Source organism: Perna viridis, chromosome 10 (assembly GCF_037379345.1).
Source record: "Perna viridis isolate PV_CMFRI_1.1 ecotype Kerala chromosome 10, ASM3737934v1, whole genome shotgun sequence".
NCBI classification, from domain to species: domain Eukaryota; kingdom Metazoa; phylum Mollusca; class Bivalvia; order Mytilida; family Mytilidae; genus Perna; species Perna viridis.
Window position 1 is genome coordinate 40412136 of NC_142454.1, and position 72089 is coordinate 40484224.

The window sequence follows — 72089 nt, forward strand, 5'->3', positions numbered from 1 at the left end:
TCGTTGAACCTGTGTATAATATTGTTTTGGGACCAACTTCAGCCTGCCATTGGTGTAAAGGTTCCGTCGTCGTTCATTGAAGACAAATTAGTGGCCTTCGGTTGAATCATTCATCTCGTTGGGGTCGTTGTCTCCTTAATACATTCATTTCTATTCTCGTCATATTAATCACTTTTAGCAACATTTCATTAAGAATTGAAAGATGTTCCAATTTTGCAGGAGTCCTTTCCTGTTCTTTAAAATTAAATAACTGCGAGGGTAGTGCACATTAAAACTGTCCCACATCTTTATTATTCCTCTATTTTAATGCTACCATATTTTTTTTCGATATTTGTATTTCTTTATCGATTTTTGTTGTTTCTTTATCACATATATCGTAACAATATCAGATGACGCTTACCCTACATGTGCACATGGTCCATGCTCCCATTTTATAGTGGAGTCCGAGTTTACTTTTTTCTTTGTACGTACTATTTTGGTTATTTTATGTCCTTTATTTTGTTTTTTTCTGGTCTTTCTCCGTGGAGTACATTATTTTGATTTCCGCTGGAGTTTTAGTTCCCTTAATTACTCTTTCATAGGTGACCCAAAAATATATTGAATATCTTTTTTATTAGGGTTTTTAGGAAATATTTAGTTATTTTTTTATACTGAGATAAAAGAATCAACAAACGGTTATGATTTTCAGTAATTTGTAACATTTTATTGTACAGCAAAATTGCAAAATTCAACACATTACAACATCAAAAACATTAAAAAAACTCTAACAAAAATATGAAAAAAATAATGAAAAATAGAGGAGAACATTATTCTACAACGACAAACATCATATTATAATCATAACATTTTAAGTAATCGAGTGACTTGTAGACGGACGGACACTGATAAACTTTACTAGGTCCGCAAAAAGATATACGTAAATACGAAAAACGATACCCAACAAAAATGATAATACAAGGATACAACGAAAAATTTATGCATACAAAACACACTGAATCCTAAAAACGTAGTTGTTTTCGCTGTTTTAGAATACCCTGCGATAAAAAGTAAATATACAAAAGGTAATATCTTTTAAAGATATCGCTGAAATAAGCAAATCGCGAAAATTAACACATTTACAATGATTTGCAAAAGAACCAAAATGTCTTGGGAATGACTAACCGCTAACGTATAAAGTAATAATTTGATTGAAAATTAAAACAGGACAATGTCTGATTTTGGTAAATAATACGATTTAATACATGTTTCTCCTATGATAGGCAATTTGTGCAGTTTGGTGTTAAAAACTGGTATTATGTTTTCGTTGAAACAGCTTGTGTGGATCTACTTAAGGTATTTTTTAAAGTCTCTTTCTATCAGTTTATAGATGTATTTTTAACTTTGAAAAGCGGACATCTGTCTAAACTGAACAAATTCTAAAGCCCAAAAGAGGTTCGGTTTAGACAGGTTGTACTGTATCAACAGTCACAATATCAGTAAAACATGTTTCAGGGAAGTTTGGTTTAATTGATCGGCACTTCAAAATTCCGGCATTCAGGAAATCCAGCTGGAGGTTTAGGAATTTCTGCAAACGATTCATTAAGCACCATCGCCATTCCGTCATTTGCATGCAAGTCAATATGGCAATGGAGGAACCAAATTCCTGGCATTGTTGCTGGGAAACGAACAGTTACATAGCCACCACTAGGAACATAAACAGTGTCCTTGATAACAGCACCACGGCCAGTGATATCAGGTACATTTCCATTTAACCATGACGAGTTCCTCCAGGTGGCGTCATTGCACATATTACCTCTACAGTCAATATCTTGGTTATCATGGATGAACGCACCCGTTGTCATATTGTACTCTCCATATCCCACCTTAATTACCATAAATGCATGTCCGTGCATATGCACTGGGTGATCATCTTGTCTGAAGTTCCCGGTGTTCAGAAATGTCATCTGTATTAAGTCATCCTTATTAATGGTCAACGAGTTAAAACATTGACACAATTTCCCTTCCCCGCAGTCTTGATCCGAACATTGATTTGTTATTTCTTGTGCCTGTGTTAGAGCTGAAACTGGTGGCAGAGTAAATGCACGACCATTGATGGCTGCTGGACCTTCGTCTACCATGGGGTCATCAGAAGGAAAGGCAAAATTCAGAAAATATTCCTGAAATTTACCAGGCACTGCATGAGGTGTCGCCACATTAAGTTTCGTTCTCAATGATGTCATTCTGATACAGTTTACATTTTCGTTTTCTGGGTAGAACGGGAACGGACAATTAACAACTGTACATTTGTCTTCACTGGTACATACAGATTTTGACGTCGTAGGATCGGTTTCTGAAGCACCTTTATACCGCAGAATAGCCTCAGCTTTCCGTGTTCGGGTTCTTTCTAATGTTTCTCCTCGAATCCAGTAATTGCCAACAGGTTGATTTGTCTCTAAGGTAAAGCTATATCGTTCTCCTGGTGATATGACGAAGGACTCAACAACTTCCGGCTCCAGTTCAAATGCGTCCGATGCTACCAACGTTATATTATGGTTGTCAACCGAAATACGCCATGGGTAAAGTGCCCCTGTGCAGATGACGCGAAACAAGTATTTTTCACTGGCTTCCACATTAAAAGTCTCTAATGGAGCACCGTTATGTGTGGTTGACGTATTCCAAAATCTTCCACGACCATTAAAAAGCCCAGCATGTGTGTAATATGTAGTATAATGAATATGATCCAGTTGAACTGATTTTGACAGTTTTCTTCTGTTTATAAACACACCCTCCATGGATTCATAAGCTTCATCGGCGTCAGATCCATGATCGTGATTCCACTCAAAGACCTGCAATATGTGTTCTGTCATGCGTGGAACGTTTCTGGCTGATTTTTGTCTTACAATAAATGCCCCGAATAATCCGTTGAGTCTCTGATGTCCCATGTGGGAATGATACCAAAATGTTCCTACCGGTTTCGCCGTAAACTTATACGTGAATTTTTGACCGGGTGCAATGGGACATTGTGTAATATACGGAGCACCATCCATCCATGGGTTGTCTTTCATATCCAGACCATGCCAATGAATGGTTGTAGCTTGGGATTGTAAATTGTTCTTGACGTGTACAACAACAGTCTGTCCTTCATATACTATTATTGATGGTCCTGGAAGAGTACCGTTCGCAGTGACAACCATTCTGGAAGAGTCCTCCTTTCCGTCGGCAGTTATGATCTCATCTTTATTAATTGGCATGGCATTGGACGGCTTTGTGACATTGTACATGTATAGCTTGCCATTATGAGGATACACTGGACCCTGAGTAGCCATCATGGGGAGCCGAAGATGTACATCTAGGGACGTTTCACAAATTTTCGCATGTTCATCGCATTCAAATCCATGAACAACCAGCAAAAGCCCAATATTGAACAGAAGTTGCACCATATACATTTTTTTTTCTAAAATAGATATAAAGCTATGTTAATTTTGAACAAATTGTAATTCAGCTAATCATCTTCTAAATTATGAATATGCAGCACAAAATTATATATTACATCAAACTTTTTTGTTAATGATATACACACTCTATCAGAACAGGTCCAGTTCTAAATGTTAATATCATCCTTTTAATGCCTGTGGGCGTGTTTGTGAGTGTGCGCGGGGAGGTAGGGTCCGTTTCCTGATAAATATTGAGAACACAGGAGAATACAAAAAAAAGTTTAGTTATATTCTATTTTGCAGTAACCGGACATTCAGAAGAATGGAAAACAAAGTAAAGAAGTAATTATATGAACAATCTCCTTAAAATAAGTATGGACAATTAATTGAATATCCATACTTGGTTAAAGTATCGCATCACAATTTATCCTATTTGCACACAGGATTTATAAAATAGCATAAAAACAGGGGATAAAAATGCTGAACAACGGGAGAACAATCGATCATAACCCTTTTTATCGTTAATATATTTTTTGTCCGTTAATTGTATTGAGAAACCAATGCCCGATAAAGCATTTCATCAATATAAGAGTAAACAAGGGAATCAAGGTTATAGCGGTAATCATTAGAGTGTAATCCAGGGACAAAGTCAAGACATGGAAAACAGACATACACAACAAAGAACATAAAGTAACTAAAATCGTACATACAAAGTAAAAAGCATACAAAAGCAAATGAGCAACTTGGAGTCCACTAAAAACTGGAGGCATGGACCAGGTGCACCGGTAGGGTAAGCGTCAAATCGTCTTTGAATTATACACAGTGACGCTAGCGAAACAGGTCATGCTTACCCGTTCGGCTGAACACCTAATATCATTCAAAATAATAATTTTTCTTGGTGCTGTCTTTTTGTTTTTCTTTTTTTTTTCAGCTTTTATGAATACTCTTCTGCATATTTTGGATGTTTATCGCCTCTTTTACATTTTTATTTACATTTTAGCGACTGAAATGTCCATCCTTTTTTATGCTTCGGTCTTTTGCCAATATTGCTTTTATTTTGTTTTGATAATACCGAGCTATAACAGTACATAAAATATTGATCTGATGAAATAAAAAGATTGCAAATGTAGACACCTTAATTATAGATTCTAAGACGTTTTGTCAATATTTAGGTTTTTTTTTGTCAATTGACACCTGAAATAAACATAGAAGTATAACAAAACGTCGCTCATGCTATATATTTCAGGTAAACAATCAAAAGTAATAGCTTAATTGCATCTGTTTTGATAATATTTTGACTTACTGTTTAATCTGTGCTCTCCTGTTTCTCATTGTAATGAAAAATCTCCAAAGTACTTCTATATGTACCATAGACTTATCTAACTTACATTTCACCGTTGCTAATTGTCTATAAAATTACGAAACCAATAAAAGCCATGCATTTATCGCATGGACCTCGCTGGTTAAGTACATAGATCAAATGAATTTATTTGAATTTTTAAAAAAATTATGTCTTAATTTAATTTATCATATTTGAAAATAATGACAAATCCATATTAAACATTTGAAAACGTTTTCTGCAAACAAAGCTCGTTTGTTTTGATAATGAAATAAAAATAACTTGAGTTGATCACAGTTTGACTATTAAAGCTTTGCATATTTCAAAGACTGAATGATCCCCTTCACCAGAAGTGTTACGTGCCCACTGTATATGGGTTGTAGAACACTCTTAGGATAATATTCGACACCTTTTCAATAGATGATGAACCGGTCATCGGTTATCATATGGTTCTTTTCAAAGAGACTGTACAAAGAAAACATGCGAAAACAAAACAAAAATCAAACTTAAACAGAAATAAAAAAAAAACAAACAACAATAATTTAAAATTAAACAACAATCAAAAAAAAAAAAAAAATAAAAATAAAACAAATTCTGAAATCAAAGGTCTAAAAGTAATCGACAATGGCTTACTGAAATGTGCTAAATCATAGAAAAAAATAACAATCTTGGTAGACATCGTTTGGGTTATTAAATATGTATATTCTAAACTTTGAAGCGTTGGCTCTATAGAGAAGTAGATCGTAACTTTACGTAATCCGTGACATATATTAATGACACATTCAACTTCCTACTCATCTATTACGAGTGCTAACTACGTATGTTAATACAAAATGCAAAAGCTTCTGCAACTTTAAATAGTTTTCGAAATTTTCTAATGTTTCACATTACGTTGAAGTCATGAATTTCCGAACGACATCGATATGAAACCGGCTAACATTGAACAAAATCGATATTGGCTCTGTTTTTTTTCTGAAATTGGTTGGGTTTTTGAATTGGCCCAGTTAACGATTTTGAATTGTTCGAGTAGTATAGGCTGTATTGAATACGATTTTATAGAGTTAATAAATAATTATGTGATATTTATTTTTTATAATAATAAAACCTATATCTATATAGTACATTAAATTACTGGCCTCATATTTGAACTCATTCGGAAAAGTTTCGCGCATGTAAGTTGTAATAAGGAAATTTATATTAGCTGTCCTCGGCAAACCAGGAGAGGACGCATACCCTACCGGTGCACCTGGTCCATGCTCCCAGTTTTTTAGTGGAGTAAAATGTAAAAACAAAATGTAAAAACAAAATCACGGGACATATTGGTTTTTCTGCTCTTTAAGACATTTGAAAATAATTTGAGACTACGTGATGAAATAAATATCAAGAATGCATGCATATACATTACAAAAATCCATATATATATGTATACGTATATTCTAAACTTTGGAGCGCCGGCTCTATAGTAAGTAGATCATAACTTTACGTGATTCGTGACATATATTGATGACACATTCAACTTTCTACTCATTTATTACGAGTGCTAACTACGTATGTTAATACAAAAAAAAAGGCAACAACAAAAAGAACAAAAAAACGAAAAAACAAACAAACAAACAAACATTCAACAAAACAAAAAATAAAGCAAAACAAAATATAACATGTACTGCAAATTTTGATATGTTGTACACGTGTTTTAAGGAGTAACCTCTCATCATCAGAATAAGAATCAAATAAAGAAGATCTTGATCCAACAGTTCATTGCACACAAGAAGTATTCACAACCCAAATTATCGAGATATTCTACCTTGAGCAATACAAGGAATATAGCCTTGATGCTAACGTTATTTTGTAATACTGCATTTTTTTATAAATAAATTTTATATGAATTTTATAGAATCGAACAATATAGCTATATGAACCACAAGCGTCAGACATTCACATTTGTAATACAGATAAAAACAAATTTGTACAACTGAAAAAGAAAGTTAATATGCAATATAGAAATAAATTGATTAGTTTATGAAGTAGTTTATAGTCTCATAATCTCGGAAAATTGCAAAAGAGACTTCATTGTTATACACTAAACATAAAAAGAACCACAGTGTAATTATGAGTAACCACAAAACTATCGAACACTAATCCGATATATAATCGAGTCAAGTCCAAAATAAATCTGGCAAAATAGATATTACACCACCGAAGCGGCTAGCACCGCAATGGTCCTGATTGGTACAGGGGTTAGATCTAGGTTTTACAGTGCTAAACCTTCCACTTCAATTGCAGTGTGAAAATACCAGTGGTGATAAAAACATTTGCATGCTATCGTTATAATCGGTAAATCAGCGGTCAAATCAAATTATTAGAGTATTAAGTTGATACGTTTTGCAAAACCATTCATATTTGCTATTTATAAACACGAATGTAATTTTTGTTCCCATGTAGTCCTAGATAATTTTTCTAAATATTATTGAGTAAATTTTCAATATTGTTATTTGTGTTATCTTAATTTGTATTAGAAACTGAACTATGCGTACAGAATTATTATACATTAACATTGTAGGTACGATTGTTGTCTTTTCAATTTGCTATAGATATTTTTTATTATGAGAATCAATTAAAATGATGCCACGATTCACTTTTTTTATCAAACAATCGCAAATGCAACTGTATAAGTTGAAACCAGGACTAATCTAATGCCGGTTGCAAATGATGGTATGCTCTACACATGTTCAAGTAGAAACTCCTTATCAGCAGCATTATAATCCAATTTCGAATTGATTGTTCAAGCCTAAATGTTTAATCGTATTATATTATGATTTAAGCGAATTGTAAATCACTTTATTAAAGTAATTAATATTATGCAAAGAAAAAGAAGGGACAAAAATTTAAAAGTACGGAAAAATATATCGGCAAGCTTAGGGTATGCATTGAAGTCACCTATTAACCTGAAAACAAAAAGAAGATTCAGGACATCTGATGCAGTAGATTTTAAATACATAGATATGTTACAAATTGATATTATTAAATTCAGCAATTTTTAGTTCTATTCATAGTGCGTAGGTTCACGTATGAGGCGATGGTAAATGTTTTGGGAAATGGACAATGGGGTTTGGAGAAGGGGGCATGAGATAAGAGTATTTAGAATTGGGCAGCGATGGAACGTGAGAATTCTATCCAGTTAAAAACATGTAACTTTCTCGAGATATATTCCTTTAAAAATATCGTAAAAACCTTTCTAAACAATTAGCACCAAAAGTAATATTTTTTTTTATATCCATTTTATATTTCACAGTTCGTGGTTTTACGTATATGATACATATATTTATGACACTTACATCAACAATTATCGAGTATTCTACGTGTCTCCATACACGTTCACAATGAAATGTACTTGACCTTTTAGGTACTTAACTTGAGTAGTAAAACCTTCAGCACAAGGCAAGACTCACTAGAAACGTTATACTTTATGTATAAGAGGCGTCTAAATCAAATGTACTTGACCTTTAAGGTACTTAACTCATTGAGTAAAACCTTATGTATATGTATAGGAGATCCCGCGGTTAAATTCTTAAATTCTGAATTAAAATATCACAAGAAAGAACCATTTAGCCTTCAGCACAAGGCAAGACTCACTGGAAACGATACACTATAAGAAGCGTCTAAATGAAAGTTATATCATACGAAGACATTCATAGAGCAGCCAAATATTTATGTTACTCTCATATTAGCAATAAGTACTGCAACGATAATTCACGAACAAGTTCCCGTCACGTAAAATCATTAAATTTTTCCAGACTGCCAGATTCTTGCATTTTCTGAAAAGGATAGCTGCAGAATCAAGTTGAATTTCGAACATCAGACGCTATTTCGGAGCTTGATTAAAAGCGTCATCCGTAAAACTTTCCAAGTATCAAATGTGTTGTACTCAGGAAATATCTGAACGTTTCCCGGATATACAGACAATATTTGAACAGACTCCAGAATTACAAATCCGAACAAGTTCCCAATTAACATATGTTTGGTATAAAAACAACATCTGAACAATTCGCGCGGTATAATAATCACACACAAAACAAGTTGCCGAGTAACAAATGTGTGATATAAACACAACACCCAAACAAGTTCCAAGGTAATTTGTGGTACAAAGACAAGATCTGAACAAGTTCACAAGTTAAAAATTTGCGGTAAAAAGACATCTCAACAATGTTGCCCAGTTACAAATGTGTGGTTAAAAGACAAGATCCGAACTATTTCTCAAGATACAAATATGTGGTACGGTTTAGAGAAAACACTATGTTTTGGTCATGCACTTTGATTTTAATGCCTCTGTATTGTCTCTGTATTGGGAATTATTTCCTGATATTTAATATCATCTAAAAAAATTCTCTCTAAATTGGAAATGGTATTATATGCAAAAATGGGGATAATAAAGAAAAGTCAGTATCAAACTGAAATCAAACTTTTCATTTTTGTACTAATTTCTCGAACCACTAAAGTAAATAGTTTAAAAATGATCTATACTATAAACATCTTGTAGTTTTCACAGCAATTTCCACATTTACACAATAATAAACACTTACTTAAACAAGAGTAACTTCTTGACAAATAAAGTGTCTTAACAAGACAAACTTATGTATAATGCATGTAACACTTTTCCAAAATGACACTTTTTTTCATACTTGCTGCGATTAAAATAAATTAATGTAAATTTCTTTTCACTTGAAAAACATTAATTACGTTCGAAAAGGAATCGTTGGGCATCTTGATGTTCTTTACCTCAGAAATCATTTTAGCGCGTCATTCCTAAAAGATCTCGAAACCTTTCAATGCAGTCTGGATTTAGGTATATCTGTTCGGTGAACAAACCTTCTAGATCACTCTTCATTTCTTCGAAACGGGATCTTACCTGTCTGAAGGTTTCATCGCTTATCGACTGGTATAAGTTTTTCTGTTCGTTTTCATTGCCAAAGGAGCTGTCTGGGAAAAGAACAACAAGCCATGGATTTCCATAGAAAAAATGTGGTAAGTTTTTAGTTTTGATGCACAAATCTAAAAAGCAGAGGAAATAACCAAGTGCATTACCAACACCAGAGAGAGAGTTCTGATCACGTGGTATAGTGAGCATGGTGAAGCAGTGGAAACAAATTGTTTTTAAATATTGCGAGGTCATTACTACATGCAGTTGGTTTGTACCTGTACCGGGGAGATTAGCAACATATGACTTAAGTATGCGACAAGCCGTCATCAAGTAACGCTGACTATCTTCATCCCTTTGCACAGCTATATCGATGATGTGTTTTTCATAACCAGATGTATCTTCTCTCCATAGCTGATCTTTTTGATCTGCAGAAGACATATAGATTCCTTTGTGGGCCCATTTCATAACGGCATACACGGGACATGATATATCACTTTCTGGATTATTTGGGTTAGGAACTCTGTCATGACGTATCAGTAGAGCAGGTACCAAATCAATATCTAAAGATGTTCTGGGTCTCACCTCTCGTGCCTGCGCTTGTATTGCACCTTCTAATCTGCAAAAAGTATCAAACAAATCAGATATTCCTTTGTCTTTATTACTGTTCAGTTCAATTGGTATATGGATGTCAAATGTCGGAGGCTTGCAAATGCGCGAGATCGCTAATTTACTGCTGTTTTGTTTAAGCTGGTCATTGAGATTTTGACGTGTTTTATCAACAAGCGATTTGAAAACACGTTCTTGCAAATTTCTCGTGTTAAAATAGTAATTGCCATGTTCAAGGACTAATATCTCGCGTTTTACCAACCATTGATAGCGCTGTATCAATTCATACCCGTTGTCCACCCTTATTTTCATAAATCCAAGATTCCGTCGACCAGTATTGTCCTGTTTAGCCGGTATCGGAGTAATTTGCATGCCTTGTATATTGAACAACATGACACAATCAAATTCCAGTACATCAACAACTTTCAAGCCATCTCTCGAACTCCCAAATTTTATAAATGAATCGTGCAAAAGTAATCCACCGTAATCTGCGTTAGCAAACTGTTTAATATTACTAGAAACTGGTCTCAATACTTCATTAACTGCCCGACAATGTTTTGCCCAGATATCGTCACTGATATTCATCGAAGACAGCATCGGATATTCTCAATTTTGTTTTGAAGCATCCTTTCATTAGGACCCAAGGCAAAAATAGGTTTTCGCCAGTCGGAAATGGTACTGGGAGAGTATTCATACATGTATGCCATGTCTAGCTATAAAAAAGAAAAGAAACGATTTTAAGACACTCTGTGTTTGATGTGACATATCAGAAAAACTCTATTAAGGACATTTGATATTCTGTTAAAAAATGACAAGGATTTGTGAAAAATTTAAGATCTTTCATGCTAGTTCAATATGAATAGAAAATATGATGGGTCAGTGTGATTATTTTTGAGATAAAAACATTTGAGATCTAAGCGGGAAAAGGATTTTTTTTAGGTTTTAGGTTTATTATTAACCTCAAAGAAAAAGAATTTTATAAAACTTCCCAAATAATATTTTAAAGGGGGTTTAATGAAATTATGAAAAGAAAATTGGAGGTCACTAGGGCCAAAAAATATTGATGCTTTGGAATGTATCAAATCAGTTAAGAATAACTAAACTTGAGCATCAAATATCATTAAACTAAACTGCCAGAAAAAATAGTTATAGATATTTAACAGACGAAATACAAGGAATAAGAAACTGATTAATAACAACCAATGAAGCGACCCGTAACTAATCAACAACATTATGCAACCAAATTTTTCCTATTCAGCACATGTATGCGTATTGATTTAAGAGCAACCAAGGGAACCAAGGCCAGAGCGGCAACCAGAAGAATGCAACCCAGGGCAAAGACAGACATGGAAAACCGACACACACAACAACGAACACAAAATAACTAAAATCATGCATACAAAGTAACAAAAACAAATGAGCAACTCGAACTCCACCAAAAACCGGGAGCATGGACCAGGTGCACCGGAAGGGCAACGTCCTCTGCTTTTCTAGAAACACCCGCCGAGTCGCTCATAAAAAGCCAAGTCCGGGGTAGACGAAAGAGTAAAGGAAAATCATGACAAATTGAACAAATCAGTTTTCATGGCGCGGATGGATACACCGTTAAATGATACAATATTTTAAATTTTAAATATATACGTAATATAACTATACATCAATGTGCAGATAACAATAGACCCTGATTGTATGCCTTGACACCATTATCCGGGTTATATGCCGTATCATCACTAGCTGGTCTGATTATCCAATATTCGCCCTCTCAATGACATTTTCGATATCGGAATCGAATATATATGATAAATCGATTAATACACGCTTATTTCTCTTTCTGTCCAACCAATTATAGCTTTGATAACATCTCACACTGATGTCGGTGTTTTTTGGTTTTAAAATCAGCCAACGCACTTATCTATTTACGTATCATCAACGACCCTTCTATGGATTTTACCTTACTATCAAAAACCAGTAAAGAGAAGTTTAACAATATAATTTGAACTTTCTGCCTACAGGCCTGTAAGTGCACATTAAGTAACAATTTTCAGTCGTGAAATAACCTCTCGGTAATAATCTCGTCATAGTATAGTCTTATTATAGCTTATCTTAAGTTAACCGAAAGTTAAAATAATTCATTATGCTTAAAACAAATCATGAAAAGAAGATATTATATGACAACATCTAGACTACATTATTATGATAATATGTAATATGATATATAAAAAAATACTGACCAACAAACTACACACTTAACTACATTTATTATTGCACGTAGTGTATTTTGTAATATATTTTGAATCGCACCGTTTGTTTTTGTTTTTGTTTTTGTTTTTTTTTTCATCTTTTTTTCTTTCACTTATAGATTGTATTTCCAAATTGGAAGTTCACTTGCTTAGTAACGAAGACACTTTTTTAAATCTAGAATAAACAAAGACACCAAGATTCTAGCAGAAATCAAAAGAATGTAGTCCAGAAACAAAGACCAGATATGAAAAACAGACACACACAGCATTGAACATAAACGCACCAAAATAATATGTAAAAAGCAGCAAAAGTAAATGAGCAACTTAGACTCCACTTAAAACTTGGGTCTTGTACCAGAAGCATCGGTAGTGTAAGCGTCTTCTGCTTTCTAGAAACATAGTTATGACTTCAGGCTTGTAGAAACATACCCTAAAACTGTTAAAATGAGAGAAATACTATTAAAGTCGGAAAATTTTTGTCTAAATAACCGCCACGACCCATCTCTGTTTACGGACCTGTTATCTTGTTTGACACATCGAGAAATCCATACGATGTTTACGTACAGAGTTTGTTGAAATACAAATTAAATACAATGTTTTTGCAATTGGATACGCAGACCTACAACCGCTTTCTGGATAGATAAGCGCCGTTATTAAGGACTTCAAAATGTCACAAACTGTTTCCGTTGCACGGCAATCCATTACCTGCAGTTTTAGAAAACACACATCAAGATTATGTGGAGTACATTGATACACATTATGTTGGGTGTTTCAATAATGCGTGTCTCAATTTCCATGACAAACGTATTGTATTCGGGGATAAAGGGCATAAGCGACGGACGCAAATGTCAATATTAGATTAAAACGAAAATATTGACAGGGAATTTAGTTGAAGACCTGCAGCATCCAAGAAAACTTGTCTTGAGAAAAACCCGATAATATGCTCGGGATATTTTGACTCTTATATAGGAGTATTATTTCTCTAATATTTTGCATCAGTGATATATAATCAATTAGATTAAATAGAAAAATAAGTTTCTTTAGATAAATGTTACTCTTTCTTTACGTTATTTAATCCATGAGCATCAGTGTTAACATCTTAATTTTAGTTTTTTATAGCTCAAACATTAACATTCCAGATAAGCTTCGCCCACTCATTATGTCGGTAGAAACTACTGCATATGCTGGTTTAATGTATTGGGTATGGCTTTTTAACAGCAATTTAACCCTCTGGTGAGGATAATTGGTGAAATAAGGTAAATTAATAGAAATGATAATTAAAAGACTGCTTTTATAAAGCCATTATTATTCTGTAGTATATATACACTATTTTACAAACATACTGACAAAGTAACTACGCATAAATAATGAAATCAAAATACCTTACCATGAGTCAAACAAACAACTTTATAAGATGCTAGAATAAACATGAATAACAGGCAACATCAATAAGAAATTATTTTGTAAATGCTAACTTTGCGTCCTATTCAGTAAATATGCACAGAAAACTTACCGTATTGCTTACCAAAGACGCTAATCATCTATGAGATGACCTTATTTTCCTAATCGATGACGCCTATTATCAAAACTAGAACTGCATTTTCAGAAAATCTGCCTGTAAAGTAATGGTATGTATGGTCACACTCAATTTAACATGACTTGTTTTCTTTGATACAACAGTTTGCTTCAGTGTTTGCTTTAAACCACATTGAAATATCTCTTATATTTATTGGTCTAGCACATTATTTGTGTGCGACAGTGGTGGTATTGCAATTAGTCTATTCCTTTTCTTAATGTTGAATATTTATTAAGGAGATAGACATGGAGTACGAGACATACATCTTTAAATTAATTTAGATTTCATCAAAGCCTTTGAAGATTTCATTTGAAATAAAATGAAATAAATCCAAGTTATTTTTATGCTTAGAAAACATTGATGTAAAATGCTTTTACACAAACGTTCCTACCTATGACTTGTAAGAGTTATGTCCCTTACCCTAAGTCTACCTCCTTAATAAAATGAAAATGAAAGAAATGACGTTTTGACGTTATCAAACAACCAGCAAACATTCCATTAACATTTGGAAAAAAATTTTATTATTTTTTTTACTTTTTTCGTTTTGCTGTTTTTCAGTCAAGTTTTAAATATATTTACAGTATTTACTTTACATACGTTCGCGCTCATATGATTTCTAAAAATAGGTCATGTTTGAAAATTTGGACTGAAATCAGTTTGATTTTGATTTAAAATATTAACATATTTAAATATTAACACATTAAAATATTAACATATTTAAATATTAACACATTAAAATATTAACATATTTAAATATTAACACATTAAATATATCCAGCAATAACATTAGAACATTTTTGAAATTGGAAATGTCGGTTCTCTTTCATTTGGCAGAAATATATGTCCTTTGTTGTCATATTAGTGTCCCGAACACCAACACGAATGTAATATTGTCACTTTTAATGTTTTAAACAATAATTTTGGATCATTGGTATTATTGAAATTAAACCTGTTTGCACCGATACAATTTGCAGAAATGTGGATTTTTTGGTGAAATTGGACAATAATACAATAAAAATAATATCAAACCATTTAGACAATATCAAGTGTCTCCATTCATTTAATTTGCAAAAATATCTCATTTTTAAGAAATTGGTCTGATATATATGTATCACAGCCATCCACATAATACTTATATTAACAATTTTAACATTTTATACAATAGTTTTAGATTGATTGGTATATTAAAAGTGTTCGCACAAATACACTTTGCAAAAATATGTCCTTCTGAAGATTTTGGACTGAAATATGAGTGTTGAAAATACCAACTGGATACCCATTCCCATTTCCCATTTTTTAAACTATTATTTTGGACCATTATTGAAATTAAATCTGTTGCACCATACAATTTGCAGAAATATGTTATTTTTTAGAAACTGGATTGAAAGAGTAATCAAGGGAACCAAGGTTATAGCGGTAATCAAAAGAATGTAATCCAGAGACAAAGACCAGTCATGAAAAACTGACATACACAACAAAGAAAATAAGAGTAACTAAAATTATACATACAAAGTAACAAAATCAAATGAGCAACTCGGGCTCCACTACAACATGGATAAACCAGGTGCACCGGTAGGGTAAGCGTCCTCTGCTTTTCTAGAAACACCCGCCGAGTTGCTCATAAAAAGTCAAGTCCGGGGTAGACGAAAGAGGAAAGGAAAACTATGACACGTTGAACAAATCAGTTTTCATGGCGCAGATGGATACACCGTAACGATCCACGAGTTCATGACATAAAACTTTTGTAGTGATGACTTCAATCTTGTATCAACATAACCCTGCTCCAGAAGCCTATTTGTTAGAATTCTAGCGCGATACAAAAAGTCTGCGGCATTACGTATTTGCGATATGAACACTCTACGCAGCTGCTGAAGGGATGTCGCACAGATGAAAGAAAAGTTGACAATTTTGAATGAAAAGTCATCACGTTTGTCGTAAAGTTTGGTCAATAGTTTTCCTTTACCATCACGATTTCTAAGTGTAGGTCAAAATATGAGGCTGACTTCACAGTGTCTCCTTTATTTCAAGTTCTTTGGGGTAGATGCGATGTATCAAATCCCCAAAATTAAAACTTTTAAAATATAATACGTCATCTATATAGCGGAAACTGAATTTACAGGATCTAGCTAAACGATATTCTTTCTTTCGGATCAGATCATCTAAGAATGTGTACCCCCTGTGATGTGAGGGATTTCTAATCGTTCATTGAAGACCAATGGGTGGATTTGAGCTGACATGTTCATCCCGGTGGGGTAGTTATCTCTTTGAGACCATATTATACTATTCATCATACCCATTCTCGTTTTATTTAAGGAGGTAGACCTAAGGTAAGGGACACAACCCTTACAAATCATTGGAACGTTTGTATTCAGCATTTTACATCTATATTATGTAAGCATCAAAGTAACTTAGATTGATTTCATTCTGTGTCTTGATAGCTTTTGGTGAAATTAAATATGACACAAACATATCACTGACTTCATGAGTTATGTCCCCTACCCTAGGTCTACCTCCTTAAAATCATATTTGTAATTCACCAAAGATTTGTATATTTTTTGTACAAGAGTAAGTAATTTGCCTCCATATTGTAGAGGAAAGGGTAAAAAGTCGATTTTAAGTATTATTTATTCAAGTAAATTTTGTTCAAAAATTTCTACGATCATCTATGAGAATAATAATTTTGTAAGCCATAGTTTCCAAGCTTTGTAGTGGTGTGCAAGTGTTATTTGTCCTGGAAATTGACACTGAAACTTTAAGAATTACTTTTGAACATGTATAGTAATGGAAACGTTAGAAGTTGTTAGTAAGACCTAAGCAGGAATATTTCGCACTGACTCATGGATAAAGTATCAAGTTAAGTACTCATTATGAAGTAGAAGAAACAATTAATTTTGTAACAGTAAAACACGATGCACTCGGACCTTGATAAATTAGATTTACTGCCTGTGAGATGAAGTCACCGCTTCCCTTCCAAAACATCAAAAGTCAATATACCATATTGACGAAATTCAACATCCAAACCGAATTCATTTTCCCCAATTTATTATGACGAGTTCTTATGCAAGGTACCGCCCCGCCCGGTGGTCTCGCATAGAGTGCAAGAGGTCGTGAGTTCATTTATCGGCCGAGTCACACCAAAGGCTGCTAGTCACTGCTTCTTCGAATCCTCAAGCACGCGATATTTGAGTAACCCTTGGTTGGCTCGCACTTAGAATAATGTGTCTGATGGAAGCGGCATGCCTACCTGCACAATTAAATTCGGCTCAGCGTTTTTTGACAAAAACAAAGTGGGTCTGTTCTATTGTTCATTTTCGTAAAGAAATGCATAAAAATCCGACATAGGACGTTAAACCTTATATTCAATCCATCAATTTTGTGTTACCAAATTTAACATTTAAGCACGATTCCTTCTATAAGTTTTGAAACAGTGAGGGCTGGAAATCAAAACAAGGACCCTGGCATTTAATGCCAATTTTCTATTAACTCTGATAAATAAATCAGCTGTCAGCAGCACAACTACTGGAGAGTTGGTTTTTTTAAAATCTGCTACCTTCGTGAAAGTGTCACCTCTTCACTTGAATCCAAACAATATTGATTAAAGCCTAAGGTAGTTAAGGTTACAATCATATTTTTTCAGCAATCTTTCAATTATCACATTTTAGTTATTGTTCACACTTTGTAAAATAATTGTGTATTTTTCAATTTAACATGACTTGTTTTCTTTGATACAACAGTTTGCTTCAGAGTTTGCTTTTGCTTTAAACCACTTTGAAATATCTCTTATATTTATTGGTCTAGCACATTATTTGTATGCGACAGTGGTGGTATTGCAATTAGTCTATTCCTTTTTTTAATGTTGAATATTTATTAAGGAGATAGACATGGAGTACGTTACATATATCTTTAAATTAATTTAGATTTCATCAAAGCCTTTGAAGATTTCATTTGAAATAAAATGAAATAAATCCAAGTTATTTTTATGCTTAGATGACATTGATGTAAAATGCTTTTACACAAACGTTCCTACCTATGACTTGTAAGAGTTATGTCCCTTACCCTAAGTCTACCTCCTTAATAAAATAAAAATGAAAGAAATGACGTTTTGACGTTATCAAACAACCAGCAAACATTCCATTCACATTTGGAAAAAAAAAATTATTATTTTTTTACTTTTTTCGTTTTGCTGTTTTTCAGTCAAGTTTTAAATATATTTACAGTATTTACTTTACATACGTTCGCGCTCATATGATTTCTAAAAATAGGTCATGTTTGAAAATTTGGACTGAAATCATTTCGATTTTGATTTAAAATATTAACATATTTAAATATTAACACATTAAACATATCCAGCAATAACATTAGAGCATTTTTGAAATTGGAAATGTCGGTTCTCTTTCATTTGGCAGAAATATATGTCCTTTGTTGTCATATTAGTGTCCCGAACACCAACACGAATGTAATATTGTCACTTTTAATGTTTTAAACAATAATTTTGGATCATTGGTATTATTGAAATTAAACCTGTTCGCACCGATACAATTTGCAGAAATGTGGATTTTTTGGTGAAATTGGACAATAATACAATAAAAATAATATCAAACCATTTAGACAATATCAAGTGTCTCCATTCATTTAATTTGCAAAAATATCTCATTTTTAAGAAATTGGTCTGATATGTATCACAGCCATCCACATAATACTTATATTGACAATTTTAACATTTTATACAATAGTTTTAGATTGATTGGTATATTAAAAGTGTTCACACAAATACACTTTGCAAAAATATGTCCTTCTGAAGATTTTGGACTGAAATATGAGTGTTGAAAATACCAACTGGATACCCATTCCCATTTCCCATTTTTTAAACTATAATTTTGGACCATTATTGAAATTAAATCTGTTGCACCATACAATTTGCAGAAATATGTTATTTTTTAGAAACTGGATTGAAAGAGTAATCAAGGGAACCAGGGTTATAGCGTTAATCAAAAGAATGTAATCCAGAGACAAAGACCAGTCATGAAAAACTGACATACACAACAAAGAAAATAAGAGTAACTAAAATTATACATACAAAGTAACAAAAGCAAATGAGCAACTCGGGCTCCACTACAACATGGATGAACCAGGTGCACCGGTAGGGTAGGCGTCCTCTGTTTTTCTAGAAACACCCGCCGAGTTGCTCATAAAAAGTCAAGTCCGGGGTAGACGAAAGAGGAAAGGGAAACTATGACTCGTTGAACAAATCAGTTTTCATGGCGCAGGTGGATACACCGTGACGATCCACGAGTTTATGACATAAACCTTTGGTAGTGATGACTTCAATCTTGTATCAACATAACCCTGCTCCAGAAGCCTATTTGTTAGAATTCTAGCGCGATACAAAAAGTAGGCGGCATAACGTATTTGTGATATGAACACTGAAGGGATGTCGCACAGATGAAAGAAAAGTTGACAATTTTGAATGAAAAGTCATCACGTTTGTCGTAAAGTTTGGTCAATAGTTTTCCTTTACCACCACGATTTCTAAGTGCAGTTCAAAATATGAGGCTGACTTCACAGTGTCTGTAGTATCCTTTATTTCAAGTTCTTTGGGGTAGATGCGATGTATCAAATCCCCAAAATTAGGATTGTTTAAAGATAATACGTCATGTATATAGCGGAAACTGAGATTACAGGATCTAGAAAAACGATATTCACAATTCCACAAAATAGTTATATTGACTATTTTATCACTTTGTACAAAAGTTTTTGAATGAAGGGTATAATAAAAGTGGTCACACACAAATATGTCATTCTGAAGATTTTGGACTGACATATGAGGGTCGCAACCTTCAATTAGATACTAATATTGCCACTTTTAATATTTAAAAATAATTTTGGATCATTATTGAAATTAAAACTGTTTACATCCATAAAATGTGAAGAAATATATCATTTTTGAGATATTGGACTGAAATTTCAGCCACATATATGATAACCATTTTGACAGTTTTAACATTTTATATAATAATGTCAGACCATTAATGAAATTTTAAGTGTTTGCATCCATACGATTTGCAGAAATCTGTTGTAGAATTGGGACTGAATATACTTGAAAATGCATGAGTGTTTCCCCATTTAAATCTTAAATACAGCTAGAATATCCAAAAATACGTTATTTAGAATCATTTAGTTTAACGTTAAGTTCGATCACAATTCATATGTATATCTTTAGTTTTAAGAATATTATGTATGATTATAGGCAGCTCCTAGTGGCGATAATACACAATGCAAATATGACGTGATTTCGGTACTTCCGGAACACAGTTACGAGATTCTACAATCGATATTGATTGCACAGAAATTTGCGCATCTAGTAATGCATTAAACATTTACTTCACTATTTCATTTCATATTGCAAGTGATAAAATAGTTTTAAAATCACAAATGAATCTCCAGTAGCTGACCTAAGTCACAAAGAAGTTGAAATTAACATCAAACTTAAAAGAATCTCTGAAATGTTAATACCATGTCTATGTTATCAGTTTTCATCACCACTGTGGGTTACCAACGCAAATATTACGTCATGAATATGGTTAACACTTAGTTATAAAGCTGGCTGGTCATAGGGCTTCTCAGTTAATGCTTGTTACTTTTGTTAGAATAGCAGTTGGGTCCTGCGGATGACGATATTTCATTATATAAGATTTCGTCTATTTTTAAAGCCAATCATACTACTTATTAGACATCATAAGTTGATAGTATAGAAAGTTTAGCATTTTGGAAATTTATAAATTCGTCATTCAAAATTTTTCAAAATTGAGAAAATAAGTTCTGCATGATGGGATTAAACGTTTCAAAAAGCAACGGGACTACGTATAGTTCATCATTGTTTCACGCCATTCGACGAAACAATTTCGGGCGTGCGATGACACTTGTATCAGATAGAATCGGGAACCAGTTAGACTGTCGAAATTTCAACGGATGTGCACCATTGATAGAAACCTGCAGAAATGAAAAACAGCAGGAAAATATTGAGACGAGAGTAACTTTTGTAAAAGTTCTTTTGAAAAACGGATGCGACTTGAGTAAATGTGACATTTATGGAAACACAGCAATGGTGTATGCCGAGAAAAATGAACATTTTGAAATAGCTGAAATTCTTGATAGAAAGGAACGAAAGTTGAGCCTAATAGAAAACAGAGGTAATTTTTTGTTATAGTTTTTTTCAAACTCTGGTATATGTTTTAACTGTGTTTTCTTGGGTAGAATTTTTTATATAATTGTGCATTTCAGGACTGAGTTTCAGTAAAACAATATAAAATTATATATTACTAATCTTGCACTACATGTTTTGATAACGAGTAATAAATCTTTACGTATGTAGAGCGTTTGTGTTTCCTATTGTTTGGCCTAGGTATTTGAATCTGAAATGTTTGAGTTGTTCTTCTAGTTTTGAAGCTTTGGTATGTGTTTGTTGTGTGATCGTAACATTATATAAAATTCTAAACTATGTTTTTAATCATTTTCTTTATCTGTTTCAGTTGATAAAGTTGAATTACCTGAAAATGAGGATAACGTGAACTGGAATTTATCAAGAGCGTCAGTGTAAAAATAACAGTAGTTTTTTCCTGTTTTAAGAATTTAACTACATGTATATAACCATAATGTCAGTATGAAACCAGTTTAAGAACTGTATATAGATGTAAATATGTAAAGTATGTATGTATATATATAGCCTAGCTGGCCGAGTGGTCTAAGGCGCTGGACTTAGTGCAGGCGGTGTTGTCACAGAGTTCGAGTCCCGCGGAGGGAACCACCAAAAATTTGCAAAGCAAATTTGACAGTTCTAACATCCTTGGGAATTTTTCGGGAATTCTTGACCTTAAAGTGCTAGAGTTATTAAATAGATAATCTATGAAAACAACGTGTATGTTACTATCTTAACCATATGCTCAACCTAAAGTTTGACAACTAAAAACTAAATAATTTGTATAATTTCATTAAAATGCCACATTAAGCTTAATGATTGTATCAGTTATGTATGATTTCACATACCACACGAAAGCAAAATAAAAAGCCCATAGAATCATTCGTTCGAGCTTTATACTAATGAACTACTCGTTGAGTCAAATTGGTTCCAAATGCTCTAAATTCTTCCGGTTCTATCCTTGTACATGTTGAAGTGGAGCAAATCCTGCATTCGTACAAAATATTTATTTTTTTAAATTCAATTCATATATTTGTTATTGTTTACTTTCTACTTTGCTGATGAACATAGTTTATGTAATCAAGGCAACCAATGTTATAGTAGTAATCAAAGAGTAATCAAGGGAACCAAGATTATAGTGGTAATCAAAGAGTAATCAATGCAACCAAGGTTACAGCGGTAATCAAAGAGTAATCAAGGCAACCAAGGTTATAGCTGTAATCAAAAGAATGTAATCCAGGGACAAAGACCAGACATGGAAAACCGACATAAAAAATAAAGAGCATAAGTAACTAAAATCATACATACAAAGTAACAAAAACAAATGAGCAACTCGGACTCCAATAAAAACTGGGAGCATGGACCAGGTGCACCGGTAGGGTAAGCGTAAAAGAAAATATTTCACTCAATAACTGTGGTGTCTCAGTAAGATTTATGTAGGTGAATGGTGTCAATAAGACAATATGATATGATGAATATGAATAAGATTCGAGCGGTAGGGGCGATCAGCACTTTAAATTTCGTACATAAGGATTATCCTATTTTCGTTATAAGAATTTTGTTATAATAAGTGATAATGATAGTGTTTTAAAATGTTAAATCCAAACAGAAAGGTCGAGTCTACAAGATTATGAAACATACGACTTTGGTTCATGAGCAACATTGTTGTAACTAAATGACACATAGTTCACAAGGAGTCAAAAGTATGTAATATGGAAATTCAATTTAATATGGTCAATGAGAATCAATTTCATTTAGAATATATATGTATTGTGGTGTATGTATTTGCTTTAAAATATTGCGAATTTACCCGTATTGTGACTTTAGTTCTGTGTGAATTTTACCGTTTTAGAGAAATGATGTTTTTGAAATAGCCTAAAACCATTTAAGTAGATAAAGAAAAGCTGTAGTAAAGAAAGACAAATGTTTCTAATAGTCCTTTTTATGAATTTACGGAATGAAAGCCATTTTAGCAAGTTTTTCAAAGGGACGTTATCGTTCAACACCGGACAACCTGGTTGGCGGTCTCATTGGGAAAAGAAGAACACTGACAATTTTTAGTGGTAACTTAAACATTTTACAGTTTGATAAATTTCAGTTCAATGCCACCCATGAGACTCCAATAAACGACTAGGGAACCCTCACAACACAGAGTAGGCTGCGGCTGGCCCCAAAATTACATAATATATAGCTACAGCGAAATATACATGTAAACTGAAAATGAAAACTAAATAAGACATACAAAGGCCAGAAATTCCTGACAGGTGGAAAAAATGCCGCGGGGTTAAAGTACTTTGGCGTGATCCAAACCTTCTTTTTGTTTTAAATCTGGCCTCTGTGGAAAACTATTACAAAATTAAACACACCTAAAATCAGTTCAAAAAGTCTGAGTCCCTTGTTAAAAAAAGAAATAAAGAAACTGATTATACGTTACTAAAATGTACAAACAAAGGAATACTAGCAGAAAATGGCATACAAACTGTAGAGTTGTTTAAGGAGGTAGACCTAGGGTAAGGGACATTACTCTTGAAATCAGTTATATGTTTGTATCATGTTGAATTTTCATCAAAGCCAATCAAGCTTCCATTTAAAACAGAATGAAATCAGTCCAAGTTACTTTGATGCTTACATGAGATTGATGTAAAATGGTGAATACTTTCTAAGAGTTGTATTCCTTACCCTAGGTCTACCTCCTTAAACTTACAAACTGGTTGGCCTTCACCGTATGTAATTTGTTCATTTTGATATTAGTAATGATAAACGTAAAGACATTTATTGGTAATTCTCTAATTGTTCCTTACATACTTAACTTATATCTTTACAAAAAATAACTTTATAATTTGGTATTTAAAATTGTACGTATTTGAATAAACAAAACAGAAATTTTCCCTTATTTTGTAGATTTTTTAGATTAATATTGTAATTCCTCACAAGATGTTAGTGACAACACAAATATTAGAAGAAGTTTTGTGACATTTTATTTTCAGAATTATCGAAAATCTAGATACACAATATTGACAACAAATAAGACACAATTACATGTGACTGAAAATTAAAAAAAAACAGTTGATACGATTACTTATATTTATTGTTTGCGAATTTGTCATTTTAATTTCAATTTTCTGATTTGAAATACAGTGAGAAAAAAGAAAAGACAAAAAAGTTATATAATTAATATAAAAATCCAGTACGAAGTTCGCATTTATTTCAAAGTTTCCAGTTTAAGGAGGTAGAGTTAAGATAAGGGACACAATTCTTACAAATCCTTAGAATGTTTGTATTCAGCATTATACATCAATCTCATTTAAGCAGGAAATGAATTTGGATTGATTTCAATCTGTTTCAAATAGAAGCTTGATAGGCTTTGGTGAAAATTGAATATGATACAAACATATAACTGATTTTAAGAGATATGTGCCTTACCCTAGATCTACCTCTTTAAATCATTATTCAGTTTGTTTGAATTGGCATTCGCTTATGTTTAGTAAATTAACATTAAAGCTGAAGTTTGTTTGTTCCCTAGAACGCATACTTATTATCACTTTTCAGTATGGATGACCTCCAGAAAAGGTCGAATTGATGGAAGCAGATGTTGTTTGCTGTTAGTATCTCAAGCCGTGAAAGATATCGGCAAAATACCAAAAGAGTCAACAATGGGATAAGTACATGACTGAACGTGAAAACTAGAACTGAAGACGGTTTCAATGCACAATTAAGCGATCGGAAAAAATAGGTAACATATAAAACCTGCGGATAAAGAAAACAAGACGTCGCACAAGAAACTGAAGTAGTAGCAATATGAACCCCCCCCCCAAAACCAAAAAAAAAACCCGCAGTGATATCAGATTCTCCAGACGGGTAAACATGTCCTGCTCTGCATTGGCACCCGTCATTTTGCATGGAGTATCATATCCCTATATTCAAGCAGAATAATGCAGATCCCCGAAATGAGTCACAAAGTGATTCCGTTAAAGACGATTCACACTTGGGTGATACCAGTCAATGCTGCAAAGTATCCAGATGTAAATAGATGTAAAGCAAATAATGCAGAAGTAGTGGAAATTATCCAAAATAGACGAACAAATCAAAATATAAATAAAAAAATCCCCATTAACTTACAATACAAACTATATATGTCAAACGACGGAATATTTTATTTTGAACTAGTTATAACATAGCAATGAATAAAAATGTTACAAAATATTGCCATTAATTTTACTTGAAAATAAGTCATCGTCGTTTTTTGCTTTCTACTTTTCTAAGATTCAATCTATTAACAAACGTGATTCTACAGTGATTTCCACACCCGAAATCAGAAGGAACATAAAAAAGGCTCAGAAATTAGAAAAAAATATAAAGGTGAAGAAGAAAAATAAAAAAAAAAACTGAATATAAAATAAGACCTTCAGTCTTAAATAAGTTTTTTTTTGACTGAGTTATCTGCCCTTGAAATGTCCATTTCTAATGCCTTTCAATGAAATTGTAACTCAATTGTCCATTATGGTCGTCATCATGAACTCGTGGATCGTTATGGTGTATCCATCAGCACCATGAAAAGTGATTTATTCAACGGGTCATAGTTTTCCTTTCCTCTTTTGTCTACCCCGGACTTGACTTTTTATGAGCAACTCGGCGGGTGTTTCTAGAAAAGCAGAGGACGCTTACCCTACCGGTGCATCTGGTCCATGCTACAAGTTTTTAGTGGAGTCCGAGTTGCTCATTTACTTTTGTTACTTTGTATGTATGATTTTAGTTACTTTATGTTCTTTGTTGTTTATGTCTGTTTTCCATGTCTGGTCTTTGTCCCTGGATTACATTATTTTGATTACGCTATAACCTTGGTTCCCTCGATTACTCCTCCAACATGATATGGAAAATCTTGTCTGTTTTCTTTGATTCTGATGGTGCAATTAGTTAAATTACACTATCAAAATGACGGTTTTTTCATACCTTATTTCACCCTTTGCATGATTCTTACAGGGACTGACACTTAATTGTTACAACTGATGTAGATGTTTTTGTTGCTCATTTAGAAAATGTATACAAGCGAACAAAACCTTGGCTGATGAAAATTGTTTTGATACGTTTATATTGTTATTATTTTCCGGTATTGTGTGATGTTACACTTCAGGTGGGTATAACATGGCTTTTTGTTTTAGCTAAAAAGGTTAATCAACATTGTTGAATTAAATGTTTGGAAAAATGTTTTATAGACGTGTGATGTTTTAACACTTCTATAAGGTTAAAATAATATAAGCAGCATTTAAGAAATAAAGGAAAGATTCAGGATTATAACGACAAATATGGAAATGAAAAGATAAGTAGTTTTACCACCAAATATGTCGACGTAAACAATAATGGTATATCTATTTGAAGTGCTATAAATTTGCGAGCTTTATCAACTGATTTCATTGTAGAGCTAGTGTAATCAAGTGAAACAAGGTTATAGTGGAAATCAAAAGAATGTAATCCAGTGACAAAGAAAAGACATGGAAAATAGACAATATAATGCTTATAAAGTTAGCAAATGATGCGTCATATTGCTTGATGGTAAAAATACAAGCAAATATAACAAACAATTTGAGCATGCAGTTAAATTGCTAAATAACGTACATACCATTTATACCATGATCTTTCGGTGTTTGGCGAGTAAGAATTTACATGATTTCCGTCGTTTTAGCACGAGGATATTAACAGGTCACCTAAAAAAGCAGAGGAAAATTACCCTTCCGCTGTATTATCTATGCTCCCAGTTACGAGTGGAGGCCGGATTGCTCATTTGCTTTTATTTCTTTGTACGTGTTGTTTTGGTTATTTCGTGCTGTTTGTCTTCATCCTTGGAATACATGTATTACTTTGAATCTTCTCGAATCTTGGTTCCCTTGTTTACTCATTCAAAACATCGACACACTAATAACGTCCGCGAATAGAAAAATCAAGGAAATGATAAAATCTCAAAACAACGGATGAAATACCCTTCCGAAAAGCAAAGGAGGCTCACTCTACCGGTGCACCTGCTCCATGCTCCCGTTTTTAGTGGAGTCCGAGTTGCTCATTTGCTTTGGTGATTTGTGTGTTTGATTTTAGTTACTTTGTGCTCTTTGTTGTGTATGTCTGTTTTCCAAGTCTGGTCTTTGTCCCTGGATTGTTTTCTTTTGATTACCGCTATAACCTTGGTTCTCTTGATTACTCGTTCATTAAAGATTATGTTAACCAACAAGTACTTGGCACATATCTAAATGATGAAAAACTTTATGACATAACACGATTTCGATGTTTGTATATACGTCGGCATACATGAAAGATGTATGTTACAATATAAGGGTAACAACAAAATAATCGAACCGTAATCCGATTCATAATCAAGTTATGTCCAAATTACAATGTATATTAAAAAATAGGTAGTACACCAACCGAGTAGCTGGTACCGCAATGGTCATGATTTGGTTCAAGCATTACAAACAAAATGGTTGGTTAAATCTAAGTTTTACAAACCTCCTTCTAAAATTGCGGCATGAATATACCGGTGGAGATTTTAAAGGATTGAAACAATCGGTTAATCAGTTGTCGCATCAGCATATCGAATTATTTACAGAAATCAATCATTACTCATTGTTTTAGAAGATACTAGATATTCTTTAACCAAGGAAGAACTGATATACGAAAAAGAATTCTGTAAGAGATCTTTTGAGATGCATTTCTTCATACACTCTATTCAAGACTCTGTTACGAAGATATTTATGGAAATCAGGGTAGTTTAGTACTTGCTCTAGCGCAGCGAACTAACTGATAATATTAACACCATATGCAGAAGGTGGGGAGGGTATATTACTGCAAAGGTGAGGAATTTTTAAAACTTAAGTCGTCTGTTTTATCATAAATCGTAATACTGAGATAACAATTGTTGTCGAATTCAGGATGTAGACAGACAAAAAGACGTTGAACAGTGCTTTTTTTTTTGTGAGTCATCTTGATGTTTCTTATCTTTGGCTTTTATGTGTAATGTATTTTATTTGGTTAGCTACATTGTGAATGTAGATCGTTTTCACGTGTAGGCCATGTTTTAGGATTTAAAACTATTTGAAAAAGTAATCAAGGGATCCAAGATTCTAGCCGAAAACAGTAGATACAATCCAGGGACAAAGACCAGACATGAAAAACAAACACAACAAAGATCATTAATTAATCAAAATAATGCATAAAAAGTAGCAAAAGTAAATTAGCAACTCAGACTCCATCAAAAACTTGGAGCATGGACCAGGTGTAGCGTTAGGGTAAGCGTCCTCTCCTTTTCTAGAAACACCCGCCGAGTTGCTCATAAAAAGTCAAAACAATGACACGTTGAACAAACAGTTTTCATAGAACATGGACACCACACCATAAAGATCCACGAGTTCATAATGACGACCATATAACATCTGTACTGATGACTACAAGCTTGAAGCAATTATTCCACTGCCGACTTATTTTTATGATAATCTGTTAATATGAGCCACCGCACGGAGTATCCAGAATCTTCTTTGAACAAAACAAATTAGATAGTAAAATAAGGGTGTTGACTTTGAATGTAAAGAAAATGGGGATAATTGTCTATCAAGTTTTACATTGTATTTGTTTAAAATTGTAATGTATCTAGATGAGTACACTAGTTTAAATAGGAAAATAGGAAAATATTTTGGAAACAATTAAGTAGGTAATGTATTAGAATAATAAATAGACATGCAATGGTGAGTTTTATGGAATGTTTTTCTTTATATCTGGAGTGGAATTTCTCTATGGGAAATGGCGAATTGGATGGGGCAATGGCAATTGATATAAATAGAAAGTTTATAAAAATAGGAGATGCTGTACTGTTGCCATCCATTAAAAGCCAAGCAACGAACAATTAAATTTATACAGATCATCGCACGATCTTCAATGATGGGCAAAACCCATACCAAAAAGCTAGCCGTCATAGTTCCCTAACTAAATGACGTGAAACCATTCAAGTGCTAAGTCCTTAGAAACAGACATCCACCGAAAGATTTCCCGTAAAGATTTTGACCTAATTCTAATAAGTGAATGTTAAACTAAAAGCTAAATATCGTATAATGAAGAGACATTTCAGAAATAATCTTTAACATTTCTTCTTTAAATAACGTGAACTTCAACAACATTAATCTTATGAAAAACATTCAGATGGTCGCTTTTATATGTCACGTATTCGATATTTACTTATCATGGAACGTGTCTGCGAAAGGGCTTGGCCCATCTTTCCTGGTATTTTTTTTTTCAATGAAACGTACTAACAAGCAAATGATGAAATTTTGCATTTAAATACATCACGAATAGATGATATATTTGGTTGAAAGGGAAACACCTGAAACGTAAGTGTAACAACATGACTTATAAGTATAAGAATTTTTATGTGATAAAAAATGACTAATCGATTATCGGAAGTAGGAAAAGGCATTTTAATAATAACATTTTTACCAAAAAATTCAAAACATAAAAACAAATTTCCCGGGTCAGACTTGAACCATAAACATTCGCATTAGTACTAATGCAGAGTACGACTGTCAAATAAGTTAGCTACGAACACTATATAATAGTAAGGTCGTAATAAGCCACATAACGTTAACTGTTTAAGTGCTCATAGAAAATGTGTTTTTTCTTCAATCACACTACGCAAAAAACATACACAGTAATGGTTGCGGATGTGCTTCCATGATGTGCTACTATGGGAATTCCCAACTCAAAGTGTTTTATTTAGCCAAATATTGTATATATCGCTTATTTTACTTTTATCTATTTGTCTTTATAATAATTTCATAATCAATGCCTGATCGGAAGGGAACCTCAAAAATGTTGTTACTACTTGTGTCGAACTGCCTTGCATGTACTTTGAGCTAATAGATAAAACAAAAACTAAAGAGAAACACATCATGGCAAGATAGCTATATGTCCACTTTTCTAATATTGCTATATTGTCGGAAAAACTTATAAGCCATCTTATAAAGTGTAGGAGAATTAGCAATTAGCACCAAAATTACTTTCACTTCTGTACCGACCTGTTATGGAGAGTGAAGTCTTCATCAGAGGAAAAATCAACACAAACTCAATATATAACCTACGAAACAGAGGGAGCCTGATTACAGCCTGATTAGAAGTTACATACAGCAGGAATTCCGGAATTAATCGATTTAGTGAATGAGAATCAGTAGAAATTGCCAATTGTGAAAAACAACTAAATAAAGAGTAATCTATTTTCGAACATAACGAACAACTCGGTCCATAGTCAAGTTGGACTGTTGGGCTATGTTTTATTCTTGACATATGAAAGATTTTTTTACCTCTTGCGAAAAAGTGAAAAGTGTTAAACAGCTTTATTTGTTTTTTTTAGACAGTGAAAGACTTACTTTATATATATAAAATGTCGTCCTTTGGTGTTTTGATTTTTATTATATATAAATAACAACGGCGTTAAGGTAATCAAAATAGATTTTCTTTATTTATTGCAAAACTTCTAGTACTTTGTGTAAGCAAACATTAGTATTTATTTTACTTTATTTTATTTTATTATTTTTTTTTTGCATAACCTTAAATGTTATTCTGGTATAATTCCAATCTAATTAGCATATGCCTTTCTCGTGCATTATGATTAGTTGCTCACCTTTTACGACCTCAGCAACGGCAGTTTTTACAACTGTTTAAATTCCATGTACATATCGTAAACAACATGTCTACCATTGCTTCAACACAAGATAGAGCCTTTACAGGCTTAAAACGGCATTACCTGCCTTATTCCATTCATTTCCGGAAGAACAGAAAGAATACAGTTGTCAGTTGTCAGCATAGCAGAAAATGATAGAATTAAAATAAAATGTAACCTCTTGAGGTTTTCTTATACTCATGTATCCTCTTTTATCTCATCTAACTCAGCCCTATATTCTGAGATTATATCTCGGTCAAGCATCTCCTTGGCTAATCGGTCACATACTGTCTGGTATGATTGACCTCCTAATCTGACAATGGCCTTGAGAAAAATAAGACAAAATAAATTATTATATTTATAGAAGCGTTTTCTTTCCTAAATATCTTTGAGAAGATAGCTATGCATAGCCGTATGTCCCTCGCCGTGGCAGAAAACATTCATGAAACAAAACTAGTGAGGGTGCGTGTTGCAGTGGAAAGAGTAACAAACTCAATTTCAGAAGGAATAGATCAATGATATATCATTCATATATGGTTTAGGTTCAGACATTATAGTGTAAATTTAAGATCAGTTGTGTCCACAATATATTTTCCCCTATTACTCCATCAAGGTTTTCTTAAACAAAAAGGGTAGAATGCATATCATAACATCATATAAATATATCATAAATATAAAAATAATCCATCAAGCAGTTTCCAGAAAAAGTTGCATCGACAAAGGCTTCCATCATTGAACCATGTTGAAAACACAATATATTAGAATAAGCATAGTTTTTTTTTCTAACGTGATTTTCATTTAGTTTTGAAATTTCTTACACTGTTCAGTTGACACATCGGTCAATTGAAAATTTTTTACAACATTTCATCAAATTATAAGCATTTATAATTTTCCTATTCACGTAGACACAAGCATTTAACTCGGATAAATCTGGCGTTTTGCCTATGAAGTACATTATACACTAAATTCTGAATATGTATTAGTCCCTATCGTGATCAATTGTAACTCGGCTAGGCCACAACCGATTCTCATGGAAACTTTTTTTTTATAAACAGAAGTCAATAACGATTAATGGAACTACGGTATGACCTATTCTTTTGAAAAACCGTCAGACCAGTGTGTTTTTCTTTCTCATGAGTCCATAAAAATATCATTGCTGCATGTGCGGTCACCCTTCATAAATCAAAGAAAAGTTCAAACAAATGATGTAAAAGTTGGAATATAAAGAAATGTCAAACGTCAGACATATATATGTAAACTCCACTTGAAAATTACGAATTCAATCTGCAGCAAGTTGCCCCAAGGAGACTGAATCCCTAACTTAGTTTATAAGTGGCTTTCAAGGGAAATGACTCTAACAAAGAGTCGACCTACAGCTTTGGTGACTTTTGTAAGCCTTATCGTAAAGATCATTTCATCAGTGGTAAATATTTTTTTCTGTCTATTGTGTTTTTCTAGATATTGCCTAAAATATCTTTTATGTCTAAAATTTGCAAATAAACCTCCTTTTTTTCAATGGCAATAACTATTACTTTCGTAGACCTAATCGTAAAGATATTTTCATCAATAAAAATGTTTTTCTAACGATGATAGTTTTCCAGGCATTGCCTAAAATTTCCTTTTGTCAAATTATATTGGGAAGAACTCTAACAAGAAGTCATCCCACAACTTCAAATCCAAATAAAAGACAATTGTCGGCCTTATCGTAATATAATTTCATTAATTAAAAGCATTTTTTATCTATGATGGTGTGCCGGACATGGGCTAAAAATTGCAGAAAAAAAAAAAGAAACATAACCAAAAATAATAACAGAAAAAAAGTTTTTTTTGCCTTTTGAAAGCAACATCTCGTACAATGAGTCCACACTCAAAATTTGTATAATAATGGAAGAAATGTAGATCTTGTAATTCTGCATCTGAGGTGTGCTTTTAAGTATCAGTCTTAGTAAGAATCATACAAATTCCGTAATAAGTGATACATATCCCCAAAAAGGTTTCACATTTTTATTTTTGTTATTAAGTTGTATTACAGGTCAATATGATGAAATGTTTTTATCACTCATTCCAATCTGTCTGCTCTTGTGAGATGAATCTAATAGGTTCTATTGCATTTCATTTTCATTTACAGAGTTGTCTTTCTTCATTTCAAATTCTGCAGTACTTTCAATGAGGGGCCTGGTGGGTTATTTTCTTTCTTCGTGATTGGCGCATTTTCGCTATCGTGATCCGTTTTTCTGCAGATTTATTTTTTGTCATTCGGGGTGAAAGCATTGTTCGTGAATCGTTTTCATTGGAGTTTTATGCTCGTTCTTCGTGATTGAGACATATATTTCGTTCTCGTGATTTTTTCCATTACGGAAATAAAGAGTTCCACTAAGTTGTCTTTCTTGGCTTAAAAAGTTGAAGTGGCGCGATTTAATTTAGAACCTGGGAGAATTCAACATGTAAACAAGTAATGAGCCAGTAATGTATTTGATTGTATCTTAATTGAACCAATCTACAACACAAACAACCAGCTTCTGAATCTTTATTATCGAGATTGATTGGGGATACTCTTTTTATATTTTCATGATCCGTGATCATGGAAATTTATTTTCTGTGAATCATGATTGACAAAAAAAATCAACTCGTGATGAGAACTCCCCCCCCCCATTTCAGACCCCTCTTCTATACATTTTTTATCTCCTAGGAACAAGAGTTATATCAAAAGTCACAGGTTACTTACTTTCTGTTTACTATAACATTTTAAACAAAATATCAAAATAAAAAAAATATGTAACCATGAATCACATTTTGCATTATTTTCAGATGGATTGTTATTTAATTTCACACTATCTCTTTATGTTTTAAGTAGTTTAAGTAGACATTGTAAACCAATTAATCACAACATTTTGTTTATAGCTATGGCAACCATTATGACTATGAAAATTTTGGATTTTGACACTAGATACTTTAAAGACATTGTCCAATAATCATCTCCATCGGAATTGTGCTTTCAGAAGAGAAGATTTAATAAAATTAACATGACGGATGTCGAGTAATGGCATAAACTCACATGGACACTTGGTCAGGGCTAATAAATCATTGATTAAAATTTGAGAAAAAAATGCTATTTATCATGCCATGCATGGAGACAATGGTTATTAAAGTTTTTAGTACTTCTTTTATATAATTATTTTTGGATTTAGATCTTTATGGCAAGCCAAAGTGGTCAAAAATCAATATTTTGTAATATTAGAAAATGCTCATTTTTGTCCACTTTGGCTTGCCATACATCTTCCTATATTATATTTGTACGCTGATGATGAGAGGTTACGCCTTGAAACATTTGGACAGCACATCGTAATTGGTTATTTTGTTTTTGATAAAAAAAAACTTTGGAAATCTAATACTTTCTTCTGCATTTCAGTTTCATTTACAGAGTTGTCTCCCCTCATTTCAAATTCAAAAATGAACACGTATTGAGGATATTTGATTAAGGTGCAGAACAACAAACGGGTTCATTCTTTACTTTGTGGAACACGTGTGCAATACAGGGGCAGATCCAGAAATTTAAAAAAAAAAGGTTCCTTGGAATTATTATTTTGCCAAAATGTTATACAAATGTTATACAAACTTTTCGAACAAAGGGGGTGAGGTTCCGACTCAATTCCACTCATTTGCTAATGAACTTGAACCTGATAAAGAACATTGCAGTCAGCATCGATACTTACTCCTGTCACTTCCAACCAAACCGTATTGAATTTAACAGTGTCCACTTTATTAGACTTGCTACAAGTCTCTCTGTAATATATATTTTATTTGATTAAATATCATTACTATCAAATATTTTATCACTATCCAACTGCTGTACAGAAATATTCATTCACTGTGCAACTGCTGTACAGAGAGACTTGTATAAACTTGACGTTAAGTGTACAGCCAAATATGGACAAATATGGCGGCTCTAAGGTTACAGTAATAGGTCATGAAAATGTAAAAAAAATGTACCGTAATTGTCCTATTAGTATCGAAATAAATCACGGAAACTCCAGTTCATCATTGTTTTACCACGGGCTGACAATATATGCGGCATTATTTTACCCCGAGCAACAGCGAGTTTTTAGGCATTCATAATTTAATTGATGTATCGAACGTAGCCGATCAATTCAGGTGCTTAAATTTTCCTTTTTGTGTAACAATTATCATAAAATCGTAAAAAGGGAATTTAATGTCAGAATTTCATATGTTCTTCTATATCACCCATTATTGTCATTTTTTTCTTAATATCGACCTTTTATTAAGTCCAATTAGGTGAAAAATTGCCATCCCTACTTCCAACATGAACCAAAATGTTAATATTTATCATAAAAAACGATGAAAAAGTAACATGTTGGGAACCATTGTTATAATCATCGATTTATTCAATATATCTGCTTATTTCAAGCGATTATTTCTCAGTTGGAATGTGACAATAATTATAACTTTTTCATAAAAAGGGATTTTTTGGAATTTCTTATTTTCTGCCATTGGCAACTTTTGTATATTCAAATACATTTTTAAAACAGCATCTAAACATTCTATTGAAACAAAATAATACGTAATCAAACTTAAGTAAAGCCATTAAGGCGTAAGAATGGTACCCCTGACCCCACTGAAATCTGTCCCAATATGAAAGCAAATGATCGTTTATACCATACACAAACTATATATACATATCTCATTTTCACACCCGAAAAACAGCTCGTAAATTTGTTCATCAGCACACATTTTTCAACACCCCTCAAGAAAACCAAAAAACTCAGCATTGAATGCTTAACCTTCGAAAGGCTCACCGTTGTATGTTGCGCTGTATGAAAGTTCGTGCTGTAAGTTGTATCGTAGGAAAGTGCAAGCTGTAAACTGTTTTGTATGAAAGTGCATGATGTAAGTTTTACTGTATGAAAGTGCATGCTGTAAGTTGTTTTGTAGGAAAGTGCATGCTGTAAGTTGTATTGTAGGAAAGTGCATGCTGTAAGTTGTTTTGTATGAAAGTGCAAGCTGCAAGTTGTACTGTATGAAAACGCATGCTGTAAGTTGTATTGTAGGAAAGTTCATGCTGTCAGTTGTATTGTAGGAAAGTGCATGTTGTCAGTTGTACTATTTGAAAGTGCATGCTGTAAGTCGTATTGTAGGAAAGTGCATGCTGTAAGTTGTATTGTAGGAAAGTGCATGCTGTCAGTTGTACTGTATGAAAGTGCATGCTGTAAGTTTTACTGTATGAAAATGCATGCTGTAAATTTTACTCTATGAAAATGCATGCTGTAAGTTTTACTGTATGAAAATGCATGCTGTAAGTTTTACTCTATGGAAATGCGTGCTGTAAGCTGTTTTGTAGGAAAGTGCATGCTGTAAATTTTACTGTATGAAAGTGCATGATGTAAGTCGTATTGTAGGAAAGTGCATGCTGTAAGTTGTACTGTATGAAAGTGCATGTTGTAAGTTGTATTGTAGGAAAGTGCATGCTTAAGTTGTACTGTATAAAAGTGCATGCTGTAAGTCGTATTGTAGGAAAGTGCATGCTGTAAGCTGTTTTGTATGAAAGTGCATGCTGTAAGTTGTACTGTATGAAAGTGCATGCTGTAAGTTGTACTGTAGGAAAGTGCATGCTGTAAGTCGTATTGTAGGAAAGTGCATGCTGTAAGTTGTACTGTATGAAAGTGCATGCTGTAAGTTGTACTGTATGAAAGTGCATGCTGTAAGTTTTACTCTATGGAAATGCATGCTGTAAGTTTTACTGTATGAAAATGCATGCTGTAAGTTTTACTCTATGGAAATGCATGCTGTAAGCTGTTTTGTAGGAAAGTGCATGCTGTAAATTTGACTGTATGGAAGTGCATGCTGTAAGTCGTATTGTAGGAAAGTGCATGCTGTAAGTTGTATTGTATGAAAGTGCATGCTGTAAGCTGTTTTGTATGAAAGTGCATGCTGTAAGTTGTACTGTATGAAAGTGCATGCTGTAAGTTGTACTGTAGGAAAGTGCATGCTGTAAGTCGTATTGTAGGAAAGTGCATGCTGTAAGTTGTACTGTATGAAAGTGCATGCTGTAAGTTGTACTGTATGAAAGTGCATGCTGTAAGTTTTACTCTATGGAAATGCATGCTGTAAGTTTTACTGTATGAAAATGCATGCTGTAAGTTTTACTCTATGGAAATGCATGCTGTAAGCTGTTTTGTAGGAAAGTGCATGCTGTAAATTTGACTGTATGGAAGTGCATGCTGTAAGTCGTATTGTAGGAAAGTGCATGCTGTAAGTTGTATTGTATGAAAGTGCATGCTGTAAGTCGTATTGTAGGAAAGTGCATGCTGTAAGTTGTACTGTATGAAAGTGCATGATGTAAGTCGTATTGTAGGAAAGTGCATGCTGTAAGCTGTTTTGTATGAAAGTGCATGTTGTAAGTTGTACTGTATGAAAGTGCATGCTGTACGTCGTATTGTAGGAAAGTGCATGCTGTAAGTTGTACTGTATGAAAGTGCATGTTGTAAGTTGTATTATATGAAAGTGCATGCTGTAAGTCGTATTGTAGGAAAGTGCATGCTGTAAGTTGTATTGTAGGAAAATTCATGCTGTAAACTGAACTGTATGAAAGTGCATTCTTTACGTTGTACTGTATGAAAGAAGTTTGCAAAGCTATTTTAGTTAGTAAATAACACGGTTATATTTAGGAATACACGTACTGTACCCTCGTACTATTTTTATTTCGTAGGGCAAATCATCATGATATACTTTCTAAATATCTAAGTCTGGCTTTGCTTGGTGATAAGCGCCAAATTTATTTCTCAAAATTTTGGATAAAACTGAAAACGAAAGTTGTTCGCGAAATACGTACTAAAAATGATCTACCCCCTTAACATGAGTTTTCTCACATACAAATTAGCTGCTTTTAGATCATATGATAGTGATAAAAATTACTATATACAATTTTACCGCCGATTTGGTTAATCCAAGGAAGAAAACCATGAAGTACAAAATTGTGTGATAAGAGGGATTTAGTAAATATTGAAAAATTTGTTAAAGGGGTGGGGTACAAAATAAATAAATTTAATTAGGGAAATATCGGTCAATATTAAAAGATAATTTTACTCATGATCAAAGCTTCAGCCTACATTTTCAGAAAGAGAAGGACAAGTTACTCTCAGAAAAAAAACTGGACTTCGGTATGCCGTAATCACAGGGGCTTGCTTCCACTATCAAATATGTAGCCCCACTAGTATATGTTTGTGTTATATATGCATATTTGATAGTGGGAGGAAGCTCTTATGCCGTTATGAAATTGAAGAAAAATTCAGGGGTGGATCCAGAATTTTAGATTAGAGGTTGGGGCGTAAATAGATATCAAGTCCAGCGAAGCGATATTGCCAGAACAAATTGTGGGATAATTTTTCGTGGAAAATCAAAATTTTATGGAAGCAATCAAACATAAAGGGAACGAACGCGGTATCTGCGCCCTTTTCCGTATGAATCCGAACTGAAATTTCAAATCTTTTTAGTTTCTAAAAAAAATGCTAATTGAACTGTTTCCCTACAAACAGACGGAAAATCTGTTAATCACCTAATTTCGTTTGTGTGGGACAATTTTTTTGGTTTCTTTTTTATAGCGAGCACAAAGTGATCTCAAGAACAATGTGTGTGTGTCTGTGTGTGTGTGTGTGTGTGCGCGCGCGCACGCGAGCAAAAATAAGATGAGATGATCCCTAATACTAGTTATCAGCCAAAGCGGATGACTTTCGGCAGTCATCAGAAACAATCTTAACAGTGAAGTTTCGTAGCAAGAAAATAAAGAAGACACTTATCAGAACAAATAAACGAAAATAGAAATACGTTAATTTTAATCATTTAAAATATACACATGTCTTCAACGCATTTGTTTCAGTTTTTTTTCTCCTTCATATATTTTTGGGAAAATTTTGAGAAAAGTTGCATGGGACGCTGTTCCACCTGTTGTTAATCCGCCTAAGACAAAATATAGTTCCGATTGTATTATTCAAATCGAAGCATAGCTTTTATACGGCAGGACAGGCAGTCGTTTTTTAATGCATGCAAAGATGCGTAAAATATTCCTATTATACTTCCAGACTTTGTAAATAGACCTAGTATCATGAATCAGACCCGCTCTAACTGAAAGGATATAGCTGGAGCTGCTGGTAAGATTCCAAATGTTGAACCTCAGATACTCGCTTCTATAGGCAATGCATATATATGCCTACAGAATAATTACATTAGATGATAGTGTGAACAATATCCCAAATTTTGGAATGTCCAAAGGACCATGGTATTACCAGGAAACCGGATATGACAAAGTGCAGGGCCATATCTGTTCGGCGTAGGACTGTGGCACTGAGTGTATTTTGAATTGGCACCAAAATCGGACAGTGGCACATGCAGAAAACGTCTGTGATAACTCACATTCAGAAGGCACTGTTTTGCCGCGAAGTCTGACGTCATGATTATTGTGCTTAAATTTGATTTTTTTTTAATGCAAAACCACATACCTTGTTATGAATATAAGAATAGACGTTTTACACAAATAACAGAATGGGGAAAAAACCTTAATGTAACAGATGAAGAGGTGCTTCTGTTGAAATTAAAACTGGAAATCTAGGTATATTCTATGAGCACACATGAAAAGATGCATCTATTTTTGCCGCTATCTCTTGTACTTATTTATTGATCTGGTTTATCGAAAATTGAAAACTTTACACCTACACACTTTGCAGAATTAGCTGTATCAATGGATCCCATAAATTCATAATACCTCTACAAATCAAGGGTCCTCATCACGACTCATGAGTTGTTTTTTTTATTTTTTGAAATTTTTCTTTTGTCAATCACGATTCACAGAAAATAAATTTCCATGATCACGGATCACGAAAATATAAGAAGAGTATCTCCAATCAATCTCGATAATAGAGATTCAGAAGCTGGTTGTTTGTGTTTTAGATTGGTTAAATTAAGGTACAATCAAATAAATTACTGGCTCATTACTTGTTTACGTGTTGAATACTGGAAAAATGGCGGGGTAGACAAGACGTACTCACGATAGCTCTACGAAAAAGTGTAATTATACCTGGTGGCACAAGGTTTAAGTGACTCTGTGTTGTTGAAGATGTTTCATGGACAATTCGCTAAACATTAAATGGGTAAAAAGAAAAGAAGTAGGAGTAACTCGTCTAATTCAGGACTTACCCCACCCGAGAAAATTGTAAACAAAAACGAAAACATGGTGGCGACCACAACGATACCAAGTTTACCCAATATGGACTTATCCAAAGTCATAACACAAGCAAATCAGAGTATATATGGTACGAATAGCCCTCAACGTTCATACATAGGGCCATCTATAATGCAAATTCCACAAAATACTTCACAAATTGGATTCAGGTCTCTACTCCCACCACCACCCATGTACCCTACCCAGCCACAGTCTAGTACACCAGTACAACAACCCATAGTATCCAACATCCAAGGCAATCCCTGTATGTCAAACACAGAACCTATAGTTACATCAAACACAGATATGGCACTACAGGTCATCATACAAAACATGAATATTATGAATAATAGACTTGAAAATGTAAACACAACCAACAATATGATTCAAAATAAACTTCAAAAACTTGATATGCTGGAAGAAATAAATACTAAACTACAAACTGTTGAAACTAATATAAACTCAATGAAAAAAGAAATCAATGATATAAAAACACTTCAAGACCAGCATTCAAGAACCTTGGCAAATGAGGAAAGGCATCATTATGTTATAGAGGATAGAATGAAATATCTTGAGGAACAAAATAGGGTACTGGAAAATCAAAATAGAGAATTACATGAACAATATCTGAAACTTCAAACCCATTCTATGAAGTACAATCTAATTTTTACTGGCTTACCTGAAAATACAGATGAAACTAGAGAAGAAACAGACAATTTAGTAAAAGAATTTATTAATCAAGAACTGAAAATTGAAGGTGCAAACACAATTGAATTCCAAAACGTTCATAGATTAAAGCCACGGCGTGACGGAAAGCATCGTAGTATAATCGCAAGATTTACAAAATATGATGATCACCAGAAAGTTCTTCGAGAAGCAAATGAAAAACTTAAAAATAGCCCAAGATATTCTGTTTTCCAACAGTGTCCAGTTGAGATTAGCGAGCGCCGGAAAGCACTGATACCTAAACTAAAAGAATTTCAAAGGCTCAAGCGAAATGCAAAAATAGTGTATGATACCCTTATTGTAGACGGTCAGCCGTACGTTTCAAAACCCCGTGAAACACCTCACATTCCAGGTATGAACTAGGACATCACATCAGACACACATGAACGATCACGACCCGATACACAACGACAGTTAAACAAATTGAGAGTGACATTCGTTAATGTAATGTTTGCGGATTAAAATCAAAGCTTCTAAATGTTGACTTTATTGAACTAATTCAAGAGTAAGATATTATATGTTTTTTAGAAACAAAACTAGATAAATTTGATGTTCTTGATGTACCACAAGGTTACGAATACGTTACTAAAAATAGGAAAAATGTCAACGTCCGGTGGTATTATTGTTATGTATAAAAAAGAATTTTTGAAATATATTAATTTTATAAAAACAGAATCTGAACTAGTACAGTGGTTTGAAATTTTGCCAGATTATACAGGTCTTCCACAAAGATTGTTATACGGTTGTGTAAATATACCGCCAGAAAACTCAAAATATGCATGCCATTCTGCATTTGAGGAATTAGAATCAGAATTAATTTCATTTTCACATAATTTGAACTATATTTCCCTTTTTGGTGATTTTAATGCAAGATCAGGAAAAGCAGATGATTTTGTAATCCCTGATGATGCGCTTTTTCAAAACCTTAACTTACTTAATGAATTTGATGATGATATCATTGATAATATGTATTCATATAAAGTACTACAAGAGAATAATATATCTCTTAATAGATCAACTCAAGATGTTGGTCGGTGTAACAATTATGGTCATAAATTGATTGAAATGTGTAAACGATTATCTTTGTATATAGCAAATGGTAGAGTTTCCGAAGATAGAGATATTGGAAAAACTACATGTAAAAATATTAGTTTGATTGATTATGTACTTGTAAGCCCGAATTTGTTCTCATTATTTGAAGAATTATGTGTATTAGATTTTGACCCTATGATATCAGATGTACACAATAGAATAAAATTTACCTTGTCATTCACCAAAGAAAAATTAAATCCCAACATAAATGATACACTTCATTCATCTACACGTGTGAGATGGGCCCCTGAAAAGTCGGAACAATTCCGGCATGCTATTACAGATCCACTTTGTGATATTGATGTTAAGTTAGATAAACTTTTACAATCTAACGAAATAACTGATGAAAAGGTAAATGAACTAGTAAATGAATTGGTAAATATTCTTACTTATAATGGTAAGAATGTTATGGGTGGTGATAAATCTGCAAATCATAAGTATAAAGCTAAACAAGGAGATAAGCCTTGGTTCGACAAGAAATGTAAAGAAAAACGCAATGTTTTTCATAGCGCGAAGAAAGAATACAATACAAATAAGAGTAAAAATGTTCAAACTCGCTTGCAAAGAGCAGCGCGAAATTATAAACTTCAGTTAAATGTGAGTTTTGCTCAATACCAAGATAAATGTGCAAATGAATTGCGAAAATTTAATTCTACAGACTGATCCGAAAAATTTTTGGAAATTGTTGAATCGATTTAATAATTATAGAAAAGATTCACCAGCTATTCCTCTTGACGTTCTTTATGATTATTTCAAGAATTTAAATGCCGATGAATCAAATGATGCATCGTTCGATTTAGATGATGAGGATATTAATCTTTCGGCCTCTGATCAAGAGGTAGCTAATAATATTCTCAATGCTCCGATCTGTGAAAACGAAGTCTTGAGAGCAATCTCAAATCTTAAAAATAACAAAGCACCCGGTAGAGATGAAATTATTAATGAATACTTGAAAAATATACCCGTAGATCATATTGGTACATTTTGTAAATTATTCAATGTTATATTAGACAGCGGAACTGTACCGGAGAACTGGCTTGTTGGAATTATTAAACCAATATATAAGAATAAGGGGGATGTAAACGACCCTGATAATTACAGAGCTATCACGCTTATTAGTTGTCTGGGTAAGTTATTTACTTCCATTATAAATGAAAGACTAACAGATCTTTCAAATGAGATAAGTCTGATTTCAAAGAATCAAGCTGGATTCAGGAAAGGCCATTCAACTGCTGATAACATATTTGTCTTATATGCTTTGATTTCATTATATCTATCAAGCGGAAAAAAGCTCTTCTGTACCTTTATAGATTTTAGAAAGGCTTTTGATACTGTTTGGCGCACCGGACTATGAACTAAACTTAGGCGTAGTAATATTAGTGGTAAATGTTTTGATGTCATTTTTAATATGTATAACAATATTAGATCATGCGTTCAATACCGAAACGATCGTTAAGAATTCTTTCCTTGTTTGATAGGAGTCCGTCAAGGAGAAAACTTGTCGCCTTTCCTTTTCCCTATTTTCCTGAACGACTTGGAAGAATTCTTTAGGAATGCTGATGGTCGACCATTAGACTTTATTCTAGATAAATCTCATGATGCCCTGCAGATATATTTAGAGATTTTTGCACTGTTGTATGCGGATGATACTGTTGTTTTTGCAGAAACGAGCGACAACATGCAGAAATCGTTAGACATATTTTCGGCATATTGTGATACATGGAAATTATCGGTTAATACTAACAAGACTAAAGTTATGATATTTTGCAAACGCAAACCACGGCGACTGCCAGAGTTTAAACTTAATGATGCATCACTTGAAATTGTCGACAGTTATAATTATTTAGGATTACTGCTTAAGTATAACGGCTCATTCACTGATGCCAAAAGTAAATTGGTTGAACAAGCTGAAAAGGCATTATTTGCCGTTTACACTAAAATTCGAAACTTGAATTTACCTATCGACATTCAATTAAAGCTTTTTGATTTTATGATTGCTCCTATTTTATTATATGAAATTTGGGGATTCGAAAACACAAATTACATAGAAAAGGTTCACTTGAAATTTACGCCGAACTTCATGGTGTATGGAGAACTTGGGCGATTCCCTTTAGACATAGATATAAAGCTGAGGATGGTGTCATTTTACTCTCGAAAATAAACTAAGTTGTATTGTATTTAAACTTATGTTTAATTTACATTTTGATAATGTTTGTAATTTTAAGTGGATCTCGTTCCTGAAGTCAATATTTGATTCATGTGGATTAAGCTATATATTCACCGATCAACAATTTATAGATTTGTCTTTATTCAAACAACTAATTAAGCAGATATTGCAAGATCAATTCGTTCAAAAATGGCATAGTGACATTGATAACTCCAATAGAGGATCTTTCTATGAGTTATTTAAGCAAAACTTTGGTCTTGAAACTTACTTACTTCGTTTACCCGAGAAATCCCGAATCTGAATAATCAAATTTAGACCATTCAATATAAAATTTCCTATAGAAACAGGACGATGGCACAATATACCTAGACTTGAACGAATATGTAGCTTATGCAACGAAGGTTTATTAGGAAATGAGTTTCATTATTTATTTGTATGTAAAAATTCTATTGTTGTAAATCTTAGGAAGCTATATGTACCAAAGTATTTTTCATCCCACCCATCAATATACAAGTTCAAGGGTATGTTTTCAAGTTATCATACAACTTTGTTATCTAAAATTTCCATGTTTATCAAAAAACTGTCAGCTATATTGTAATTTAATGCATATATTTTATGTATTTTTTGTATATCTGTCTACCTTGCCATTTTCATTAATTGTATTTGTATTTGCCTCATGTTACACATAACTTGTGTCCGAGTGAAATAAAGAATCTTGAATCTTGAATTCTCCCAGGTTCTAAATTAAATCGCGCCACTTCAACTTTTTAAGCCAAGAAAGACAACTCAATGGAATTCTTTATTTCAGTAATGGAAAAAATCACGAGAACGAAATATATGTCTCAATCACGAAGAACGAGCATAAAACTCAAATGAAAACGATTCAAGAACAATGATTTCATCACGAATCACGAAAAAAAAAGTTGTAGAAAAACGGATCATGATAGCGAAAATGCGCCAATCACGAAGAAAGAAAATAACCCATCAGGCCCTCATTAAATGTACATGTATGTCACAGTTCTTTTTTTTTAATAAGTGCATACTTGGCGCTTGTACAGTATGACTAAATTAATTTTCATAACCATATATTTTAGGTAAATTTTAAGTGCAACTAAGTTTTGTTGTGTGTTCGTTTGGTTTTTTTTTCTGTTTACAAGTATGGGAGTATCAAAAGCCTACATATATATGTGCTCTTTGGCATAGTAATTAAGGCTTAAAGAAAGGATTTTTGTTTTTTGTTTTTTTGTTTTTGTTTGTTTTTGTTTGTTTTTTTAATAGTTCGTCTTATTGCCACCGGCTGATCTGTATATATTATGTCAGCCACCCTGGACCACATAACAAAACAAGAATGGCAGATAAAAGCATTGTGATACTGTGTTGCTGAAGTGTTGTTCGTGGTCATGCTTATTTTAATGCTTGTGAGAGGGGAAACAATTTTGGAAATGAAAATTTGGCTTACGCTTCCCAATTCCTAAAAAGTGAGTCCTCCGCTTTGGACGAAAGAAAACTAAACAAAAACTTTCTCACAGTTTTATGAGGGCGCGTACGCCGACACGCCCACCTGAGGCACGCCCGACCAAGGCTGTATAATAGTTTCAACAAATGTAAATAAAGGTTGAAAATAAACGTTTCTTTTATTTTTGAAGTCCTTTTCACAAAAAATCGTAAGAGTAAAATTAGTCGTAAGTTGTGACGTCACAATACTTAACTCTATTATTACATCATAACTTACGACTAATTTTACACTTACGATTTTTTGTGAAAAGGACCGCTAGCACTTATTACAAAATATAGGTTTGCATCAATAATTAAATTATTGATGAAATAACATGTTAAATAACTGAATATATGTGCATCAAACATTTAGCATGATATTGGGAAGACAGAAACATTTTTTAAAAGATAAGAAACCGGATTTCTCCCATTCATAGGCTTCATTCACACCGCATGAAACACAAGACAATTTAAATTTGCAAAACACTGAATTGCAAATCTTGCGACGCTTTTTCTTTAACCTACCATGTCATGTGAGTAACCATTGGATGCAGATTTGCATGGGATTTAATAAAATGCATTTTGTTTTACAATATTTACTAAAATAAATTTGTAGTTACAATTTGAAATTCATGGGATTTTTTGTGTCCCATGGGATTCTAATTTCTCCCATGGGATTTATTTTCTCCCATGGGATATCTTGTGTTAAAATACAATGATAGTCATAGAGAGTGTATGTCTTACATATTCACTTAGTGCATTTTTCTTCTGTGCAGTATAGTAAAAAAGCTGAATGACTAAAAGAGAGAGGTTGTTTGTATTGTTTTGGGATGTTTTTGAAGTTTTTAATCTTTTATGGCTTTGAAATGAAATCACTTTGAAAATTCACTTATCAACCACAAATGTAAAACAACGAAATAGAAAAAAAATATTCAAAGACACTCTGACTATAAATATGCTGTTTAAGAATATAAACTTAGAATGCTATATGAGCAGTACTTTTATCTTAGTATTTAAATAAATTATAAAAATTCTAATGGAAGTCTAAATTCAGGTCCATAATCAGAATAGGACTTGACAAACTATATTTGCAACTGAATATTCACACAATAAAGATATATGTTTTTGGCTAAATCATATAACAAAAGCATCTGTATATAAAAAGAGATATCTCCTGATAGCAAGTAATAGTGATTTTTACCAGAACTTAACATCTAGCTAGAGCTTGTTTATCTTTCCTCAGACATAGTTGGTTTAATATTTAATTTTGCAAGTTCTTTATACGTCACTCACCTTTTACGAGTCATTACTAAGAATCCTTTCATGCATCCTCTAATCTCTCTTTAGCAACATAGAGCACCTTCAAAACAAAATTATACTTACTATGCATTATTTCAAAATTAGATAACTTTCAGATTCTGTATATAGACAGCAAAATGGAGTTATAAACATGTAACTGAAACAGGGGCTGCACTGGCTTCCAAAATTCTGTCACCAATTTCTTTTAATCAGAAATAAGAGCAAAAAGTGGTGCAAAAAAAAATATTCCAATTTTTTAAAATATGACAGTACTAAGTCCACTGATGAAAGTCCATGAGAAGAAAAAATGAAATCAGTACAACTTATATGCCATATATATACAATTTCTCTTCAAACACAAGAAATCTGACACCCCAATTCCCACTAATGAAAACTTGCATCCAATCTTCAGTGTGTGATGGACAGGTTGAAAAACTAAACTAGTATTTTTATATTTAAAATGCTAAAATCAAAACTCTGTACTACATTTGGGTCTAGAAGCACTGAATCTATTATGGTTTCAAATGATCATATCTATATTGTTAATTTCAAATTTAAAGCCCTTCTGAATTGTTAATACAGAAGATTAACAACATAAACAAGTTACATTTGTACCCATAACTATCCATATCTAAATTTTAAAAAAAAAAAAAAAAAAAAAAAAACACTTGTACTGTATTTTATGTGAGACAGTACCTACCTCTATCTAGTTTGTCTTACTGCGTGCACAGATAAACTTATGGAACAAAATGTATTATTCCAGCATTCAAAAATGGTCATTGCTTATACTGTTTTAGTCACATTTTTCACTCAATATTTATTCCATCACTTGTAGAAGAATTATCATTGCAGTGTATAAATAAAAATCATTGCTTAAAATGTGCAAACAATAAAGTTTGACTCTGCCACATTTGCCCAAAAAAATGGCAAAATATTGAAAAAAAAAATATTCCAATTTTTTAAAATATGACAGTACTAAGTCCACTGATGAAAGTCCATGAGAAGAAAAAATGAAATCAGTACAACTTATATGCCATATATATACAATTTCTCTTCAAACACAAGAAATCTGACACCCCAATTCCCACTAATGAAAACTTGCATCCAATCTTCAGTGTGTGATGGACAGGTTGAGAAACTAAACTAGTATTTTTATATTTAAAATGCTAAAATCAAAACTCTGTACTACATTTGGGTCTAGAAGCACTGAATCTATTATGGTTTCAAATGATCATATCTATATTGTTAATTTCAAATTTAAAGCCTTTCTGAATTGTTAATACAGAAGATTAACAACATAAACAAGTTACATTTGTACCCATAACTATCCATATCTAAATTTTAACAAAAAAAAAAAAAAAAAAAAACACTTGTACTGTATTTTATGTGAGACAGTACCTACCTCTATCTAGTTTGTCTTACTGCGTGCACAGATAAACTTATGGAACAAAATGTATTATTCCAGCATTCAAAAATGGTCATTGCTTATACTGTTTTAGTCACATTTTTCACTCAATATTTATTCCATCACTTGTAGAAGAATTATCATTGCAGTGTATAAATAAAAATCATTGCTTAAAATGTGCAAACAATAAAGTTTGACTCTGCCACATTTGCCCAAAAAAATGGCAAAATATTGAAAAAAAAATATTCCAATTTTTTAAAATATGACAGTACTAAGTCCACTGATGAAAGTCCATGAGAAGAAAAAATGAAATCAGTACAATTTATATGCCATATATATACAATTTCTCTTCAAACACAAGAAATCTGACACCCCAATTCCCACTAATGAAAACTTGCATCCAATCTTCAGTGTGTGATGGACAGGTTGAAAAACTAAACTAGTATTTTTATATTTAAAATGCTAAAATCAAAACTCTGTACTACATTTGGGTCTAGAAGCACTGAATCTATTATGGTTTCAAATGATCATATCTATATTGTTAATTTCAAATTTAAAGCCTTTCTGAATTGTTAATACAGAAGATTAACAACATAAACAAGTTACATTTGTACCCATAACTATCCATATCTAAATTTTAACAAAAAAAAAAAAAAAAAAACACTTGTACTGCATTTATGTGAGACAGTACCTACCTCTGTCTAGTTTGTCTTACTGTGTGCACAGATAAACTTATGGAACAAAATGTATTATTCCAGCATTCAAAAATGGTCATTGCTTATACTGTTTTAGTCACATTTTTCACTCAATATTTATTCCATCACTTGTAGAAGAATTACCATTGCAGTATATAAATAAAAATCATTGCTTAAAATGTGCAAACTATAAAGTTTGACTCATTTGCCCAAAAAAATGGCAAAATATTGAAAAAAAAATCCAACAAAAAAGGGGGTGTCTTATCCAGACCATACCCTTTGAAAAGCCATCATGTTTACATGGCTTTAGCAAACATTATCTGGAAGTGAGACCTGCTGTTGTTGTCCAGTACATGCAGCCCCACTTGTAGCAGTAAAATGGTTATGACTGACTGATCCTTCAACTCGCGTTTTGGTTACAGACCACCAATTCAACCAATGAGCATTTGGAACGTACGCAAAAATAGTCCTATGCAGAAATTACCCCTGTTCCTCATAGTGCTGTGAAAAAAGTTCTCATCTCATTTAAAAAATTTAAACAGTTTCTGAAAGGAAAAACATTTCTGTACATTTTATAGGTGCATTTTGCTTCTTGTGATGTGAAGCCTAATCTCCATAATGATTTCTAAATATACCCCTATCTTGTGAAAACACTGGGATTTCCCATGCTATTTATAGACACTTCACTTCCGGTGACCAGTACTGCACTGCAAGTCTGCTAACCCCACATGCCATTCTGAGGATTGTGAGCTGGCATATGTAGAATCATGCTGATATATAGTCCTCTGCAGGTCAAAGTTAAGGTAAAGTCCAGAGAAGCCATTGAATATTGTGAAATTAGCATAGAAGCCTATGGGAAGTGGAATTAGTGGTTTTTAGCCTTTATTTCCGTTAAGTAAACGACAATATCGAACACTCGGGAATGAATGATACTAACCTGTTTCTATTTTGGAAGAACGAGTTTAAAATATCAATTGCATCCAAGATGTTGAAAGCAGTGAAAGTTCTTATGCTTATTCTCCTGCGAAGAGTTTCTCAATGAGTTTGGAAATACAGGGGAAAGAAACGAATTATGGTGTAATGTGACAAGTTATGATTTGACCACGGACCAAAACGTAACACCACATGGAAACGTTCTATCGTGCACCACATTTCACACTCCTAGTATTTTAATCGTAAGTACATTTTTTTATCTGTCTTTCTAAAAATCAGACAGCACGTCAAAAACCAACCCAATTTAATTTTATTTCTTGTTTAGAAACAGTTACTGATCACATAACCAGTCTTAGTTTTTTATTTGTTTGTTGCGCTAAATAGAGAAAAAGTTTGTACAAAAATGTAGATTGTAAATGAAATTTGCACAGAAGCATCGTTTGTTTGGTAGGTTTGTCTTCACCGTGAATTACTTTTTATCCAACATGAATCACTTTTCCATTAGCAGTGTCTGAATTTTATGTTGACTGGTACTTAACATTTGATCAAAACGGAACCTTTCAGGGCTCTCCTAAGTGTTATTTGTACAAATTTGTTGTTGAATTTGTACCAAGTCTGCAAAAATATTTAACAAAACGGACTTATTAAAAAAAATGCCTTACTAGATGTAAACTAAGATAATCATCACATTCCTTGTTTGTTGAAACTGGGGGTTACTATGGTATAGAGATGTCAAATAGATAGTGTGCTTTGTGCACAATGAAAAGTGTCGAAGATGAATTTCATTTTGTATCGAGTTGTGACGCCAGTATGTCAAGCCTTATTATTTTAGAAGCCCTTCCTCTTTCAAAATATAGTACATGCATATATTTCAAAATCACTGGAAATTTCAAGGTGATGCGTATTTATTTAGGTTCCTTTTCCATGTATTTACAGTCTTAACTTAATTACTTTAATTATGATTGTGTATTTGCATTTGTAACGTATATCATCTTCTGTTCAGTTGTTAGAATACTGGGATATGTACTGTTGTTTGTTGTAACATTGTACTGGTGAGCATTATTGCCTTACTTAACTTATACAGATATTGATTTGAATTGATCTTTACAATGAATTTAAAAAATCAAAATCTGCCGCCAAAATGTATCCGTAAAACTTAAATTTTCGTTTATTACGAGAAAATGACTACAGGTATTAAGGCTAAAAACCACTAATTCCACTTTCCATAGGCTTCTATGCTAATTTCACAATATTCAATGGCTTCTCTGGACTTTACCTTAACTTTAACCTGCAGAGGACTATATATCAGCATGATTCTACATATGTCAGCTCACAATCCTCAGAATGGCATGCGGGGTTAGCAGACTTGCAGTGCAGTACTGGTCACCGGAAGTGAAGGGTCTATAAATAGCATGGGAAATCCCAGTGTTTTCACAAGATAGGGGTATACTTAAAAATCATTATGGAGATTAGGCGTCACATCACAAGAAGCAAAATCACCTATAAAATGTACAGAAATGTTTTTCCTTTCAGAAACCGTTTAAATTTTTTAAATAAGGTGAGAACTTTTTTCACAGCACTATGAGGAACAGGGGTAATTTCTGCATAGGACTATTTTTGCGTACGTTGCAAATGCTCATTGGTTGAATTGGTGGTCTGTAACCTAAAGAGTCACTTTTTGTCTTAGAAAAAATAAATAACTATACAGGTATCTTCCTACACACATACTGAATGCATTTGCAAAGTTTCAGTGAAATGTGACAAGCACTTTTTTAAATATTTGATTTTTAAATATAGGGTAACCAAGTTGTGCGAGCAAAAAAGTGACAATATTCTACAATACTTAAATGCATTAAATATTTGCAAAGAACTTTTTCTGACTTTTCAAATAAAAAGTATCAATCACAACTTGTTTTTTAACAATATTAATGAAGAAATAGTTTTAAAAGTAATCATTTTCTGAGAAATTGGTCTATTTTTAAAAATTTATTTCTGACATGCCTCCCCCTTTTTCTTGATCACATGTCAAAAATCCTAAATCTTTAAATTTTCACAAAAGGTGATATATTTGGCTTTAAATTTGTAAATACAGTGTTTTCACATTAAAACATGACCAGTAAAGGGCACCTAAAGCAAAAAAAGTACTCAATAATGGATTTTCCATGTTGCCATAGGGGAATGCTGATATGGCCTTAACCGCAGTAATGAAAGTGAGTTTTTCCTCATTTCTAACCTAATTTTTGCTCAAATCTACACAAAACTTGATTTCAAGTGCTTATTACCACCATATTTAGGTAAATATAGCCCTCAAAGTTTAATATTTGATATTTTTACTAAATTTTCTACACTTTTTACAAGATAGGACATAAAAATCAGCCAAAAAGACCAATTTTCCATAATTTGGACCTATAACTTAAAAAAAATGCATATTTTGAAGGATTTTTGTAGTGTATTCCTCTCATGGCAAAGTTAACAAGATCTTCAAGTAGTTTAAAGCTATTTCAAGAAACTTTTCATTTTGCCATGGCTTCATCTTAAAGAGTCACTTTTTGTCTTAGAAAAAATAAATAACTATACAGGTATCTTCCTACACACATACTGAATGCATTTGCAAAGTTTCAGTGAAATGTGACAAGCACTTTTTTAAATATTTGATTTTTAAATATAGGGTAACCAAGTTGTGCGAGCAAAAAAGTGACAATATTCTACCATACTTAAATGCATTAAATATTTGCAAAGAACTTTTTCTGACTTTTCAAATAAAAAGTATCAATCACAACTTGTTTTTTAACAATATTAATGAAGAAATAGTTTTAAAAGTAATCATTTTCTGAGAAATTGGTCTATTTTTAAAAATTTATTTCTGACATGCCTCCCCCTTTTTCTTGATCACATGTCAAAAATCCTAAATCTTTAAATTTTCCCAAAAGGTGATATATTTGGCTTTAAATTTGTAAATACAGTGTTTTCACATTAAAACATGACCAGTAAAGGGCACCTGAAGCAAAAAAGTACTCAATAATGGATTTTCCATGTTGCCATAGGGGAATGCTGATATGGCCTTAACCGCAGTAATGAAAGTGAGTTTTTCCTCATTTCTAACCTAATTTTTGCTCAAATCTACACAAAACTTGATTTCAAGTGCTTATTACCACCATATTTAGGTAAATATAGCCCTCAAAGTTTAATATTTGATATTTTTACTAAATTTTCTACACTTTTTACAAGATAGGACATAAAAATCAGCCAAAAAGACCAATTTTCCATAATTTGGACCTATAACTTAAAAAAATGCATATTTTGAAGGATTTTTGTAGTGTATTCCTCTCATGGCAAAGTTAACAAAATCTTCAAGTAGTTTAAAGCTATTTCAAGAAACTTTTCATTTTGCCATGGCTTCATCTTAAAGAGTCACTTTTTGTCTTAGAAAAAATAAATAACTATACAGGTATCTTCCTACACACATACTGAATGCATTTGCAAAGTTTCAGTGAAATGTGACAAGCACTTTTTTAAATATTTGATTTTTAAATATAGGGTAACCAAGTTGTGCGAGCAAAAAAGTGACAATATTCTACAATACTTAAATGCATTAAATATTTGCAAAGAACTTTTTCTGACTTTTCAAATAAAAAGTATCAATCACAACTTGTTTTTTAACAATATTAATGAAGAAATAGTTTTAAAAGTAATCATTTTCTGAGAAATTGGTCTATTTTTAAAAATTTATTTCTGACATGCCTCCCCCTTTTTCTTGATCACATGTCAAAAATCCTAAATCTTTAAATTTTCCCAAAAGGTGATATATTTGGCTTTAAATTTGTAAATACAGTGTTTTCACATTAAAACATGACCAGTAAAGGGCACCTGAAGCAAAAAAGTACTCAATAATGGATTTTCCATGTTGCCATAGGGGAATGCTGATATGGCCTTAACCGCAGTAATGAAAGTGAGTTTTTCCTCATTTCTAACCTAATTTTTGCTCAAATCTACACAAAACTTGATTTCAAGTGCTTATTACCACCATATTTAGGTAAATATAGCCCTCAAAGTTTAATATTTGATATTTTTACTAAATTTTCTACACTTTTTACAAGATAGGACATAAAAATCAGCCAAAAAGACCAATTTTCCATAATTTGGACCTATAACTTAAAAAAATGCATATTTTGAAGGATTTTTGTAGTGTATTCCTCTCATGGCAAAGTTAACAAGATCTTCAAGTAGTTTAAAGCTATTTCAAGAAACTTTTCATTTTGCCATGGCTTCTTCTTAAGGCTAAAAACCACTAATTCCACTTTCCATAGGCTTCTATGCTAATTTCACAATATTCAATGGCTTCTCTGGACTTTACCTTAACTTTAACCTGCAGAGGACTATATATCAGCATGATTCTACATATGTCAGCTCACAATCCTCAGAATGGCATGCGGGGTTTGCAGACTTGCAGTGCAGTACTGGTCACCGGAAGTGAAGGGTCTATAAATAGCATGGGAAATCCCAGTGTTTTCACAAGATAGGGGTATACTTAAAAATCATTATGGAGATTAGGCTTCACATCACAAGAAGCAAAATGCACCTATAAAATGTACAGAAATGTTTTTCCTTTCAGAAACCGTTTAAATTTTTTAAATAAGGTGAGAACTTTTTTCACAGCACTATGAGGAACAGGGGTAATTTCTGCATAGGACTATTTTTGCGTACGTTGCAAATGCTCATTGGTTGAATTGGTGGTCTGTAACCTAAAGAGTCACTTTTTGTCTTAGAAAAAATAAATAACTATACAGGTATCTTCCTACACACATACTGAATGCATTTGCAAAGTTTCAGTGAAATGTGACAAGCACTTTTTTAAATATTTGATTTTTAAATATAGGGTAACCAAGTTGTGCGAGCAAAAAAGTGACAATATTCTACAATACTTAAATGCATTAAATATTTGCAAAGAACTTTTTCTGACTTTTCAAATAAAAAGTATCAATCACAACTTGTTTTTTAACAATATTAATGAAGAAATAGTTTTAAAAGTAATCATTTTCTGAGAAATTGGTCTATTTTTAAAAATTTATTTCTGACATGCCTCCCCCTTTTTCTTGATCACATGTCAAAAATCCTAAATCTTTAAATTTTCCCAAAAGGTGATATATTTGGCTTTAAATTTGTAAATACAATGTTTTCACATTAAAACATGACCAGTAAATATTCATGTTTGTCTCTCACCCTTTGTTTTACGGTAATATTCTACACATAGCACGGAAAGCTCGACGCTCGCCAAATAAGTAAACTAAACTGTTGAATAGGCTTATTCGTAAGGGATATGTTATGATATTCTTGTCAGATCTTTAAGAATGACATTTTTTTTGGTATTTCATTGATTCGCTCGTGGAGTCTTTAAATAGAAATTGAACCACTATAGGAGAGTTCGCCAATCTCATTAGTGATGTCATATTCACTAATTTTCATATCATTAAGTGTCAAATTGGTTAGCACGTAAACAACGAAATAAACAATTAGCAAATTCATGATTAGAATCCCAATTTTCAAAACTTTATAACTTTGTTATTTTATATCCAATTTTGGTTCTGTAAAATGTTTCATTTAGATAAAATAATTCATATTTTGTGTGTAAATTTTTTTCTCTTTTACTTAAAAAATAAATTTGAAAAGATATTTATATGTAAACCTCTATTATCATTAAAAGTTATTTTAAAATTTTTATGCTCACATAGTCCAATTACTGAATATTTATTTTAACATTCAGTGGATAAAAAGAGTATTATTGGCAGTGTAGAGAACCAAAAGAATTTTTCAATTATCTTAAAAAATGAAAACGTTATGATGATATAAAGTTGATGCCCCATGCCAATCAAGGGATTTTTTGCCAACCAAATCCAAATCACAGGTAAGTGATGACATCACGAAGAACTCTCCTATATTTTAAAACAGTTTTAGGCATGACATGGGTTGTGTCCTTATTGTATGACGTGTGAAGCACCGTGGCTCAACCGCGCATGGGAAGAATTGAAATTGATTTTACATATGATAGGGACGTCCAGACTTGGGATCGGCAAGTTATCCGGGCGGAGTTAATGTTCATTTAAAAGATTTTTCAATACTAGATCCAATACAAGGTAAATCTATCTAATTGTAGATTACATCTTTTTGGCATTTTTTGGATATATATATTCTTAACTTCTATTTTATTTTCATATTTTCATGAAATATATGATATCACTACCTTTTACAGGCAGACTGACACAGTTAGTGCCAGTCTTTTAAGCGCAATTCAACCACGGGGAAATATGTTGGGACAATTAAACTAGTTTTTTATCCAATTGGCGCAAAAGTTGAATCGAAAAACGCGCAATGTACTTTTTCATTGAACTCCAACGTGTAGACACCAATATGAACTGCACAAAATAGTATGTTCAGTGTACACCAGGTATAGATTGTACATATAGATTCCACCGTATAGTGTTTCGAAAAGTAGAATGGGTGAATCTTATTACACGTATGTACAATACAGTTTAATGCATATCATATAAATTGTAGCTATAACCAGAGGTATGACAAACTTTAGCGCTTCAGTTTCTCTACATGTATGTAGGCGATTTTGAAATTATACAATTAAGGATTTTTACTGTAATGTTGGAATATACTAGTATACCTTTATCATCATCTCATCTGTAAAAGCTTCTTGTATATAACAGAAACGCACTTTTGTACACTATATACACACGGATGATCAGAACTGTAAGGGAACGAACATCTACTGCAATATTGGACAGATTCTACCGTATAGTGTTTCGAAAAGTAGAATGGGTGAATCTTATTACACGTATGTACAATACAGTTTAATGCATATCATATAATTGTAGCTATAACCAGAGATATGACAAACTTTAGAGCTTCAGTTTCCCTACATGTATGTAGGCGATTTTGAAATTATACAATTAAGGATTTTTACTGTAATGTTGGAATATACTAGTATACCTTTGTCATCTTCTCATCAGTAAAAACTTCTTGTATATAACAGGAACGCACTTTTGTACACTATATACACACGGATGATCAGAACTGTAAGGGAACGAACATCTTCTACTGCAATATTGGACAGGTAAATCCTGTCACCCGTTGAGTCACCTGATCTGTCTGAGCCATAAAACAATTATTTTTTTTTTGAATTACCTCAGGGCGATTCTATTCGTCACCTGGCACGGTGTAGTGTCGTACGTAAACTTAAACGAGATTTTGAAAGTGGGTTCTAAAAGGGGTGGGGGTCTAGAAACAAGGGGCGTGTCATAGTATAATATTTCCTCATTTTCACCAAAATTTTGCATGAAATTATCCACATTAATCCACTTATATCATTTTTAATACTTCTTTTTTGAATATAACAACCAAAGATTTTGATAGGCTATTATAAAAGTCCTTGTATATAATTATATTCACTAAAAGGATCTGCTTACTAGTGAATGAGTTTTTTTTTTTTTAATTTATATAAGGTTTTTATAATTTTACTAGCGAATTAAAACTGTATATGTAACAGGGAGTTATAATTAATTACAGGTCTATGCGTGTAACTGTCACCAATGATTTTACAGTCCATGCTATAATTTAAATTACAAAACCAAATTACTGCAGCCCGTGAAAAAGGTTCGCATGCATGGAAGTTATTTTTTGATATGGCACCATCCTATGGAAACGGAAATGCCAGCATCTTAGTATTCTGGGTATTAAAATGTACACGTACTATGTTTAATCAAGACAAAGTCCCGAGAAAGTGCAATTTCATTCGTTAGCCCAAGTATTTATTATATATATATATATATAGCATTTACCTAAATTTAACTCCTTTGCTAGCTATGAAATAACTTTTTGTCAAAATTTTACCACGTTAATGGAATGCTCATCTTGTGCGCTCCTGCATCGATAAAACAACAAGTGTTATACGAAAGGATAATTACAGAGGAAACCTCGGATATGTATTGTCAGTCGTGGCAAAACGGGGTGCCGAAATCACGCATGACACAAGACGCTTTTGTATACGGTTCATTCCCCGCTATGACCTCGTCCCAGCAGCAAGATAAGGTCTCAGTATCGCATAGATTTCTCCACTGGCTCCAATGCTAACGGTGCATGTTTCAAAAAAAATTTTAAAATTGAAAAGTTGATTCAAATAAACTTTCATACATATATCATGTTTCAGGAAATGTTCAAATTTGATTTTAACTTAAAAAACCTAGACCAGTCCACGAAGATTGGAAAATCATCAAACCTTGAAGTCAAAAGCACATGTTTTCTACTTTCACTTTGGTATTGTTGTTGTGCTGCAGTACTCCCTATCAACTGGATACCCTTCCTCTTTCCTGTCTTTGAATCTGTAAATAAAAATCACACATTTTTGTCTACTTGGATACATCTTTAAATATGGCCAAAATTCAAGTTCAAAATTAAATGCAGCTGTTTAAAAAAAAATAAGAAAAAAAAGGAACTCTATTTTATTAGCCTCCATGTTTTGACGTACACCCGCTCAAGAATATCAATACGATACTGGTACCTATTACTAAAGGCAAAGTTTGCGAAAAAGTTTAAAAAAAAAATAACAGTAAATGTGATATGTTTTGAAATACCTTGTAATTTTTTTTTTAAATTTCCATGGGAAATATGGTTGTAGCGGACAAATTTATACATGTACCCTATTCTGCGAAATAAGAAATTTCAATGGAAATAGTGAAATTTTTAGTTTTTTTAATTTTTAAATTTCAAACACAATTTTTAAGATGTTTGGGATAATTTGTCATAAAGTTGTAATAGATGTTCTAAATATTTGAAATTTATGAAAAATGTTGACTTTTTCAGTATTATGTAATTTATGTGATTTTTTATTATTGTCATGTATGAATATTTGACTTTTTTCAAAATAAAAGTTGTACTGTTATCTTTTTGGTTTCTTTGAGCCAAATATATTACTGAACATTTAAGAACAATTAATGCTGAATAACTGTGATGGTTAATGATTTTATGAAACTTCAAACCTAGGCTAGAATAGCCACTTAAACTGCTTAGATGTTGGAGCTCAGGGTCACTCATCAGCCTAATAATCATACCAGTAAAAATGACACTGTTGGCACATTAATGCAAATTTTGAAATAATGCAACCTCTTGGCACTTAGCAAGTATGATACAAATATTTCTAGAAAAGTATATATACACAGAATTCCAAACATCCACATTCAAAGTGCAAAAATGCCAAAAGTACACAAGTCAAAATGTGGCTATTTCAAGCATGGACATGAAAAAAGAAGACAAGTGCCTACCATAAAATGGGAAACTGAGCCTCAAAAGACCAGATGCAAACACTAGAGCAGAGGAAACATTAAACCCACAAGCATTACCTATTTTAGAAGAGAATGTGAAAAAAATGGAAAACCCACCAAAAATCACAGTATTTAGAGAAAAACCTGGGGAGATGATATTTGAAAAGTACATGCAACCTAAAATACAAGGCAATATGGACACTTACAGATTTCTACATGCAGATAAGACTTGTAAGCTGTTCACTGAAGCATTTCATGAACATGTAAACCAATGTCCAGACTGTCCAGGCAATTTCCAGTTTGACTACTCAAAAAAGCGACAGCATACCATGAGCTGGAGAGAAAGTGTGGTATGTACATTGTGTGGATACAAAACTAAAATGGTTCCTCTTTATGAAGAAGTAGACTCAGGGAAGAGAGGCAGGTGCACCAAATATCAGACTGCAGATTGCACTAGCAGATAGTAGCATTTCAAATAGTGCATGGTGCCAGACTATGAGCACTATCAGTCATCCCGCACCATTTAGTACAAACATGCAGAGACAAGCAAACACCACTGGAGAAGAACTTGTGAGAATGAACAAAAAAGATATGAAGGAACAAAGAACTGTAAGAAGAACACTTCTAAGACATGGGTTCCCAGAAAACAAACCTATACCAGCTGAAACTGACACAATACAACAAATCCTTGTTCGGTCACCGTAAAACAACACCGTTTCAGCCTGCTACCCAGGCTACAAGCTCACTAGCAGAAAATGTGACAGTAAAGAAGAAACTTATTGGACTTCATGATGCGAACAAGCTTTGTAAGACAGCAAGCTATTTTAGATCACTTGGAGGAGATCCAGTGTGTCCAGGCCACACTGGTCACTGTTCAACAAACATGAAATTGGCAATGAAGAGAGGTATGGTGAAATACTGGCTGATATGCTAAATGAAGATGAAGAACCACTTATAATTGGACAATTAACAACAGATGGGGACAGTCATGCATTCAGAGGATTTAGCCGGAAACAAGAAGAAAATTTAAATTTCATACCTGAGAACCTTCGCGACACCAGACACTTAGCCAAATCACAAGTGTGAGCCTGTGACAATGCCAAATTCAGTGAAATGATGCTACAGTTTGTAACTAAGGCAGACCGTACTATGCTCCAAAGACGATTTGCTATTGACTTAAGCAACAGATGCACAATAGAGTTCAACTTTGCTCTGAAGGAGTGGGCAGGAGACACGAACAAGCTTGTGAAAAGACTTAGCTATGCAGCAGACAGTATCATTGCATGTTATACAGGACATGGTAGAGAAAAGTGCAAATCATACTCCTATGTATGTAAAGGTACTGAGCAAGATCACTGGGGCAAAGATTTTATGCCAAATGAGGAAGCAAAATGCTTGTACATGACAGAGGATGATTAGATACTTGTGCGTAATATAATAAACATTCGATTTGGTCGGACAAACTTGGTTAAGACTCGTTTTGGAACAACGACACAAAAGTGTGAGGCCGTAAACCGAGGCTATCGCAAGTCAGATCCAAAAGAATCTACTCGCCCGAGGAACTATTCTGCTCGTTCTCATTCAAGTGCACACAGGATTAATCATGGACCAGGGGAATCTGCACCTCTGAAGTGTGAGGCTCTTGGTGTACCACTTCCACCAAACTCGCGTCCGGTCACCAAGCTGAAAAGACAGAATGAGAAATATGAATATGATAGACAGAGACAAAAGACACCAAAGGTGAAAAAAGCTAGAATTGATTCTGCAATCAGAAATTTTAAGACTTATGTCTCAATACCAGATGAGCCTGAAACATATAAAAAAGGACTAGCTGACTCAGAATCTTGTGAAGTGATGCAAATGAAAATACGAAAGAAAACGTGCGATGAACATGGATATTCAAAAGGAAAATAAGACTTTGTTAGGACTTAAAACTTACATTCTGCAACTAAAAAACACAATCTGGGTAAGTTGAATGATGCTGGCATGCTGGGGGGGTCCACATTTTTACAAATTTGTCTACTATTATTAATTTCTGGCAGTTCAAGGGACAAATGTTCAGCGTTAATACATAAACTGTTATGGCAAATGTGCGAAACATGCAAGTATGGGGGTATATCTGAAAGATCATGCACAAGCATATACATAAATCTGTGAGCTAAATGATATTTAATCCTGCCACCAGGCCATTTAACTTTCAAACGACCATATTTTGGGCCTCTAGTAAAGCATCTTTCTCTTTGATTAACAGCAAATCTAATAGACCAAAATTTACAATTTTTGGAATTTTGCTGATTTAGATCAATTTTAGAATTAAGCTTGGCTAATTGCAGAATTTTCCATTGGGGATCCATTTTGGAAATGCCATGTGACTAGTACCTACCCAGGTTATGTAAATTAGTTGCAGCATCTGACATAATTTGCATATTTTTTTTTCTAACTTTAAATCGAAAGTAGTGGTACTAGGTCTCAGTATCGTATAGATTTCTCCACTGGCTCCAATGTTAACGGTGCATGTTTCAAAAAAATTTTTAAAATTGAAAAGTTGATTCAAATAAACTTTCATACATATATCATGTTTCAGGAAATGTTCAAATTTGATTTTAACTTAAAAAACCTAGACCAGTCCACGAAGATTGGAAAATCATCAAACCTTGAAGTCAAAAGCACATGTTTTCTACTTTCACTTTGGTATTGTTGTTGTGCTGCAGTACTCCCTATCAACTGGATACCCTTCCTCTTTCCTGTCTTTGAATCTGTAAATAAAAATCACACATTTTTTCTACTTGGATACATCTTTAAATATGGCCAAAATTCAAGTTCAAAATTAAATGCAGTTGTTTAAAAAAAATAAGAAATAAAAGGAACTCTATTTCATTAGCCTCCATGTTTTGACGTACATCCGCTCAAGAATATCAATACGATACTGGTACCATAAGTGTTGATGCTGCAATCGTTCAGAAACTAACGAATCCAATACAGCAATGAATGCATACGTCAAGTTCCGACTACAGTAAGTTAGGAGTTGTACTGCTCCAGAAAATCTGCATGATTTGCTCTGACTACTCTGCTCCTGAAACAGTCTCCTCCTTCCACAGTCACAGGTCGGGAACTACAGCTGAATTCTCGTGCGGTGTTAACCCATTATAAAATTAGATTTTTTTAGTATTTTATTTGAAGGGGGAATATTTATTGTATCTGAAGAATCCTTTTTTGAATTAGGTTCACTGTAATTGTAATATTTAATGATTAAAGTTACCGTGGTCAAGGGAATTTATATTACAGGGATTGGTCACTCTTTACCAAGTTTATAATATGGAGTAGGCATTGCCTGATTCAGCGAGCACCGCGAGCTTTACTGTATATGTACCGTCTGTGCAAGTCTTATAAAAATAATAATGGACATTACAAAGCGGGGGGGGGAGGGGCGACCCGGATGAAAATTTTTGCTTCGCAAGTGCAATATTTTTATTTATATTTAACCAGCAAGCAAAATCAATATTTCTATTTGAAAATATGTCTTGTTAATTAATGGGGAGTTTTTTTTCAGCTTACTTATTTAGTGATAAAAAGAACACCCAGCCCTTTTTACAAATTTCTGGATCTGCCCAGCATATAGCTACTTATCTGTCAAAGAAGAATTAAAGTATTTGTAATCAATTCAACCTCGTTTGAACATTAATTACAAGAACAAGTCACGAGTTTTCAGTCAGTAGAATAGACTTACAATTTGTTTACTTATAGTACAAAACAGGCACTACCTGACAATCCTGCAAAAAGTTTTAACTGGATTTGTTGCTTAGTATGTGTTCCTAATACATGTTAGTTCTTAAAAGTTCTTAAATAGAACTTAAAATAAGATATGCTGTGTGCAAAGATTGAAATATGTTAATTGGCATTTGTTTTTTGTTTTTTGTTTTGGTTTTTTTTTTGGAGGGGGAGGGTTCAATACCAACAGAAATTTGTCAACAGAAGCATATTTAACTCATTCTTTACACATGTGGCTGGCATTTTAATATTTGTACAACTAAATTTGTCTAGCTGTGTTTTTATTTTTTCAGAACTTTAAGTGAAGACTTGTATTTAAAAGAGAGACACTTACACATTTCTTAGAGAAGAATATTGACCAATTAAAAAGGGCGATTATCATTTAACACATTTACTGTAGCAGTAAGTACTTATACATGCAATACTCAGTGATTATTAAATAATTAAACAATTTTTTTTCATCCACCGGTATGCATTTTTTAACATAATCTTGATGACATTGTCAATAGGCTGACACAGTTTTGCTTTGAATACACATGAAGCTTTCATGACGCACATTTTAATAGAAAGCACACTTAAAATCGCAAAATAGTAGTGGAGATGTTTGATTTTGTTTTTCGTTTCACAGACTATCAGAAACTTTCACGCATACTGTTTGAATGATTAAAAAGTCATCTATTTTTTTATATTATCAAAATTGGAAAGTTAGGCTTTATGTAAAGATATAATATATGCACTAGACTCATAAAGGGAAATAATTAAACTGATTGGTTTTTAATGTGAAAACCTTGTTAGCACAGCTCCTCCAAAACCACTCAAGGTATTTAAAAAAAAAATTATGTGAAGAAATGCATCAGTAGAGATTCAATGCAGTACTTTTAGCTTTGTGTATTGTAGGGACAACCTGATAATACCAGATGACTATTAATACATTGACCAACCTGATGGATTGGGTTTTGGATCCTGTAGTGAGAGCAACATGTGATAACGTGTAATTACAGGTATTCCTATATATGCATGGTAAAGCATTACTTGTACATGATTTTGATGTTTTTTTAGGTAATCAGTTTACTTCAAATTGTTATTAATGTTGTGCACTCTGTTAGTTAATTGAGCAAAAGAAGCATATTACTTGTAGTTAGTTTTTCAACTTAGCACATTGAGTTCTGTCTTTATACATGAATGAGTTCCATATAAATCAGAATACATTAACAAGTTATAAATATTTGTAAGAAACCTTTAAGAGTTGAAGACATACAGATTATGCTTTGCATGGCTTTGAAAAGTGAGGGGGTGGTTGTTGCCTGCTGAAACTGACCAATCACCCTCAGTAATTAGTCAGCCAGAAACACAAATCATGTTTAAACTAGGTTGTTACTTTATTATCTTTCAAGGTAGGTTTTTGATAATTGGCGTGTTATTAAGCATTTTTAGATGTATAGCCTTCTACATGCTGTAGGGTTAATTACCATTGACCTTGACATCACATTTTTGTGCTTTGTTTGCATTTTTTTTTTAATTAAAAATCTACCCAATACTATGACATTTTTAGTTCTTAACTATGTTTTAGGTATCATTATTGGTTGGGATTATATGGTCAGAATAGCTACTGGTATACAGCAAGAAATTCCTGCAAAAGTTTAGGAGGATTTTCACATTATATTTAAGAGCAACACTATCATGATCAGATCATTACTACAAAGTGTGCAGTACATAACATGAGCTTTTACTATTATTACCATCAAATGAGAAATTGAGAATCTTCTTTTGGTGATACTGGAGTATAGTTGTAAAGAAATCATCATTGCTACCTAAATATGATATATGTACATACATGTACTTGTGACTGCTAATATTATTCCCACTGTAGCTAAAGTGTTGACATTCAAGAAATAGTTTAGATGTATCAGTCTCATTCACAGAAGGGTAAATTTAGAGGAAACTGTAGGGGTTTAGACATAAGCAACAAACATGTAAATTTTGAAATAGGAATGTAGTTACACCTTTATTCATCAGAAGAAATCAATTCATTTTATTCAAAACCCCACCATTGCAAGAAAGGTTTTAATTTTTTTTAAATAATCATTAATAAATGTCTGCGGATTCAGGAAAAACTTAGAACATACATTATTGTACCTTACTATGATTTGATGTGCTGTAATGTGTAACAAGGATTCATTTTCTGTTAAAGTAATTTTATATCTGTTTACATTCATGACAATATTAGGTGTTTTTATTATGTCTATGTTAGCCAGATTGGAATAGTTTATATGAACTGTGGTTCTTGCCCATGATATAAGGTTCAAAATGATAAGTTAGACTTTGATTCAGACATTTAATTCCTGTCAAATTGCATGGGCATTCTATTTCATATCCTTAGAAATTTTGAGAGAAGGTTTAGGCGTTAATTTGCTCATTTTTGCCAAAAGTTTGCACAAAATCAACCCAATTTTTACACAAAAGGGGGTGTATTAAATAAAGTTGATTTTGCATTTTAACACTTTTTGTTTAAGAATGGACATAAAATGCCAAAAAATACAGATACTTTTGTGTTGAATGTGGATATGGTTATGAAATGTTATGAAAGACTAACCTTTTTGTAGTTTATCAACAATATCAGTATTTTTGCAATGCAAAAAAAAAGAGCTATATTTTGTTATAAAGCATGTTCAAGAAATAACACTTATCAAGATAATTTAGTTTCAATTCTGTTTTAAGTTGAATAATTTAATACATAAAAACATGCATATTCCTTATAAATTTAATAAAGTAATAAATATACTTACTAAAAGTGAGAATGCATTGGTTATTACTTGCTTATAAATAATAGAGATCTAAAATTATTTAAATTCTATAGCTTCATTCAATCTACACACACATTTGTACTTTCTGGTATCTTATCATAATACCTCTTCATACACATGTACCCATTTTTATATGCTTCTAACTGTATTGATTTACAAACAAAAAATCCCATGGGACAAAAATAATCCCATGGGACAAAATAATATCCAATGGGACAAAAATAATCCCATGGGACACAAAAAAAATCCCATGGGATTTCATGAAATCCCATGGGATAATGAAGAATCCCATGGGATAAAAAAAATCCCGTGATTTTTAAATTGAAACTAAAAGTTTATTTTATCAAAAATTGTAAAATAAAATGCATTTCATTAAGTCCCATGCAAATATGCATTCAATGGTTACTTACATGACATGGTAGGTTGAAGAAAAAGCGGGGCAAGATTTGCAATTCAGTGTTTTGCAAATTTAAATTGTCTTGTGTTATGAGCGAGTGATTAAAAATTCGTAATTTCCCGCAACGTGCCGGGAAATTAAAATGTCGCGTGAAGACTCCCACGCTTACCATGCTTACCATGTTTACCATGTTTACAGTTGTTATTCATATTGTTGATCAATCAAATACTTGTTGATTTACGAATGTCATTCATATTTTAAAAGATTATTTGGTAGTGTATCAACTAATCATAATGGTAGTGATATCGATCGCAATGACTTGATGACTGGAGGGGAGGTCCTTGATGATGTAGTTGATGTTGGGAGAATTTAGGGTGTTTAATTTAATTTTTATGGTTTTATTCCTGGGAGAAACAGATTCTCACTCATTTCTTTCGGGAATAAAAGGATTTCTCCACTCTTGATTGTTAAATTTCAGATTCTACAATTATTAATTTGTAAAATACTTCTAACTCTGAAAGTCGTAGTTTTTCACTATCTTTCTTTGTTGAAAGTCTTAAATCAGTGATTTATACGGGTTATATACAAATTAAAACACGTTCCTTTTAAAATCGACACGATCGACACGGTTACAACGAACGCACTAACATTTGACGAATGAAGAATAAACATGTTACTCATGAGTGATTTTTCAGCGGAAGATCAAGGGGTTGGTATGAAAACAGGACGGGCATTTTCCGATATATTTTTGGCTATAACTTTTGTATTATTTAATGACTTTCAAAAAATTAAAAGGATTTCTAAAGAAGAATAAAAGTGCTTTTAAATGATTTAAAGTTTTTTTTCTTGTAAAATATCGAATAATAAAGCGAAAATCTTGATAGAACAAAAAAAAAAAATCGCGTTGAAAAGGTGCCCCCCCCTTTGATGAATAAAGTTCATTATTCATAAGATGTGTCATTTAAAGTCAAATAATGTTTACTTATTCGTAAAGCTTATACTAATATGTACATTTTAATATAAAAATTATTTCATTTTGAGCCAGTTAAAGTGGAAAAATCTTGACAGGACGGACTTGTTCTGATACATGATTTGTGTCGTTTTTTACGGGGGTAAGGTAAGAAAACATTAAATATTTGGATTTTAAAATCACAAATCCTTAACATATTCTTAAAGTTTAAACGTTTTGGTATATTTTGTTGCACGGTGTATATGCTTTTGAAACATGTTCAGAAATTAATTCAAAATCTCACAGGACGAACTTTTTCTAACAGGAAATTTCCAATTTGGTATCGGATGTGGGAACAAACAATGTTATTTTTTTTCTCTAAGTGATAAATGTCTGTCAAAAAAGTTTTGCATATTCATAAAACATGTATTAAACGGTATATTGTGATATAAAAATATTTAATTTTGAGAAAGTTAAAGGGGAAATATCTTGACAGGACGAACTCTTTCTCTTACGTAATTTGTGTAGTTTTTTACGGGAGTGTGGTAACAAAACATAAAATATTTGAAATATACCTAAGTCTGTCAAAAATATTTATCGGATTCTTAAAGCTTTTAATTGTGCTAGTCATTTTAATTTATAGATATTTAAAATTAATTTAGAGATAAATCCAAAATCATTACAGGACGAACTTTTTTTCGGGGTGAAATATCTTCATTTACCGACATAATTAGACCTATAACATTAATATAATGGAACAGATATGCATTCCTTTCTGTTATTGAGCTAATTTGTGTTACCAGTTAATCAAAGTGACATTATGTTATAAAAGATTAACCGAACATAACAGTGTCTGTTAATGTATTTTGATGTATTTGTTACTTAGGGTATCCCACACAATATGACTTTTGGTACTTTTAATCCGTGGGAAAACATGGCCGCCGTTACTATAAACAGAACATAGGAGTCAGTAGGCAGTTTTTGCAAATAACTTAAAATTTGTAGGGGTTGTATTGTTCAGCATCATAAGACAGACTAATTCCGAAATTTTCGAAATGAATTCTCCCAACGTACAGAAATTAATTTAAAAAAAAAAGTAGTATCAGATCAGCCATGCGACATTCGTCCTCATTAACACTAAGTCAAATTTTGGTATGTTTGTCCATGAGGTCAAAAGTCAAGTTCAAATGTCAACCACTCTAGTACGTGACGCCTCGCCTTAATGAAATATAGTCACATACCAAATATCAGATGTCTAAGTAAAAAGACAAAATAATTATGGCCCAGACGAAATTTTGTATGGTATTTGGCCAAACTTTTGTATGTCATTTGACTTTGGAGTCAGAGGTCAAGGTCAAATGTCTTCCTATCTAGAACATTACACTCTACCTTAATAACATTTACTTGCATACTAAATCTCATATATTTGGGAAAAAAGACAAAAAAAAAAACGGTATGGCCAAGACAAACTTTTGTATGGTATTTTGCCATAATTTTTGTTATTTGTTATTTGACCTTTTGGTCAGATGTCAAGGTCAAAGGTCATCTACCTAAAACATTACTCTGCCTTGGTGTGATATACTTAAATGCCAAAGATCATATATCAAAGTAAAAGACCAAAAAAGTATTGGCAAAGAGAAAATTACACATCACATTTTGCCAAAGATTTGTATGTATTTGACCTTAAGGTTAAAGGTCAAGGTCAAATGTCATCTACTCTGGTACGCAACACTCAACCCTGAAAGGATATACCAACAGACCAAATATTAGAAGTATAGGTCAAAAGACAAAAACGTTATGGTCTGGACAGTGTTAGTATGAACAGCGTTAAGAAGAAGAAAAGTCTTTAAGGTTGGTGATTCGGGTCCAGATGAGCAAAAAACAAAGATAGATTACATATTTTTATTTTTTATAAGTTTCAGCGGAGAGGTCTTGCTACACATCCTTGCATACATTTGGATAATATCTCCTTTCTAGTGCTGGCAAACGGGTCTGAACAAAGCATATTTTCGTATTTCAAAATGTCAAAAATTAAGAATTTTGGTTGCTATGGTAAATAGATCTAAACCAATAAGATTGCTTTGTACTTTATTGTAAATTGTTTTCTTTAAGACACACTTCATTAATATTATTATGTAGTTTGACAAATTTCCACCATTAGATACATAAAATAACATTCAAATTGTGATGTTTTTGTGATTTATTGAGCCCTTAATTGGTGGTTGCTAAGGATCGGTCGTTGCTATGGTAACGGTTAAAATATTTTTCATTTTTTTCATTTTATTTATTGTTTTTCCATTCTATCCAACTGATTTAAAGTCAATTAGGATAAAACATCTGACATCGATAAATCACTCACTGCATGATTTTTAGGCGAACTGCTACTTGAGTAAGTGCTATACCGTTAATTAATGGGAAAGAAAATTCCGATTTCTTTCCTTGTAACATAGGTGTCAGACAAAGAGAACACTTGTCACCTATACTCTTTTCAATATATGTCAATAATTTAGAAGCCTTTTTCAAGAACCATAACATTCATGGATGAATCTTTTAACCGAAGAAATTGAAACTGAACTCTCTCATTTTTTTAAAATCTTTTCACTGTATTATTTTCCGACGACATGGTGTTACTATCAGAATCAGAATCCGATCTACAAAAACAACTTGATGCACTTTATGACTATTGCACATTGTGGAAACTTAAAGTTAATGTTAGCAAAATAAAATTCTTGTTTTTTTTTTCAAAAGGCAAGAAGTCTAAAGTTTTAATGTTCAATGATGTATCTCTTGATACGTTTGATAGTTTCAATTATTTAGGAATATTGTTGTCAAGAACAGGTAGCTTTTCAAAAGCGAAAAAGGCAAACGTAGAAAAGGCAAATCGAACCATATACTAGGCAGATATCCATTGGAAATAAAAATTAAACCGAGGGTCATGAACTTTTGGCTTAAACTAGTTACTGGAAAAATTTGAAAAGCTACCTGCAATTTTACATAACTTTGCTCTTAAAAATATGGCGAAAGAATATTCCGGATACAAAAGATTAAATCACTACTGGATGAGTGTGGTTTGTCTTTTGTTTTGAACGAACAACAGGAACATAATGCATCTTGGATATTTTTGACAATTAAGCAAAGCCTTTTAGACCAATTTCAACAGTCCGGGAGCCCAAAAGTGAAAAACTCACCTGAACGTCTGAATCATAAATTGTACAAAGAAGATTTTGGAATTGAAAATTATTTCAGAATTTTAGATGACAAAAATATTATTACTCTTTGTAGATTTAGAACCTTCCCATTGAAAGTGGGCGTTGGCAAAATATTAGTAGAGAATATAGAAAATGTCATTTATGTAATTCGGGAGATATTTGGGGATGAGTTCCATTATTTGTTTAAGTGCACAACGTTTGATAGTGACAGAAAAAATCCTTCTCGCAGAAAAATTTGTTAAAAGATCAAATATTATTAAATTTAAAGCTTTGATGAATAGCTCACCACCTTCTGTTTTCAGTAATTTATGTAAACTTATGCGACAAATTACACAGATGTTGTCCCAAGAGTAGTTTATGTATATAGAAATTCATCATGAATGTGCCTTGATACTATTTCTTCCAATACATGTGCACTAACTTCTTATGCATACTATGTATCTATGCAAATTGTATTGAATTTGTTCTCTGTACCGTAGTACTATGGTATTTGAGTAATACAATATACATAGCATAGATCTGCACAAGATTTGTGTCTCCAAACACTACAGCTCTTAACTCCACTTTTATAGTTACAACCTACCATGTACTAAATACAATGGGCCTTACCACAATTACAATTCATTTCTACAGTTGCAGTTTTTTTGTTATTTTACCATACCTTCTTGACCCATTAGTGATTCCGGAAACATCCATAACTCTCCCTTTTCCAAACATGAAATTAAATGGTCTCTCATTTATTTTTCTTCGTGCTGTATATGAATACCCCAGTAAAACCACTTATACAGAATTCAACCGTGTTTCTAGTCGCATATAAACCACAATCAACTGAATTATATCGTGTATGAATTTCTGGGATTTTGACGATTTTTGTCATCTGTTTGGACTGATGTTACCCAACGGTGCTTACCTGTATGGTGCATTTGTGCTGATTTGCTTGACACTTTTTGCAAATTTTTTGTGCGATGACCATTTTTGTTTTTCAAGGCAAACATTAGTGCCAGGCAAGTGTCTTAAACATCCGATTTCTGTGGAAACATTTTTGTTAAAATTGAATGCATGTCTTAAAGTTCCTACTCAAGAGTATGCTTTGTGTTAAAATGTCTGCCTGGATATGTTTTTCGTTGTAATCGAGTTTCCTTCTTTCATCTATACATGTACGTGTTTCATTCAGAGTGTCATCTTCCTGGATTGTCTCTAAATTAAATTGTAACTTTTTTCTTGATACCGGAGTAGATTTACTTGTTCTCTTTCTACAGTATTTGCTAGTAGGTGAAGACTGACAACGTTTATTTTTCAACAGGTTCATACCCTCTGGGGAGTTTTGCTGTTAGGATATAGAAGCATGTTGTTGTAGATGACCTGATTCATTGGGAACTGTTGTAACACAATACTTACCACTTCTACCTTGAACAATAAAGGCACCCTGAGTGGGTACAGGAGTGATTAGGTTATTGTCTATTACATACCTGCATGTTCATGTTGACTACTTACTGCTGGTGGGAATTGATGATTCTGGGAGGAGAGACAACTTTTTCCTGTATGTGCAATGTGTCTGATAAATTTTCCTCAGCCTTACATGCCATTTTTCATCCCCCAACTCATGCTTCGCTTGATTTAAGGA

At 32.8% G+C, this 72089-nt stretch overlaps 2 protein-coding genes, 3 long non-coding RNA genes and 1 pseudogene across 6 annotated transcripts; 3 read left to right on the top strand and 3 right to left on the bottom strand.

Moving 5' to 3' along the window:
* Positions 1–675: 675 nt before the first annotated feature.
* Positions 676–4871, bottom strand: LOC148605767 (uncharacterized). Its single transcript, XM_088548251.1, has 2 exons — positions 4717–4871; positions 676–3433 (listed from the first exon to the last, which is right to left on the bottom strand). The coding sequence occupies exon 2, from the start codon at positions 3423–3425 to the stop codon at positions 1503–1505; it is 1923 nt and encodes a 640-aa protein (XP_088404377.1). The 5' UTR covers positions 3426–3433; positions 4717–4871; the 3' UTR covers positions 676–1502.
* A 1392-nt stretch (positions 4872–6263) lies between these two features.
* LOC148605768 (uncharacterized) lies at positions 6264–14032 on the bottom strand (annotated as a pseudogene). The gene is made up of 2 exons (XR_015915834.1): positions 13904–14032; positions 6264–10989 (listed from the first exon to the last, which is right to left on the bottom strand). The product of XR_015915834.1 is annotated as an uncharacterized LOC148605768 (transcript).
* On the top strand, positions 13682–25093 carry LOC148605769 (uncharacterized). The gene is made up of 3 exons (XR_015915835.1): positions 13682–13772; positions 14123–14144; positions 24837–25093. It is a non-coding gene; the product is annotated as an uncharacterized LOC148605769 (long non-coding RNA).
* LOC148605770 (uncharacterized) lies at positions 18855–25093 on the top strand. The gene is made up of 2 exons (XM_088548252.1): positions 18855–21282; positions 21622–25093. The coding sequence occupies exons 1-2, from the start codon at positions 20916–20918 to the stop codon at positions 21687–21689; spliced, it is 435 nt and encodes a 144-aa protein (XP_088404378.1). The 5' UTR covers positions 18855–20915; the 3' UTR covers positions 21690–25093.
* A 5758-nt stretch (positions 25094–30851) lies between these two features.
* Positions 30852–50568, bottom strand: LOC148605771 (uncharacterized). The gene is made up of 3 exons (XR_015916039.1): positions 50023–50568; positions 46980–47046; positions 30852–31302 (listed from the first exon to the last, which is right to left on the bottom strand). It is a non-coding gene; the product is annotated as an uncharacterized LOC148605771 (long non-coding RNA).
* An 11634-nt stretch (positions 50569–62202) lies between these two features.
* LOC148605772 (uncharacterized) lies at positions 62203–65722 on the top strand. Its single transcript, XR_015916183.1, has 4 exons — positions 62203–62351; positions 63400–63508; positions 64004–64107; positions 64677–65722. It is a non-coding gene; the product is annotated as an uncharacterized LOC148605772 (long non-coding RNA).
* The last annotated feature ends 6367 nt before the right edge of the window (positions 65723–72089 follow it).

Excerpts from the sequence above, each read along its gene's own strand:
- LOC148605767 (XM_088548251.1), bottom strand. The coding sequence starts at position 3,425 with ATGTATATGGTGCAACTTCTGTTCAATATTGGGCTTTTGCTGGTTGTT.
- LOC148605770 (XM_088548252.1), top strand. The coding sequence starts at position 20,916 with ATGATGGGATTAAACGTTTCAAAAAGCAACGGGACTACGTATAGTTCA. Across the intron at positions 21,283-21,621 it reads GAGCCTAATAGAAAACAGAG|TTGATAAAGTTGAATTACCT; the intron begins GTAATTTTTTGT and ends TATCTGTTTCAG.